Source organism: Lactuca saligna, chromosome 5, assembly GCF_052625555.1.
Source record: "Lactuca saligna cultivar CGN05327 chromosome 5, ASM5262555v1, whole genome shotgun sequence".
Taxonomy (NCBI): domain Eukaryota; kingdom Viridiplantae; phylum Streptophyta; class Magnoliopsida; order Asterales; family Asteraceae; genus Lactuca; species Lactuca saligna.
The window spans coordinates 201,515,695-201,587,783 of record NC_136421.1 but is presented as its reverse complement, the minus strand read 5'-3'; the positions used below and the strand labels follow the sequence as shown (position 1 = coordinate 201,587,783).

Sequence of the window (72,089 nt, the reverse complement as noted above, 5' to 3'; positions counted from 1 at the left end):
TACTTAATCAAGCATAAGTCAGAGACTTTCGAGAGGTTTAAGGAATTTAAACAGGAAGTCGAGAATAAATTGGGCAGGAACATTAAGATGCTTCAATCCGATCGTGGTGGTGAGTATCTTAGTTCAGAGTTCCTCGACTATCTAAGGGAATGTGGGATTGTCTCACAATTGACACCTCCCAGGACACCGCAGTTGAATGGTGTGGCTGAGAGGCGTAATCGAACCTTGTTAGACATGGTTCTTTCCATGATGAGTCGAGCTTCGCTACCAATCTCATTATGGGGGTATGCCTTAGAGACTGCCGCCCATATCCTTAATCTAGTCCCTACAAAGAAAGTTGCCAAAACTCCTCACGAGATGTGGACTGGTAAAGTACCCAAACTAGACCACATCAAGATTTGGGGTTGCAAAGCTTTTGTGAGGCGCGAGTCTCATGATAAGCTAGAACCCCGAAGTGAGAGGTGTATTTTCATCGGCTACCCACAAAGATCCTTTGGTTACCTCTTTTACAGACCTAGTGATAATGTGGTCTTTGTAGCAAGAAGAGGAGTCTTTCGAGAGAGAGAATTTATAAGCCAAGGAGACAGTGGGAGGCAAATTGACCTTGAAGAACTTCATGAGTCAAGTGGTGAAGGAACTTCAAACCCTAGCCCTCAACTTGAGGAGGAAACTCCTGTTGAGCCAATTGACGATTATGTACCTCTGAGACATTCCACGAGAGTTAGGAATGCACCTGAGCAGTATTATGGTTTTCATATTACTGCGGAAGGTGAGACACTTATTAGTGATGAGACACTAGTAGGTATGGATGAACCTAACAGTTACGTGGAAGCCATGGCAGGCCCCGAGTCTACGAAATGGAAAGAGGCTATGGATAGCGAGATACAATCCATGTATGACAATCAAGTTTGGAACTTGGTTGAGAATGTACCAGGTCGTAAGACTGTAGGGTGCAAATGGGTCTTCAAGAAGAAGACCAACATGGATGGTAAAGTACACACTTATAAGGCTAGACTAGTTGCAAAGGGCTTCCCTCAAATTCCTGGAGTGGACTATGATGAGACCTTTTCTCCAGTACCCAAGATTAAGTCTATTCGGGTTCTGTTAGCCATAGCTGCATTTCACGACTATGAAATATGGCAAATGGATGTCAAAACCGCTTTCCTTAATGGAAAGTTGGCTGAAGATGTTTACATGAGTCAACCAGAGGGTTTTTTCAGCAACAAGTACCCTAATAGAGTGTGTAAGCTTGAGAAATCCATTTATGGATTGAAGCAAGCACCTCGCAGATGGAATCTTTGCTTTGATGAAAAGGTCAGGGAATTTGGCTTTTCTAGGAGTGAAGATGAATCTTGTGTTTATGTCAAGGCTAGTGGGAGTATAGTCAGCTTCTTGGTATTGTATGTGGATGACATACTACTCATAGGAAATGACATCCCAACTTTGCAGGAAGTAAAGTCCTGGCTTGGGAAGTGTTTCGCTATGAAGGACCTTGGTGAAGCTGCCTATATCCTAGGGATAAGGATCTTGAGAGACCAGAGTAAAAGACTAATTGGACTTAGTCAAAGCACCTATGTGGGCAAAGTGTTGAAAAGATTCAACATGCATAACTCCAAGAAAGGTGAGTTACCCATTCAGAGTAATGCCAGATTGAGTAAGACACAGAGCCCTAGTACTGAGGCTGAGATAGCAGAAATGAGTCGACTACCTTATGCTTCAGCTGTAGGATCGATCATATATGCTATGACGTGTACTCGACCTGATGTAGCTTTTGCTTTGAGCATGGTTAGCAGGTATCAGGGGAACCCTGGCAAGGAACACTGGACTGCGGTAAAGAATATCCTCAAGTACCTGCAAAGGACTAAGGACTGGGTCCTTACCTTCGGTGGGAGTGATGACTTAAGAGTTGTAGGGTATAGTGATGCTAGCTTCCAGACTGATAGGGATAATTTCCGCTCTCAGTCGGGCTGGGTCATTACCTTAAACGGAGGAGCAATCACTTGGAAGAGTTCCAAGCAGGAGACAGTGGCTGATTCCACTTGTGAATCAGAGTATATAGCAGCAAGCGAGGCAACAAAGGAGGCTATATGGCTAAAGAACTTCATCGGAGACCTTGGAGTTGTACCGGCTATAAAAGAGCCGATGGAGATTTTCTGTGATAGCAATAGTGCGGTTGCCTTAGCCAAGGAACCAAGAGATCATGGGAGATCCAGACACATTGACAGAAAATATCACTTCATCAGACATCGAATAGAAGAAGGAATCCTCGTGGCATAGAGGGTATCATCGGATGAGAACCCAGCAGATCCCCTCACGAAGGGACTGAGTAGGGTTAAGCATCTCCAGCATGCTCAGAGCATAGGGCTGAAGGATGATATAAGTCTTAGTAGTTAGATAAATTATGAAATTTGTAAATTGTAATTGACATTTGATGATGAATAAAAGGTGTTTTATTTATGATTAAAGTGTTGCTATCTCTTGTCAATCGTTTACTTTATTTCTTTTTGCATGTTTTGACTTCCAGAATAATTATGTTTGGTATATCATATTATTCAAACCTCCACAGTCGGTCATATGTCGGAAGTAGGTATGAATAAGGACTATCATGATTGGTTGCAGAGGTCTAAGGTGTTGGACATAGCTACAACAATCATGAGTGCTCATAAGCTCTGAGCATTGGACTCAACCCACGCTCACTGGAATCACTTCATGGAATTCTATCTCGAGTGATCGTGAGACGGTAATATCATATAAGTCTTCAAACCTAGAGATATGATTTGTTACTTACAAGTTGATTATGCATTGATTGTACGAAAACGCATTGGTAACTCGATGTTATAAAACGTGCCTTTGTGTGTAATTCAATGAGTGGTAGAACAAACATATGAGTCGAAGTTTATCTGTTCCTTCTTGGATTAGAAGCTGATATTTGGGCCCCTCGATGATTTTGTTTAGACCTATGTACCGGGCCCGGTCAGAACTAAATTGATGTGTTCAGTTAAGTTCTATGTCAAACAAATCGGAAATCGGGAAACAAATGCTGGACAATAAGCAAGACCATGTTCCATGTATTTGTCCGGCTGATATCTAGAACAGAGGATTATATGATCACTTATCTTAAATGGCGCGTTCTAGTTCAACAGATTTTAAAGAGCTACGATTGCTGATCGGTTCCTGAAGTCATACTTGCAACTATAGTTATTAGACTTATCCAAGTGGGAGACTGTTGGATATAGTGTCTAAGTTCATAACTATATTTGGTATGTACTTGACCCGACCCGGCATGGTCCATTTGGGTTGCACTTCACCCGAACAATTTATGGATAATATTTGAGAATAGTACAAGTTATGATTTATTAATATATTATAAGTTCTAATATATTAATATTATTTAATTAGTAGTGATCTATAATTAATCTAGGATTAATTTAGAGATCAAAGATATTACTAATTAAATATGGGCTTCTATATTTATATAGTGTGGGCTAAAGCTTATTTGGAATGGGCTAGGCTTGCATGGAAAAGTTCATGGATACTCCATGGAGCTTTAACCCATGGATCTCATGGAAATGAAGAGACATGGGTTTTAGGGATGTAACCCTAATCCTCCACACTATATAAAGGAGGCTTTGGTTCTTGAAATTACACTAGTTGACACTTGTTGAGGTGAGGGCAAATTTCAAGATAGTAATGACTATTCTCTCAAAGTTCCAAGTTTGTGGTGATTTGTGATTTCCACTTGAGGCATCCACACTATTGGTGCTAGGCTCAAAAACTCCAAGCAATCAACTACAACTTCAAGGTAAGTATTTCTCCTAGCTTTATTTGATTCATGTTCCCCATGCCATGCTAGTTAGGATATAAACCTTGGAAAAATTAATTATTTGCATGTATCTTAGACAAACATAGATCCAAGGTTTATTAGGGTTGCATGTACACTTAGGAAGTGTTAGAATTCTCAAAACCCATCAAAAGGAGCCTATGGAAATTTTCTGTGATAATGAAGGAGCGGTTGCGTTGACCAAGGAACCTAGGGATCATGGTAGATCTCATCATATCGATAGAAAATATCATTTCATTAGACATTGAGTAGAAGAAGGACACCTCGTGGTGAGGAGGATATCATCAGAATATAACCCAACAGATCCGCTTATGAAGGGACTGAGTAGGGTTAAGCATTTGCAGCATGCTAGGAGTATTGGGCTGAGAGATGATATTAGATTAGATTAGATAGTTTTAGAAACTTATAATAGATAAATGTGATTTAACATTTGATGAATAAATAAAGGAGTATTATTTATAAGTAAAGTTACTGTCATATGTTAAATGTTTAACTATTGTTTCACTTTGCATGTTTTGACTTCCTGAATAATTGAGTTTATTTGGAATAATCGAATTATTCAAACAATCCACAATCGTTCATATGTTGGAAGTATGTATGAATGAAGATTGTGATGAATTGGTGTGTAGATTGTCTAAATGGTATTAGACATAGCAAAAGTTTGTTGCAACGTTTATGAGTGCTTATGAACTAGTTTTGAGCATTGGAACAAACCCGTGCTTGCTGGAATCACCTTATGGAATTTGACGAAAAAGGTTGATCACAAGACGATAATATCCTATGGTCTTAAAACCTAGATATATGGTTTGTTATTTGTTAATTGGTTGTACATTGATAATACGAAACCGCATCAGTAAATTGATGTTATAAAACGCATTGTTGTGTATAATTGATTGATGAATAAGTAAATGCATATAAGTCGAAGTTTATCTATTACTTTTATCCCAAGAGGGTAAAAGCGATATCTCGGTCGCTCGATGATTTGATTTGACTTATGTGTTGGCCCCGGTTAGAACTAAATTGATGTGTTCGATTAAGTTCTATGTTGAATAAATCTGAGATCGAGAAACCAAATGCTGGATAATTGGTTCCATAGAATTGATAGCATGATATCTAAACAGAGGATTGTACGATCCCTTATCTAAAGGACAAAATTGATAAGATCAGAGTTTGACAGCGTCTTTGAGAGCTAAGATTGCTTATCGGTATATATAGTTACTAGACTTATCCAAGTGGGAGACTGTTGGAATAGTGTCTAAGGCTGCAACTATATTTGGTAAGTACTTGACCCGATTGAGCATGGTCATTGTGGGTTGCCTTCACCATAGCAACTTGACAGGATGATTTATAATGAGAGAAGAAATATTATTAATATATTATGAGAATAATATAAGGAATAATAATATTGTTATTTGATTAGTATAAGTCAGAAATTAATTAGGAATTAATTTGGTGACTTAAAGAGATTGATTTAATAAAGGGGTATAAACTGTCAATTGTATGATAGTTGTATTTTGAGCAATAACTCCTTAGGGATAAGGGGTGGACGGATTTTAGGGTTTGGATATACCTACAAATCGTCCAAAGGCTTATCAATAAGGAGCTTGGATTGATTAGATCCTAAGTTATCCAATTAGGGTTTTAAGGGTGAAACCCTAGGAGGCTCACTAGCATAAATACACTCATAGGGGTGAGGAAATCGGCACCCTTGGTATTGGAGAAGCCCTGGACGATTTCTCACCCTCACCCATCTCTCTCAAATCATCCTCTTGCTAGTTGGTGTTTGTAATCCATTAGAGGAGTGACATTTGTGACTCTAAGCTCCAAGGACAAGAAGATTCAAGTAAGTAATTCAAGGTATTCTTTTAGATCTGATTTCTTGTGTTATTATACTAGATTTATCAATCAAATTCTTGGATACATTACATGTTCAATTAGAGAAACCTAGATCCAAGCATTAGGGTTTGTATGTGCACACAAGAATGTTCTTATGGCTAAAACCCAACACATACTACTAAGTCGAAACTTCAGAAAATCATAACTTCCTCATACGAAGTCAGATTTGGGCGTTCTTTTTATGCACGCTCTTGGTTTAAAGAACTCTTCAACTTTCGTTTAGATTACTAAGGCTAGATATCGTTCTATCTTAAATTTGTATTTTACGTCATTCGGCGTCCTGTCGGTTTTGTCGCGAAACTTCGACAAGTCATAACTTCTTCGCTGTAACTCGGATTTTGGCGTTCTTTATATGTACGGAATCCTTGTAACATATAATATAACTTAGTTAAGATTAATCATTCTAAATAATCTTTCATCAAAAAGTCATTTTTGATGCTTATCGTCTCTAAATTGACTAGCCCTGATCTACGGCCGTTAGAGAGCAACAAAAGGAAAAAGAATTGGATCATCAAGAACCAATTTTGGAGCTTGCAAAGTCGAAAAATACGCCTTTTCATCTTCTAAAGGAACCAAAATCCCTTCCTTTTCATACACATCCCTGAGGATTAAACTCCAATATATTTAACATGAAACATGATTCGATATATTGGTGTGAGTGATTGTAGTACCAAACTCTTCCCAAAGTTGAGTGACATAATCAACATTAAAGTCATAATAAAGTCCAACAATCATAGCATAAACCTCTAATTTCACCCTATCTAACCCCGAACTACGACCAGTTTAGCATCGTAGTATAGTGCCAAAGAGAAAAGTCCATACACAGGGAAGACAAGATTTGCGAAAGGTACTTAACCCAATAAGAGGATGTTGATGACCCATCTCATTAAACATAAAAATAACTTGTTCATTCATAACTTCATAAAACGGACCTGAGTATGGTAAATTCATAATTTGAGCAAATTGTTGCTTGGTAAGCTTTTGCAAATTGTTGTTCGTCAATTGAAAAGTAACGACCTTCATTGTTTTGTTGAAAACCATCGTTGAACCAGTAAGTGATAACAGGTCATCGGAATAAAGAACAAAAATGATAAAACAATTGAAATAACATAATTATTTAGAGCCAAAATTAACATCTGAAACTGCTCAGGATATTGATCAACAGTGGGTAGAAGACGAAGATTCGAACTCTGAATCTTAAGCAATGGTTGAGAGGTCTCTTTTTCATTTGTAGTAATGGAAGGATCAACATTTGCAGCAGGAGCATGCATTGTTGGGGTTTGAAAAAGTTGTTTGAAGACGATATGCTTTGGGGAATTTAGGGAGCATTTGATAAGAGAGCATAAAGTCTTCAAATATCACCACCAGATTCCTTTTATAGTCGACGGGGAATTTAAATTTGACCCGGTAACCAATCAAATTTTGCCACGTGTTGCATTGGTTATGGGGTCAGTTACCGTAAAATTCGCCACATCATAAAAAGTGATCGTCATGATTCCCTAAAATCCCGTGAAATATTGAATCGTCACATCCGTCGAACTTTTCATTGTTCCTAATAGGATAAGAATCGCCATATGTTTCACACTGTCAATCAAGTACACCATTTGGTTTCAACATCAAGAGAACACCATGCCTTCTCATTGAGGTTAGGCTCGTTCTCTTTTTGGATTGTAAAGCAAAATCATATGCCAGACTTTGCACAATATATGTTTCGAATTGGTAGTACCCAAAACCCCAAGGATTCCATTACAATTGTGTGCCAAAGAAAAAGTGGGAATCAAATTTTTAAAAATGTGCAATTAGTGATATCAAATAACATTTGATATGAAAGCAGTTGGATCCCGGGAAAATATCTCTTCATTCAAGATCAAGAGAGATGACAAACTGCTTGCGTGGTTTCCCGTGAAGTACAATCGAATACTCATAATGAGCATCGAAGGGCCTCTTTTTCCTATAGGTTTTGAAATTAGGCACTATTTTGCTCAATACCACAACTTAACATAAGTGTGAATAGATTGAACAAAATTATTTGGATGACCAATTTAGTCAAGAACAAGTAAGGTTGGATAAGTTGCAAAGTGAAAAGAATTCAAAAAGATATTCAGACGGAATTCATATTCCAAAAAAATATAAGATCTGGATCTTATTGGGCAAAAATGCCTTTGTTAAAGAGCATGTTGTCAAGATCACGCATGACGAAAGGAATATGATTTTAAATATCAAAAAATGGTACTGAAACAAATGTTTCATTATAATCTTGAAAAAGATGTTCACCGTCAATACCTTAGGTTGTGATTGTTGGGTTTCACCATCATCACAGAAAAATGAATCAGGATCATAAACACAAACTGGTGCAATATCTAAATTCTGGTTCATTTCTACCAGAGATGTCGAGGATATGCAGTGATGTGTGTGTGTTCGTGAAGAAAATTTGGGGTGAAAAAGATTGGTTAGGGAAACTCGTTGTACCTCTACGAAAGATATAGACATTGCAAAAATCTCTTTACTCAGAATTAGAAGAGAAATGTAGCTCTTTGACTAATGTGAATATAGCCTGATTGGGAAGGAACACTCGTAATGAGAGAACCATTAATGCTTCAAACAAAGTCTTTGAGGCTTGAGGTAAACATACAACAATATGCTTCTAGGGACTCCTAACTAGGACATTAGTGTGAAATCATACATGTTCCATTTTAAATGTGACCATTGAGCATTCGCCACCACAACATGTTGTTACAATGAGCCACATGTAAACATCAACAACCACAAACACCTCATCAATGATTGCCACATGTAAGATGTCGTGAGAAAATCTAAAGAAATCATTCATAAGTATTGAATGAGTACAAAAAAATGATTTGTTTTGCAATATATATATATATATATATATATATATATATATATATATATATATATATTAAGGACTAAATATGTACAAAATGAGAAATATATTACCTTATTAAGTCATTTTTACTGGTTAACCTAGAGTAGCCGGTCATAATGACTGAATGTGTACTGTTTAACAAGTTAAAGGGGTAAATATGGATGAAAAAAACTCAATGACCAAATGTGTACAAATCGAAAAATACATTACCCTTTTAAGTCATTATCTCATATATATATATATATATATATATATATATATATATATATATCCTCCTTAATAATTGAAGGTTTTTTGCCACTTGTCAATCTCTCATGCGTTTTGACACTTGTCATTTTATAGTAATTTTGAAATAAATATTATCCACTTGTCAATTTTTGGTTTGTTTTAATTTTTAACTAAAGTCATATACTTATATATATATATATATATATATATATATATATATATATATATATATAAAGTATTAAATATCATATATATGATGTTAAATTGTAATAAATATGTTTCTTTCTTTTTTATTTGAAAGTCAAGAATCAAATTGATATATATATATATATATATATATATATATATATATAAAGTATTAAATATCATATATATGATATTAAATTTGAAAGTAAGAAAGAATACAAATCTATTTGTTGACTTTGATCGAAGTTAGAGTAAAAACTAAAAACTATATGTTAACAGAATCGAATACAAGCAGCATTTTATCTTACCTTTCATAAAGAATATGAATTTGATGAAGCCATATTTGAGATGTGACCAATTTATGGGAAAGGCTAGAACATTTTCTACATATAGTATAAAACAAGAGGCATAAGCTTTTGATGGAATGTCTTTGGTTGGTATACCGATTCGCCATCAAGTAGTTTCTTGTTTCCAAGATAAATTTTCGTCCTTATTCTTCTATCAATGGTGCTAGCCCCAATTGTAAGGACCCATGGAACCTCGTTTGAAAGTGTTTCCTTAGAAGGCTCGGAATTACCTGCCAAGCAGCTCACGAATATCCCTTTCTATATGGCTTTAAAGGCGCTAATTGCAAGAGAATCTCGATAGAAGGGTACAGAAGCTCCACCAAATGAAATTGAAAGCACATCAACCCCATCTCCTATAGTTGCATCCATCCCTGCTATATTGTCGCTTTCATAACAATATTCCTTATTGCATACTTTATACATAGTCAAGTGTGCCAGTATCTTGAAATTTGATATCACAATATGCATTTCTAATTGTAGAACAGTTGAGTTCAAGAATCAAGAAGATCAAAAAGTATTCAGTTTGAGCATATAGATAAACAGTGAGTTCCAATAGAACCTCATTCTAGAAGTGGGAATTCTTTTAAAAATTATAAAAATCCTTTTTTATTGAATCAATCAAGTTCTTGACAGATTTAGTAGGAAAAAAATATCATTTATTGACTTTTCTATCTACACCAAACTCACTGAAGCTATTAATGAATTGTTGTAGTTTTTTGTTAATTTTTGTATAAAATAAATTGATGAGTGATGAGTCTTGCTTTTGTCTAATTTTTTATTTTCATTGAGTGATATGCTCCTCCATTTTGAATTTTATAGATACAATCATGGGAAAGATGAAAACCATTGATTATTTGGTGTATTTTTGGTTAATAAACTGTTGTAATATTTTGTAAGTTGTTTTTCTATGTATTTTTGGTGTTTATTTGCTAAAAAAAATTGTTTTTTTTTTGTGTAAGAACGGTAAGTTTAGTTTATAACTCGTCAATTTCCCATAACCTTTAGATATCGGGGACATTATTATTGTCGTTGATGCTGGAAAACCACACGGGAACCAAAAGTAAGAATGTTATGATTGAACTCACACATATGGATTCCCTCCCGATAAAACTATGGAAGTACGAGGGTGTTGAAATTTGGCGCCATTGCATTGAAAGTACATGGACTCCTCGAATTCTACATACCATCCAAAGTAGCAACATTCATCAGTGCGTCGATGCATTCTGCAACTAGATTCTAAAACCCTATGAGATTATATAAGGAGATAAAAGTCCAAGCCAAGACTGCTCAAAAGAGAAAGAAGTAGTTAACGACTTATATACCCAATTGGGATTAACATATTAGTCGGTGGCTAAGAATGCTCCCCAAACGATATCAACATGTCTTCATTTAAGGGCAACAATCATGGTGTAGCTCAGCACAACTTGAACATCAATGCATCGTGTAACATGATCAAATAGTAGCGAAGGCATCAGTCTTGAGATAGGAACATAATGATTAATTTATAATTAGAAAAATTGGACAAGGCATGTATACTCCATGAATAAGTTTTTCTTGTATGCATCGCAAATACACTCATAGTAAAGAAAAATGAAGGGTCTTGGAGGACATGCATCGACTACACTAATAAGAATAAAACATACCCAAAGATTGCTACTAACTCACATAAATACATCAGAAAGTCGAGTCGCTCATATTCAAGTGGAAAGTGATTTCTCTATTCAGACAAGGGATATCATCAGATATTTATGAATAAAAAAGATGAAGAGAAGACTGTATTTTACACCACATGTTATGTTACTAAAATATCTCAAGGATTATCATCAGATAGTTACAAATAAAGATGATGAAAAGAAGACTCTGACATTAAAAAACGATCATCGAAAGCATACATGGTACATTGGAATATATTAAGAAATTTAAAAAAACAATTAAACTCGAAAATGTCGCGCACTTCAATAATCTTCAAATTTTGAGACTCGCTTTTAATCTTCTAATATTATTAATATATGTGACCAAATAAATATTTATAAAATATTGTTTGTAGGCATAATAAATAAAAAGGGAAATAACTTAAATAATCATTTTTTTCACATTTAGTTATTTTTTGTACATCCTTAACCATTAAACTCTTATTTTATATTTAAATTATACTCTTACGATCAGTTTTAGTAGATTAACACCCAATATATATATATATATATATATATATATATATATATATATATATATATATATATAATCATTTTTTCACATTTAGTTATTTTTTGTACATCCTTGATCATTAAACTCTTATTTTATATTTAAATTATACTCTTAGGATCAATTTTAGTAGATTAACGCTCAATGGACACACACACACACACACACTCTCTCTCTCTCTCTCTCTCACACACACACACACACACACACACACACACATATATATATATATATATATATATATATATATATATATATATATATATATATATATATATATATATATATATATATATATATAACATCTACCTGACATATATGGTTGAGAAAATAACTTAAGAAAGTAACATTTGATCCCATTTTTATACAACATCGATCATTAAACTCTCATTTTGTTTTCAAATTATACTACATACAAATTGTTTGGATCATCACTAATACTCGTTGAAATGGACTTTAGGTCTTAAAAGTATGGGTGTTAATCAATAACATGACATGATAAAGATACACAACAAGAAACATAATTAGGACGAATTGAAATTGAAATTCATGTTTGTATCATGTTCCTGTCAAGTGTAAAAAGCATGAGGTCATGTAGTATCGTGTGCGTGCTCAAAATTCCACACAAAATTGACACGGTATTAACACGTGTTTGTCGTATTTGTTATGTTTTGCAAGATTAATTATGAATTAAATAAGTTAAATGTTTGTTTTTTTTTTTTTTTTTTTTTTGACTTATTGATTTTTTTTATTGTGTTGTAATTAGATCGTTTTCATGTTAGTAAAACAAAATACGATATCAAGAGAATTGAAGGTTGAAGCTTATAGGGAGTATAAAAGCGCTAATAAGGGAAATCATGTGTCGTGTGTTATATAAAAATTGTCGTATCGTGTCATCTAAAAACACGACATGACTCTCCAGTTATAAAAAATTTGACTGTTATCATGTTTAGGGGTTTCATCGTAACGGTTGTGTTCTACAATTTGACAATATGAAACTGACAATATGGGTTATTGTTGGTCCTAAGAGTATAATTTGGGCAAAAAATAAAAACCTAATGGTCAATGGTATACAAAAGAAAGATTAAATACCGACAAAATTGACGGTTAGTTACCCTTTAAACTCATTTTTCTTAATGTTAACCTATGCAATCGGTTGAAGAATATATCATAAAAATATAATTTAAAGATAAAATAATTGTTTAAAAGTTTAATGGTAAATAATATTTCAAAAAAATATACATAATGGTCAACAAAACTACAAAACGATAACCAAATATAACCTAAAATAACAGTTTGACAAACCCTCGTAGCCTAAACAAATTTAACTTATATATCTTGTTTCTCGATTGGTTATCGGTCATTAAAATCATAAATCAAACCCAACCAAAGAATCAAACATATTTCTAGTTCAGTTAATCAAACAGCAAATCGTAAAAGGAACAATATTTCGATTAAACTAAATAACCTTTTTCCACTATTATTATTATTATTATTATTATTATTATTATTATTTACTAGTTAGAGCTTATAAACCTTCAATCAACTAAGGTCCTGTTTGTTTTCCTCTTAATTGGAAAATTAAGAGGTAACCTCTTAAAAATTCAGATATGGCTTGTTTGGTATCCTCTTATAAAATAGCTATGAATTAGATAAATACCTCTTAAAATTTCAAACTTCAACAGGCATCTGAAAAAGAAAAAGACGCGTGCTGCCCTCCCTAGGTCTCGCTCTTTCTTTTTCTTCTCATGCCTCCAGTTTTCTTTCTCATCAACACACATAGCCACACCTCCATCGGATCTAATGAAAGCTTTATTCCCGCCCCGTCATCGTAGTCGTCGGTCTCCTCTCCACCTCTAGCTCCGTCGTCGATATCTTCTCATCCCCAGCTCCGATTGTTGCGCTACAACCACGCCGAATCCACCCCCGACGACTTATGTTGGTAATTTCTTCGGCCTCCTTCTTTCTCTTGCTATGTAATCTCTTTCTCTATGTAATCAGCTGTGCTATATCGATTAGGGATTGAAATTTCAAGTTTTTTGTTTCCCCTGAAGAGTTACAACTTTACAGAATCGTTTTTCCCCTAAAATCACAGTTGGAATCATATGTGTTGTTTCTTGCTATGTAATCTCTTTCTCTATGTAATCAGATGTGCTATATCGATTAGGGCTTGAAATTTCAAGTTTTTGTTTCCCCTGAAAGATACGACTTCACAGAATTGTTATTTTTTTCCTGAAATCACAGCTAAAATTTCGAGTTTTTGTTTACTGTATATGTTGAAATCAAATGAGTTGATTAAAGTTGTAATGAAGTCAAGGTTTTCTTCACTTTCTAATGCACTTAAGGAAAATGAAGATGATAAGGGACAAGAAGAACAAAAGGATGGGATAATTATGTTGGAAGCTATTATGTTGGTTATGCCATATTTGAGACACAAGTATTTATTCACATTGATTTTAACTTGGATTCTATGTATACAAGTAGTATTTGTATTGATCAAATAAATGAAGTTTGACCTTATTTGATTTGTATTTGTGTTTAATTTTGATTTATATTTAATTTGAATTGTGTATGGCGTTCATATTTTTCCTTATAATTATTCAAGAGGTTAATTCGATTATTTTATAAAGAGAAACGTTGAACTTAACAAAAACTTATAAAGAAGGATAAATTGATCATTTTCATAATTCAGCACAACAATTTAGAGGTTCCAACCAAACAACATATTAAAAATTCAGATCTTAAAAATTTAGATCCTTTTAGAAATTCAGACCCTGCTAAAGAGCTCATAATTCTCTTATTCTCGAAATTTCAAACAATATTTTCACATCTTAACATTAGAGTCTTCAAAAATATTCATTCAAACAAACCCGAAAAACTGATTATTATTATTCTTTCCAACACACACAAAAAAAAAACATTATTGCTTTAATAAGTTTTTGATTTTTGAAGAAAATAAAAATAAAAAATATTGTTTAACAATAATAAGTGAATAAATAGATATAACGTTTATTACATTTATATTGAAATAAAGAGAAAAAGACAATTATCCTCTTATGGAGTGTGACTGCACACAAAGTTGCATGGCATCCTGATCCTGCTACATAACTGAATAACAGATTCAAAAAAGAACCGAATCTTTTACTATTTTCATCTCTCCTTCACACACACAAACACACACACAATCTCCTCCAATTCCCTCCGATTTCCTCAAAACCCAAAAGAATCGACAAATAAATCAACAATCTATCACCGAAATCCCCCAAAGAAATGATCAGAATTCCGTTAAATCCATGCCAGTCGATCATCACAATCATGCTCTGTATCTCGACAGCATTCATGGCGATTGTCACTGGTTCTGATCCCAATTCGAATATCGGCGTGGGAATCAACTGGGGTACCATGACCAGCCACCAGTTGCCGGCGGATAAGGTGGTGGAAATGATGAGAGAGAATGGGTTCAAGAAGGTGAAGCTCTTTGAACCAGAAAAAAGGATCATGGAAGCCCTAATTGGATCAGAGATTGAGGTGATGGTAGCGATCCCTAATTTCATGCTGTTGGATATGAGTCAAGATCCAAGCTACGCTGATTATTGGGTTGATGCTAATATTACTACTTATGCTTATCCTGGTGGTGTCGATATCAAGTAAGCAACAACGATTTTGTGATTTCTCCTATTGAAATAATTCCAATTTCGTATTCAAACACCTTTGATTTCATGATTACAGTTCGTTTTTTCGCGCTCTAGTTCTCCCTGATTGTTTGCTGCTGTAAATGTTTAGTTTTTTCAAACACCGATCATATCATTAGAGGGTAAATACGTAATTTCACGTTGATTATTTCGTAAATTTCAGGTATGTTGCAGTCGGAAACGAACCATTTCTAAAAGCATACAATGCTACATATCTCCAAATCACATTACCGGCGTTAAAAAATGTCCAAAATGCCCTTACCCGGGCTGGTTTCGGTAACCAAATCAAAGCCACCGTCCCCTTGAACGCCGACATCTACGAGTCGCCGGCATCAAACCCAGTCCCGTCGGCCGGCGACTTCCGTTCAGAAATCAAAGACAAAACCATTGAAATCATCCAATTTCTTTATTCCAACGACGCCCCTTTCACAGTCAATATTTACCCATTCCTTAGTCTCTATGGCAACGCTTATTTCCCCATGGATTTTGCGTTCTTCGATGGCTCAAATAAACCCCTGAAAGACGGAAATTATCTCTACACCAATGTCTTCGACGCAAATTACGACACATTAGTCGCTTCCTTAACAAAAGCCGGATACCCGGAGATGAAAATCATCGTCGGAGAAATCGGGTGGCCCACCGACGGCGACATCAACGCAAACGCAAAAAACGCAAAAAGATTCAACCAAGGTGTGGTTAGACATGTGTTAAGCTCAAAAGGTACACCAGTCCGAAAAGGACCACTCGAAATTTATCTCTTCAGTTTGTTAGATGAAAACAAGAAAAGCATAGCTCCGGGATCATTCGAAACACATTGGGGGATTTTCGAATACGATGGAAAACCCAAATACGAACTGGATTTATCGGGATCGAAGAAGAACAAAGGGTTAGCTCCGGTTGTCGGAGTTCAATACATGAGCCGGAGGTGGTGCGTGTTGAATCCACGTGTGAAGGAACTGGATGGATTGGCCAAAGAGATCGATTATGCTTGTAGCTTATCGGATTGTACGTCTTTAGGTTATGGATCTTCGTGTAATCGGTTGAATTTAGCGGGAAATGCTTCTTATGCTTTTAATATGTACTATCAACTTCAAGGTCAGAATGATTGGGATTGTGACTTTTCTGGGTTGTCGATTGTTACCGGGGAGGATCCATCGGTGGGGGAGTGTCGGTTTCCGGTGATGATTGCTTTTGGGTCTTCGGTGGTGGTTCACCGGAAAATTTTCAAGGTTTTGTTGGGTGTTCTTGAAACTTGCATTGTGTTCTTGCTTCTTGTTTCTTAGCATTTTCATTTTTGGATCATAGATTTTTAGATTGTAATATAATTGAAACGAATACGAATGAGTAATCCATCGTTTTTATCTTCAGGCTAATACGACAGAAAAAAAAAAAAAAAAAAATACTTTATTAGATGTTATTTGATTATTTAATATAATGGTAATTTGCAATTTGTGATTGATATTTATAAAATTTTGTTAACTGGTTTTATTTCTTGTTAGAAGATGAAAATATTATTTTTGGCATTTTTTTCAGGGTATATTATACATGCGAATGGAAGACAAAAAAAAAAAAAAAAAAAAAAAAACAAATAAAGTTTCAAATAAAGTTATATAAGCAATTGTGTGCTTTTTTTAAAGTATTGTTTTCTATGTGGCTACTGCTATTTTGAAAACTTAAAAGAAATTAGAAAGAAAACAAAACCATTGATAATGGCTAATGATTAGGGTTGTAAATGAATCAAACGAACACGAACAAAGTCTTGTTCATGTTCGTTCGTTTAAGTTAGCCGAACAACAAACGAACACGAACGGATAAACGAACGAGATTTTCTTGTTCATGTTCGTTCGTTTAACAAATTACTTTGTTCATGTTCGTTCATTTATGTTCGTGAACATGCTAAACGAACAAAGATAAAAAAAACACAATTGAACATATATGAACATAAACGAACATATAATATAGCAATATAATAAAAATAATTGAATATAGATGAATATAAATAAACTTAAATGAACGAACATAAACGAACGTAAATGAACATCATAAACGAACGTTCACGAACATAAATGAACAAACGAGACCATTGTTCATGTTCGTTCATTTAACTAAACGAACGATAATTTTTGTTCATGTTCGTTCATTTATTAAATAAACGAACATAAACGAACTTCCCGCCGAACAGTTCACGAACGGTTCGCCGAACGTTCAGTTCGTTTACAGCCCTGCTAATGATCATGGAAAGTATTATCTAGATTTAGAAAATAAATTTTGACTTTTAATTTTTCTAAAAAATCAAAAAAAAAGAAAGCCAAAATATGTTTGGTTAATGGAAAAGATCTTTAAAAAATAATTTTGTTGTGTAGAACAAAAAGTAGGTTTTCAAAAGCCATAAAATTTGTAACTTTTAACCTATAATAAAAACACATTTTAAAAAATTTGTTTTGGAAAAAATTACCAGTCAAAAAGTTATTTTACAAAAATGATTTTTACCTTAAAAAGTAATCCTAAACACCCATTTAGTCAAATTATACATGTTGTAGGACATACTTTTGAGATTTTTCTTTTGAAGATTAATGCTTATATGTACTGATTTTGCGTTAAATTTTACAACTGCATAGATATGGAAACAATTATTAGTGATCGATAAATGCATTAAGACAATATTTTGCATTTTTGCTGAAGTTTTGTATCGTAAATTCATGTAAGATTTGTTAAATTCATTATGCCGGAAGATTTTAATCAAAATATGGTAACGGCTAGAAAATTACAAATAATCAAAATATAAACTAAAGTTTCTCGCTACCTGATCCGGTTGATATTTTTTTTGTATGAGATCTATTCGTGATCCAAATAAAATTGAGAAACAATACTATCAAATAAGGTGTCTTTTTTCGGCTTTGGCCTGAAAAGTATTGATATTTCGATAAGACCAAATATACTAAACACACTTGAGACGAGCCACATCCAAAAAAAAAAAAAAAAAAAAAAACTTGAAAGCCGCTTGGGCGATACAATCTTTCACGGTTTCACCATTAGGTCAGCGGGGAAGGAGCGGAACTGATCCCACACTTGTGCACACCGCACCGTGGGTGCGAGAAAGAAACCGCAGGAATGGACCGGGGGAGAAAGTCCCACTCTCTCTCTCTTCCAACTATTGGCCATGCAATTTTTTTCTTTTTTTTTTTTATACTCAAACGGCTATATAGCCGTTAATATATATATATATATATATATATATATATATATATATATATATATATATATATATATATATATATATATATATATATATATAATATGTAAAGTGAATATACCTAACAACCTTATATAAGCTTAGGTATCTAACCATATCATACTACATAATTTTGTATCATATTTGCATTGGAATCACCTAAAGTTCTTAAAATTCAACCTCATAACTTGTTTGCTTTCAAAATCTTTGGACTTTTACCATTATCTTTCTTCGAATGATATCTTTCTATCGGAGACCTCCTGGTGGGCTTCATATACTACCGTTATAAATCAAATGGTGTAGGAAGAATATAATGGTGAATATATGAAAATCTTGGATGTAAATCAAGACAATTAGAATGGAAATATAATGCAAAACAATATAGTATAATGTGGTTAGGTACCTAAGCTTATATAAGGTTGTTAGGTATATTCACTTTACCCATATATATATATATATATATATATATATATATATATATATATATATATATATATATATATATATATATATATATATATATATATATATATATATATATATATTTTCTTTGAGTAAATTACACGAATGGTCCCTATGGTTTGGGGTAATTTGCGCGCTTAGTCCTTAACTTATTTTTTTAACTCGGAAGGTCCTTACTGTTTGTTTTTGTTACGCGTTTGGTCCCTACTGTTTGTTTTTATTACACGTTTGGTCCCTATTTTACCTAAAAATACTATAATTTAAATAGGGAAAAATGGTGGAGTGGATAAGGTAAGGTGAAGGGGATGGGTTTGGGGGTGTATTTAGTTAAATAAATTAAAAAATCAAGGGTAAAATAGTCTTTTTAGGTAAGATGGGGACCAAGCGCGTAACAAAAACAAATAGTATGGACCTTCCGAGTTAGAAAAATAAGTTAGGGATCAAACGCGCAAATTACCCTAAACTATAGGGACCATTCGTGTAATTTACTCTTTTTCTTTTTTCCTTTCCTTTTCTTAATCTATAAATACTCACACATTCTATCATTTTTTAAATCATAATCTATATTTCTCTATATTTCTTTCTTAAAAATATTACTCAAAATATCATCATTTTCATCATCCGATTCGACGGTAGTAGAGGAGGCTAAATTTATCAGTTCCGTCATGGCGAAAATGGTTGCATACTATCAAAACCGACTTGGTGAAACATCACGTGCACGACATAATCTAAGAAAGCCGCCGTTATGTAGAAATCACGAAACCGGACATGATCGTCTTATAGAAGATTATTTTGCAGATGACGCCGTCTACGCTGTAAAGTTTCGACGTCGGTTCCGGATGAGGAAGAAACTATTTTTACGTATTGTTGGCGATTTGGAAGGCCGTTTTCCATATTTCCAATGGAAAATGGATGCAAGGGGGAAAAAAGGTTTCTCTCCCATTCAAAAATGCACGGCTTCAATTCGTTAGCTAGCATACGACATGGGTGCAGACAAATGGGACGAGTATTTTAGAATGTCAGAGCGTACCGTGAGGGACTCTGTGTACAAGTTCTGCAAAGCAATCTGTTTGGTTTACGGGCAACGATATTTGCGCAAACCAACTATCAACGATATCCACCAATTGTATATGGTACATGAAGGCAAACATGGATTCCCTAGAATGCTAGGTAGTATCGATTGCATGCATTGGAGTTGGTCATTATGCCCCAACGCATGGCGTGGTCAGTACATGAGAGGCGACCACAAAGAGCCGACGATTATTCTAGAGGCTATCGCATCACATGATCTTTGGATATGTCATGCATTCTTTGGTCCAGCTGGTGCAAACAATGACATTAACGTGCTAGACCAGTCGCATGTATTCAACGATATCTACCTTGGAAAGTCACACGATGTACCTTTTCAAGCAAATGGGGTAGCTTATAAGCGTGGATACTATCTTACTGACGGTATATATCCTCCTTTATCTGTTTTTGTGAAATCGTTTACATGTCCTAACGACCCGAAAAGGAAAAAGTTTAAAGAGACGCAAGAGTCAGCTAGGAAGGATGTGGAGCGAGCATTTGGTGTACTTAAGAGACGTTGGCAAGTACTAACGGTCGGGGCAAGATCATATGAGGTGAAAAGGTTACAGCACGTAATGTATGCATGTATCATATTGCATAATATGATTCTTGAAGACGAAGGAAGAGCGATATGCCGATATAATGAAAATGAAGTTTTTCCAAATGTCGAAGGAGTAGTCGTTGGTACACAAGAGTATAGGGTGAACATAAGAGAAGTACACAATCGCGACCTTCATCAGGCCCTTCGTGCTGATTTGGTGGAGCACATTTATAGGGCTCATGTTCAGCCCCCACAAGAGTTATCTTACGATGATGATTTGTTTGACGAATCAGATGAGGATTCTGATATGTTCGTCGAGAGTGAAGATTCTGACGACGAGAGTGACGCTGGGGAGAATGATGCAGATGATCTAGGCGAGGACGAAGACGATGATTCTCAGTGACGTATCTAGGTTTAAATAAAATTAGGATATTAATTAATAATTTTTACTATGTTGTAGTTTGTTTGATTTTTTTTCTACTTATTTAAATATTAGGGTTAATGTAATTTTTATTTTACTTAATGAAATGCTTTTTATTTATATCAAATTTTATGTTTGATATTAATTTAAAAATTATAAAATAAATAAATAAATAAATAAATAAGTGAGGGAAGAGCTTTCATCCCACTCCTTGGCTTTTAGGTGAGGGAAAGGAGAGTGAGGGATAGAAGAGTATGGCCCACCAAAAGTGAGGGAACCATCTCTCCCACTCCTTCCGGTCTTACAAACAAAGGGATTTCAACGCTTCATCACATCGCAACTTCGTTTCATAAGGAAATAGCAATGTTACAGCTCGCACAAATGTGATTAACAGTCTCATTACTTTTACTACACATTCGACAAGAAATCAAATCTAAGATGTGTTTGTTTTTTGTCAAAGATCTTTTTATGTTTACAGTACGAAAACAGTTAAGGAAAAAAAATGTTTCTTTTTCAAAAGACAAAAAACATAAAGAAAATCTTTTTGATATCTTTTTCTGAAAGAGAAATAAATAGCTTCCATTGTTTGGAAGAAATGTACTAAGTTCTAACCTCACCATTACCACCTCCCCTCTCCCTCGGAAGAGAAAAAATAGCTTTATGAAGATTAAAGACAAGGAAAAAAAAACTTTTTGTGCACATCTTATCCATCTTATTCCATAGATATGAAACGAAAGACAAAGATATCTTATCTCTTCCAAAACAAACACCACCTAAATCTATTGCATATTATACTTTATCTTTTAACCATTGAAATAATGTTTGTTTATTTAAGGGAAATATCCAATAAAGTCCTAAATTTTTTGTCCGGATTACGTTTTAGTCTAAACTAATTTTTGTTTACGAAAAAGTCCAAAAAACCGGCAAAAGCTTGCCTTTTGACCATTTTTGACCGGTTGGAACCGATAACAAATTAATTTGAGACTATTTCATAAACTCATCCAAAGTATTGGGATTTTTTTGCAAAAAAAAATATATTAAAACTTTTCTACAAACAAAAACTTTATTATTATTATTATTATTATTATTATTATTATTATTATTATTATTATTGTTGTTGTTGTTGTTGTTGTTGTTGTTGTTAAAAATATAAACAAATATACTAATTTTTAAATTCGTTATCATTAATATTTTTAATAATACGTATAAATACGCTTAAATAAAAAAAATATATTAAAGAAATTTGTTAAAGGTGAAGGTGGTGGTGATGATAATGCTTTAAGGATTAAAATCATGAATGTGTGCTTGTATGTTCTTACTTTGTATATGATCGAATACTATAAACATTTATATTGGTGGTCATATCAAAATTCAAAAGTGCTAATTACAATATTTTGTTTAATAAAAAATAATATGAGTTATTTTGCTTTGTCAAACTATATCTGTTATGTTTCCAAAAAAAAACCACATGAATAAAATAATGAAATAGAACAACACACATGTTGGTAATTCAAATACTTACACACAAATCATACACACATAGCACACACTCAATATTTATAAACAATTTGATAAATCAATAATTTATTTTAAATTGTTAAGTGTTAATATTTTGAATTAAAAACAACAACAACAACAACAACAACAACAATAATAATAATAATAATAATAATAATAATAATAATGTTTTTGTTTGTAGAAAAGCTTTGATATTTTTTTTTGTAGAAAAGTCTCAATATTTTGGGTCAATTTATGACATAGTCCCAAATTAATTTAATATTGGTTCCAGTCAGTCAAAAATGGTCAAAATGCAAACTTTTACCCGTTTTTAGGATTTTTTTGTAAACATAAAATAATTTAGGATTAAAATGTAAACTAGACCAAAAATTTAAGGCTTTGTTAGAGATTTCCCTTTATTTATCTACAAAAGTTTGTTTTTTCAATAAAAACACCATAAAGGTTTTCCGGCAATAATTGCAAATAACCATAAGGCTAAGGAGAGTGATAACACTCTTAACACCTTGTCATGTCAGCTTTTTGAATGTCACTTCACTTTTATCCATTTAGCACATTATCTTAACATTTGGTAAGGAGTGGTAACACTCCGAACACTCTATTTTTTTTATTTTTTTTTATTTTTTTAATGACACGATTCATATTAAATAAAAACGATTATAATAATTTAAAGCACAATTTAATCTATGTTATTGTTGATTACATAACTCAAACATATAAGCAAAATGCCAAAGAAAATATAAAACATTGCAGTTGTTAACTTGTATTAATGTTGATTGACTTCTATATTTCCAAGGTAAACATCCATTTCAATGGTATTATATTTAATGTACTTGGCCATGGACATCCAGTGCTCTTGTCACCTATGTTGATGCATACTAATATAACCTGCACCATTGTCACTGAATCAACGATCAGATCAGCTTATTGAAGAAGATCAAAAATAATTAAAACCTCTTTATATCTGTTAGATTGACTATACCCACAAATCATGGAGTTCCAAGAAACCAAGTCTTTATATATGAATCAGCGGTCAGGTTATTTTCTATCAATCCTCGGTCGGGCACTTCATCAAACAAATGGAGTGCAAAAACAGGACTGAAACGACCCAAAAATCACGACCAAAAAATTTCTTTAAAAGCATTACTAGAATCATATTTATAAAAACTGTATCATAAGTCATAACATAAATTCTTGAGTATTAATTCAAAACATAATATCATTATCAGAGTCAAACATTCCCAGGCTAACTGACTATGGTGTGTGCACTGCAATCTCCCCGAGCTCCTCTTTTGAAAACTGAGTACCTGAAACCAAAACTGAAAATCGTAAGCACGAAGCTTAGTGAGCTCCCCCAATCTAACACATACCATACAACAACATATAAAGCACATACTGGGCCTTGCCCACTGCATCGGACCAATGTCCGGACTAACTGGGGCCTTGCCCCCTACATCGGACCGAAGTCCAGAAACTGACTGGGACCTTGTCCGCTGCATCGAACCGAAGTCCGGACTAACTAGGGCCTTGCCCCCTGCATCGGACCGAAGTCCGGAAACTGACTGGGACCTTGTCCCCTGCATCGGACCGAAGTCCGGGCTAACTGGGGCCTTGCCCCCTGCATCGGACCGAAGTCCGGAAACTGACTGGGACCTTGTCCCCTGCATCGGACCGAAGTCCGAGCTAACTGACTGACATAGCATAGCATAACATATCAACTAGCATGAACACATATACTGCATACTACATCGGGCCGTAGCCCGGAACACATAACACATAACACATAAAACATAGCACATAAATCCTGTCTGAGCCACGAAGGCATCAAACATACTAACTACTGTATCGGACCGAAGTCCGAAAACTACTGCTAACTGAACGGGCCGGCATTGTGGCCTTAGACCCGTCCCTACTGGAAGGAAACTCACCTGAGACTGCTGAACTGATGCTGCTAATCCTCTTGACTGCTACTTGACCTCTGACTCCGAACTGCTGCTCCATTAACTCTTCAAGCTTCAAAAGCCAATAAAACACTTAGTCCAACTGACCTCCAAAGGTCACTAGGTCAACTCTGGTCAAGGTCAAAATCCTAGTCAATGTCAACCTTCCAGGTCAACCCTACTCGCCGAGTTTACCTACTGACTCGCCGAGTTCCTACGCTCAGGGTCTTTCTTATTCGCGACTCGACTCGCCGAGTCAGTCTATGACTCGCTGAGTCCAACTAGTTTCAAGTCCTGTCCTGTCCAACTCGCTGAGTCACCACCCGACTCACTGATTCGAGTCTCAACTCGAAGGGTTTAGGGTTTCGCGATCTGACTTGCCGAGTCCAAGAACAGACTCGCCGAGTCCTAGACAATCTTCAACCAACTCGTCGAGTTGTTCATCCAACTCGCCGAGGCCATGCCTAACTTCATCCGACTCGACGAGCTGCTCATCCTACTCGTCGAGTTCCTCCTCATCTTCAAGCTACTCGCCGAGTCCACTCGAAGGACTCATCGAGTCTATCCAGTCCTCAATCCATGCAGTGGCTTTTCGAGCCATACAGAACTTCCAACTCATAGATCCATACTTCTAGGGCCTATTCCCCACGTAAAGTGACAAACTTTACGTGTAGATTGAGAGATCTATGCTCAAAACATACTAAATTAGGGTTTATGGCAACCATGCTTCTTCAACATACCAAGGGCTGATACTTTAGGGGATTCAAGACCAAAACCAACATGGATCTGAGGTAGCAACCTCAGATCTGAACCTCCAACTCGAATTGGTTACATAACAAACCAACAATGACCAAAACTCACACATAAGAATAGATCTAGATGCAAAGGGAGTCCAAGCAACAGCTTATTACCTCCAATTGTTCTGAAATGACTCCACAATCCCAGATCTACATTCCCTTCTTGCACCTCCAAGGTCTTTCTTCCTCCTCTAAGCTTTAGTGCATTCTTCAAGGCAAGATCTAGCTCAAAAACGGATATGGCGGCTAGGGTTTGGTGTTCTGGGGTAGAGAGGCAGTAAAGGAACCCTAGGAAGGAGAATGAGACGCTTATATACGCTCCAAGTCCCGAATTTAGGGTTTTCCTCGATCAGACCCAACTCGTCGAGTCTCCTTGGCCGACTCGCCGAGTCGGTCGCTTACACCACGACCCGGATCCCGCTCGGACTCGCCGAGTCTCTCCTTAAAATTGAGGTCTTCTTTCTTTTCTTGACTTTCCAAACTTTAGGGTGTTACAAATCTCCCCCACTTAAATTAAACTTCGTCCTCGAAGTTTGCTATGATCAACTGCCTGCGAACTGCCTCCAACTCTCTATCTGGGAAATCTAACACCCTTTTGTCCAAAACTCCAGCCACTCACCATGCCGATCATTACCGTTGGTACATACTGAATCCTTCTCCTTTCCATAATTTTCCTAGCGTTACTTCCTCTGACTGGCAATTCTGTACCCCTCATCCGCCTACTGGATGCACTGAGACCACTTTGGTCCAACTAATCTACCGATATCCGAGTTACCGGACTCCCACCGGTCACTATACTCCATCGCAATCTCCTAGTCGCTTCCAGCGACTCCTGAAAATACTTCGACTATCTATAACTGTTCTATCCATTCTTCCGCTCATACTGAAACGATGTTGCTGTAAATAGCTTGCTTATATCCCATCTGATTACTCAACTCCTACTAACTCGAGCCTTCCATCCTGAAAGAAAAGCTACCTGCCTAGCTATCTTTACATATCACTATACTCGGCCGAAGGCTCAGCTGATCCTACTGAGAGAGACTTGCCATTTCCAAATCAACCAACTATACCGTCAACACTTGCATTCCAACGCAAATATAATACTGACCCAAAACCCTGAAACCTTCCAAACACTGAATTGCCTGCAATATTGAACCTGTCTGAAACACTAAACTGCCTGAAACGCTGATCTGGCTGAAACACTGAGCTGCCTGAAACACTGAACTGGCTGAAACACTGAGCTGCCTGAAACACTAAACTGGCTGAAACACTGAGCTGCCTGAAACACTAAACTCAAACCCAACTGTGGATTCAAGGGACCCGCACTTAGTCGCTTCCACGACTTCTGAATGAAATCTTCCTCTAGGACTAGTTTCCACTAGTTATCCTGTCACTGTGGCTCTAACAACCTTCCGATCCAACCGATCGGGTCCATACATCACATCCTGACATCATCCATTCCATGTCTATCAACATGATGGTTCCCAGACTGACGGTAGCCCTTAACATACCCGAACCCCAACGGTCCACTGCTACTCTGATCTCATAACTGATGTGACGATCTATAGCCCAAATTGCTGACTTAGCCATAACTGAACCATTTGGGAAATCCGAAATCTAACCCGTGGATTCCCATATCCTCACTGCTGCACTAGAACTGGTGAGTACTACTACTTTCCCGCGTCCAACACGCGCTCATGCCACCTACCAATCTGATAAGGCTGTGACTACGCTCGCGAACTTACAACTCTCTAGTATTATCTGGCTACTAGTGAATGCTACGGCTACCCCCGCAGACTTACAACACCACTTACTACTATCTGACTGCTAGTGAATGCTACGGCCACCCCCGTAGACTTACAACACCACTTACTACTATCTGACTGCTAGTGAATGCTACGGATACCCCCGTAGACTTACAACACCACTTACTACTATCTGACTGCTAGTGAATGCTACGGCTACCCCCGCAGACTTACAACACCACTTACTACTATCTGACTGCTAGTGAATGCTACGGCTACCCCCGCAGACTTACAACACTACTACTACTATCTATCCCGAGGACATCCTGACTATCCCTAGTCCCGCTAGTGATTCCTCATCCCGATTTCTCAAACCAGCCCTCAGTCTTTGAATTCTGCATCATCCCCGACATCTTATATCCTTGATATACTTAGCGCTTCGTCGAGGAATTCTCCGGCTTGGTTCCCAAACCAACCGTCTACTGATCCGGATACAAGAAGCTACTGTTGGGAAGTTTCCAACCTCCCAACTCCTGAATCCACATAATCCTGCATGCTGGCTCTGCCACTGGCTACTAATACGAAGACATCTCCTGCTAACCGTTTTCTCCGGATCCTCATTCCGACTCACTTGAGCCTTTACAGGCGGTCCTCAAATCATGGATTCCCAACCAACTTCTAACCATCTCCATTACATGAACCCACTGCTGGGAAAAGTTCTCGAACTCCCAATTATGAACTTCTCAATCCATCCATCACTGTGCTACTACCACTTCTTCTCAGAGGCCGCGCACTCATTCTGAGTGACTCTTATCCATGTATACCCGGAGGGTTCTCCCCCACTTCGATCCTTCTTACCCCTTGCTGCTTCACATTCAAAAGAGATCCCGACCTTTACTACCATTCCAAAACTTCTACTGGGGAACCCAAGCCCACCAGGTAGGAATTTGACCATTCCATCCAAACCACTATCCACTAGCGAAATGAACCAGATCTCTCCCTACCATGCTACAGTTACTGCATCCTCCGAAACTTCTCCATATGAGCACATCCCCTAACTACCAACCAATTATCCGAGGTATACAAATGGCATATGACATAATCACAAGCAAGCCACTCCATAACACAACACTTATACCACAATTGATGCAGAAACCATAACAATATAATCATAACATAAGCTGACAAAAACAAAGTTACATACCTCCATTACTCAGTGCTGCTTGAATCCCTGCTGAAATCTACCGGAGAAACTCGGCTCCGAGCCGTAGGCACCCTTGCCCGGCCTTGACAACCACTGACGGTACTTGAAGTTCCAAGGGCAGGAGCTGGCGCCTGCCCTGCTGAATATAAACTCGGACAGTGGGCCTTCTTGTGGCCCCTCTGACTGCAATGGAAACACAACGGATCAAGTCCATGGGCGATGGTAACAACACAGTCTCTGCTAAAATGACCAATCTGGCCGCACTTGAAACACCCAGCATCGCCACCACTTCTACGCCTACACACACCCATGTGCGTCCTTCCGCACTTCCCGCATCGACTGCGGCTCTGATAGTTCCTCGTCCTCAATTCTGAACTCTTGGGCCTCTTACTCGAACCTGTGGCAACCTGAGTCTCATCCATTTTCCTCTTCCGTTCTGACTCCCAGCCCGACTCTCGCTCCTGCGTTACCCCAACGGCAACGTCTGCTGACTGAACAACAGATGTCTGATCCTGAAGCCTCGCTATCAATCTATCAGTGATCCTCACGACCATGTCTGGCAGACCCTCGCGAATGGCTCGCGAAACTTCTTCAACTATGCAATCATGCAATGGTTTCTCTTGGATCCCTGCTGAAATCTACCGGAGAAACTCGGCTCCGAGCCGTAGGCACCCTTGCCCGGCCTTGACAACCACTGACGGTACTTGAAGTTCCAAGGGCAGGAGCTGGCGCCTGCCCTGCTGAATATAAACTCGGACAGTGGGCCTTCTTGTGGCCCCTCTGACTGCAATGGAAACACAACGGATCAAGTCCATGGGCGATGGTAACAACACAGTCTCTGCTAAAATGACCAATCTGGCCGCACTTGAAACACCTAGCATCGCCACCACTTCTACGCCTACACACACCCATGTGCGTCCTTCCGCACTTCCTGCATCGACTGCGGCTCTGATAGTTCCTCGTCCTCAATTCTGAACTCTTGGGCCTCTTACTTGAACCTGTGGCAACCTGAGTCTCATCCATTTTCCTCTTCCGTTCCGACTCCCAGCCCGACTCTCGCTCCTGCGTTACCCCAACGGCAACATCTGCTGACTGAACAACAGATGTCTGATCCTGAAGCCTCGCTATCAATCTATCAGTGATCCTCACGACCATGTCTGGCAGACCCTCGCGAATGGCTCGCGAAACTTCTTCAACTATCCAATCATGCAATGGTTTCTCTTGGAGACAGAATGCCCCACACACCCCTGCCCCCTGATAGCAGAAACTAGAAATGGGGTCTCCCTCCCTGATGGATCCCTGAACTCCATAAGATTCAGGACCTAGACGAGCCCCAATCTGTCCTGAAACTAACCCGGCCCTAAAGGCCTCAAGATGACTTTCCATGAGCTCCACAATAGCCTCTCTAACTGAACCGAAAATCACTGGAGTCTGATCGATGATGTTGCGCATAATCTCTGCGGAAATGAAATCCCTCATCTGATCATCAAGCTGCCCGGCTCTAAAGCCCGAGCCAGACCCCTCCCCTGCACCTGAACTGCCAACTGACATCTCGCGCAACGTCACCATGCTGAAAATATAACAATCCCTGATCAATTACATACTACTGCTGAGGGATCTCTCACATACTCTACTAGTTCCTTGGTTTCACCTCGGCCCCTCTTGAATCGAGTACGGATCCTCTGCTTTCAGTAGTATGGGCCCCTACTACCTTCCACATCTATCCGTACTTTCCTCAAGAGTTACCTCAACTCCACCAAGTCCCCTTTACTCTTCTACTGATCTCTGCTACTCTCATCCTAGGCTTGCCCTAGGGAACCTCTGACTCTACCCAAACAGTCCTCAGCTGCTGAAGGCCTCCTTGTAATGCCAATTAGCCACCACCTGAATACCATCACATGTGATGAGGCTCCGATAATCCTTCGAGTAAAAGTCTCGTCCTTACAACGGTTGGACTCAGACAAGAGTTGCGCAGTAGGGCCAAATCTAGTACTCTTAGATTATCTAACCCTAATCACATGTGATGTGACGTATTCACCTAATGGCTAACTCCCATCACTCAGAGTCCCACAAAGCACAAAGCAAGCAGCATTCGGATAAAGAAAACATACTTAGGCAAAACAATTCTCATAACAAGAAACTGCACTAGCATACAATGCTAAGCTCATGCTATAAGGCATAACCTACACAGGCTATCCTACTACTGTCTACTCAATACTAGCATGCAATTCTTATCAGCTGAAACACATAAAACAGGCACATAAGGCATCATCCTAGATCCTTAGTCTTATTCTAGCATGCTGTTCTACTGAAGCTGAAACTGAAACTGAAACTGATAATGATGATCATAACATAACTTGTATGGGTAAATTGGGAGTACTTACTTGAGCTCGGCTGATTGCATGCACCACACCCTTTTCTCGTTTTCAAAACTCTTTTCTTTCTAAGTTCTTTTTCCAAAACCCTTTTTCAAAAATGTTTTTCTTTTGAAAATCCTTTATCGTGTCCTTAGTTTGAGTTCAAATACACTCGAATGCATATCTGAATCCCTCAAACCAAGGCTCTGATACCAACTTGAAACGACCCAAAAATCACGACCAAAAAATTTCTTTAAAAGCATTACTAGAATCATATTTATAAAAATTGTATCATAAGTCATAACATAAATTCTCGAGTATTAATTCAAAACATAATATCATTATCAGAGTCAAACATTCCCAGGCTAACTGACTATGGTGTGTGCACTGCAATCTCCCCGAGCTCCTCTTTTGAAAACTGAGTACCTGAAACCAAAACTGAAAACTGTAAGCACGAAGCTTAGTGAGCTCCCCCAATCTAACACATACCATACAACAACATATAAAGCACATACTGGGCCTTGCCCACTGCATCGGACCAATGTCCGGACTAACTGGGGCCTTGCCCCCTACATCGGACCGAAGTCCGGAAACTGACTGGGACCTTGTCCCCTGCATCGGACCGAAGTCCGGACTAACTAGGGCCTTGCCCCCTACATCGGACCGAAGTCCGGAAACTGACTAGGACCTTGTCCCCTGCATCGGACCGAAGTCCGGGCTAACTGGAGCCTTGCCCCCTGCATCGGACCGAAGTCCGGAAACTGACTGGGACCTTGTCCCCTACATCGGACCGAAGTCCGGGCTAACTGACTGACATAGCATAGCATAACATATCAACTAGCATGAACACATATACCGCATACTACATCGGTCCGTAGCCCGGAACACATAACACATAACACATAAAACATAGCACATAAATCCTGTCTGAGCCACGAAGGCATCAAACATACTAACTATTGCATCGGACCGAAGTCCGGAAACTACTGCTAACTGAACGGGCCGGCATTGTGGCCTTAGACCCGTCCCTACTGGAAGGAAACTCACCTGAGACTGCTGAACTGATGCTGCTAATCCTCTTGACTGCTACTTGACCTCTGACTCCGAACTGCTGCTCCACTAACTCTTCGAGCTTCAAAAGCCAATAAAACACTTAGTCCAACTGACCTCCAAAGGTCACTAGGTCAACTCTGGTCAAGGTCAAAATCCTAGTCAATGTCAACCTTCCAGGTCAACCCTACTCGCCGAGTTTACCTACTGACTCGCCGAGTTCCTAGGCTCAGGGTCTTTCTTATTCGCGACTCGACTCGCCGAGTCAGTCTATGACTCGCCGAGTCCAACTAGTTCCAAGTCCTGTCCTGTCCAACTCGCTGAGTCACCACCTGTGACATCCCCAAAATCTCGGCCAGAAAAGACCGATTTTCATTTATGCTTTTAAATATTTTCAGAGTAAATCCTTTTGATTTGAAAGAGTTGCGGAATTTGTTCCCAAAAACAAAACATGATAAAACGATGTTTACCAAAGCATTTCATAAAAGAAATGTATTTTTCATTATATAATCAAAACTCGGGGTGTCATGTTCCGATACAGACCAATAAGCATAAACGAATACATTACAAGTCATTCAACAAATATTTACATATACAGACTTGTAAACAAAACAACTTGATGGTTCATCCATCTTACGCCCTTGCGCCACTTCCTGTAATACAAATAAAACTGAGTGGGTCAGGCTTGGGAGCCTGGTGAGCATATAGGGTTTTCAACCCACAATAAATAATTAAATTAATTATTATCAACCAACAATAACCCAGTTACCCATTCCCGTTATTCTCACTTTATGTCCCTAAAATAACTAACACAAGGGACCTAATCTAAGAATATTTTCATCGGGGTGACAACACATGCTGTGGGGTTTCCTCAGCAATATAAGTCAAATAAGGCAACCATGAGGGGGATGGAATACAACGAATGAACACCCAAGTTCATTAACACCTACATGTTATGAGCCTGATAGCGTTCCACATGACTATCTAGAAAAGTCCGTGGTCGTCATCTAAATTCCGCTAGATGACTGGATCAAACAACAACGAAGCCTCTCATCTGTTTATTACACACCAACTATCTACCCATGTTCTACCCAACATATTAGTAGATAAAAACATACATTTTATACATATTTTCAAAACCTGTATAGCATGCTTGATCAAAACATTTTCCATATAACAGATGAGGCACACGCACATAACACGTATTTCATATAGAAATAATCATATTTGTAAGATAGAAGAAAGTGAATATACATTCACACACATAACAACAAAATATACACATAACACATATCTCGTATAAAATACTTCATAGTTATACGTTATGAGAAAGTAACAACGCATTCACACGTATAAACGACAATAAACTTAATACCCTCGAACCATACTTGTATTATTATTGCGTTTATGAAAGGTAGTATACACTCACTTGATCAGAAGATGATCGGACAACACTACGGCTTGCAGAAGTCGTAATCCTCAGCAGATCTGGAAGATCTCTACGAAAATTGAACTTCTCGCGAGTAGAGCTTCGGCTCGGAAACCGCACTTCTCGGGATCTTCGGGATCTCGGGACTCGCTTCGGGACTCGGGAATATTATCGGGGCTTCGGGATGGCTTCGGGGGTAAAACCGTAGAGCTTCGGCACAAAAACGAGAGGTAATTAGCAAATTGGCCGGCTGCCCTCGCATCCTATTTATAGGAGGCTGGAACCCCCTCGTACGCGGGGCGTACAGCAGTACGCAACGCGTACTGCCTCCGAATTGCGTCACTGCATGCGTCATCCGAAGTGTCGACACTTTGGCTGTACGCGGGGCGTACTCGAGTACGCGGCGCGTACCTCGGATCAGAGCTGTGACTCGTCTTCGGATAATGCTTTCGAATTTTCAATTAAAAATAAATACAAATTAATTAATAAACTTCGGAAATTCATATATTCTTCATACGAACTCCGTTTTTGACGTTCTTTATATCCACGGAAAGGTGAGACTACGCTCTACAACTTTCGTTTAGACTCCGTCGGCTAATTTTGAATTTATTTTTATTATTTATTTTTAATAGGCTGGGACAGAAATTTTCGTTATAAATTCATAACTTCTTCGTTTGACGTCCGTTCTCGCCTAACTTTTTATCGCTTTGATACTAACAACAAGATCTCCGATTCTCGTTTAGATCACTAAGGCTAAATATCGCTCTAACGTAAATCTCACTTTTTACGTTAATCAGCGTTGCCGATTCTGTCGCGAAACTTCGACAGGTCATAACTTCCTCGTTATAACTCGGATTTCGGCATTCTTTATATCTTTGGAAACCTTGTTTCAACTACTACAACATTATCTAAAGATATCAAGTTTATTTTACACTTAAGTTTTGACGCTTATTTTAATTCTTAATTAACCAAACCACATAATTAAGCAATTAAGCACAAAACACATAATACTCAAATAATACAATCTTATTATTTCAAAACGGGTTACAAAGGTTAACCTAGACCATTACATTGCTAAAAATGGCAAGCCCAGAAACACAGGCGTTACACCACCCGACTCACTGATTCGAGTCTCAACTCGAAGGGTTTAGGGTTTCGCGATCTGACTCGCCGAGTCCTAGACAATCTTCAACCAACTCGTCGAGTTGTTCATCCAACTCGCCGAGGCCATGCCTAACTTCATCCGACTCGACGAGCTGCTCATCCTACTCGTCGAGTTCCTCCTCATCTTCAAGCTACTCGTCGAGTCCACTCGAAGGACTCGCCGAGTCTATCCAGTCCTCAATCCATGCAGTGGCTTTTCGAGCCATACAGAACTTCCAACTCATAGATCCATACTTCTAGGGCCTATTCCCCACGTAAAGTGGCAAACTTTACGTGTAGATTGAGAGATCTATGCTCAAAACATACTAAATTAGGGTTTATGGCAACCATGCTTCTTCAACATACCAAGGGCTGATACTTTAGGGGATTCAAGACCAAAACCAACATGGATCTGAGGTAGCAACCTCAGATCTGAACCTCCAACTCGAATTGGTTACATAACAAACCAATAATGACCAAAACTCACACATAAGAATAGATCTAGATGCAAAGGGAGTCCAAGAAACAGCTTATTACCTCCAATTGTTCTGAAATGACTCCACAATCCCATATCTACAGTCCCTTCTTGCACCTCCAAGGTCTTTCTTCCTCCTCCAAGCTTTAGTGCATTCTTCAAGGCAAGATCTAGCTCAAAAACGGATATGGCGGCTAGGGTTTGGTGTTCTGGGGTAGAGAGGCAGTAAAGGAACCCTAGGAAGGAGAATGAGACGCTTATATACGCTCCAAGTCCCGAATTTAGGGTTTTCCTCGATCAGACCCAACTCGTCGAGTCTCCTTGGCCGACTCGCCGAGTCGGTCGCTTACACCACGACCCAGATCCCGCTCGGACTCGCCGAGTCCCTCCATGGACTCGCCGAGTCTCTCCTTAAAATTGAGGTCTTCTTTCTTTTCTTGACTTTCCAAACTTTGGGGTGTTACAAGGACTATCGCTTTGCGCAAAGCATCAGATCACAATGTTCCAAATAGACAAAGTAGGTCTTTCAATTTGTTTAAATACGAAAAGGATTCTTTGCATCTGTAACTGGTGTAGGATGGGTACTCCCTTCATTCTGATAATATTCATCAACAGAAGTTTAACATTCCTAATATTTGATTTGATGCAACACATGCAACTGGAAACGGATCGATGGTTTTGGAGAACATCAATTTTCAATAGTTCAATAAACCTAATTATTTGAATGGTAACTAATAGGAACCTTCAAATTTCAATAGTTCAATGAAGTAGTTGATTACTTGAAGAAGCACCGAAGCAAATTGCAATGAATCGAGATGAAGCAGATAAGAGATTTTCATATGGGGATAACAACGAGACTGAGACTGTGATAAAGGAGAGCGATCGAGTTATTGGAGGTCCGAACAATTGCTTCTCACTCTCAATATTTGATTTGATGCAACACAGGCAACTGGAAACCGATCGATGGTTTTGGAGAACATCAAGCGTAAACCGAGAGCAAAACCCGATTTTCACTCTGTCTTCTTCCAACCAATCACAACGAGTTGCTATTTCTCTCTCTTCTCGCCAAAACTTCTAAGAGTGACCGGTAGCGACCCCCTTAATGAGTAGTAAGGGGGCGGTGTTTCAAGTTGGCTAACGAGCGTAGCGAGGCCGGTGGCGACCTCCACTCCGCTTAGCCTAAGAAGAATGATGTCTTTGTTAAAGTTGTTCCTTTTGAAAGAATTTAAAGTTTCGATAATTCATAGAAAAATCATATATTAAACCGAACAAAATCCAATTTTATAAGATTTTAGTCAAATTAGAATATATATATATATATATATATATATATATATATATATATATATATATATATATATATATATATATATATATATTTAGGTTCTATGGAAAACAAAAAACCCTAAAAATACATAAAAAAATATATTTAGAGATCACAAAAAAAAAATAATTTTTTTATAAAAAATTAATTTTTTTATAAAAAATTGCAGGTTTTAAATAAAATCGTCGATTTTTTTTAATTTAAAAAAAATTGATTTTTTATTTTTTTTTCAGTGAATTTATTAAAAAACCTGTGATTTTTTTATAAAATTTTTTTTGTAATCTCTAAGTATTTTTTTTATACATTTTTATAATTTTAAGTTTTTTTTGTTTTCCAAATAACCTCTCTCTCTGTCTCTCTCTCTCTCTCTCTCTCTCTCTCTCTCTCTATATATATATATATATATATATATATATATATATATATATATATATATATATATATATATATATATATATATATATATATATTAGTTTTGAGATTTAAGCATCTACGACAGTTAAACCCTTGTATGGCTTATTTATGTTGTCAAGTCATGTTTTCCAAAATATCATCATATCTTTGTAAATTCTTGTAGATTGAAAATAGATTTTTCATTAATTATCCTCATCTTTTCGGAACATTGTAACTATTTCATCTAATATGTTGTTTATAACTAAACACCATATTTGAGATTACTACTATTTTTATAAACTATATAATTATAAAAAATAAATAACTTAAAATATTTATATTAGTATTTAAAATTTTAGATTAATTATTCAAAAAATAACATAAAATAAATTATATATAGGGTAATAAAACAAAAATGTTAACAAACATTTGGAAAATACAACAATAGATAACCAAGTAGTTAAAAAATCTTAAAAGTTGATGAATAATAACAAAATAAGTTATATATTCTAATAATATTAAACAATTTTAATTGGTTGATAAAGAGTTATAACTTATAACTTTTACTGGAGTAAAGGTGCACATAGGTCAGATAATTATCTGATCCAGTTCAGATAAAATCCAAAAATAGACAACCTGGTTTTTCTCGACATGTTGATTGGATTTATCCTTATATATCTCAATCGTTGGGGGAATGACGAGTGCAACTTCTTCTTTATGGATGTATTACTCGCATGATTCTAGATGGTTGCATTCTAGCAAAACACAATGATATATCATTTCTACATCATTGAATTAATCATTCATCCTTCAAACAAACACACTTCTATTAATGTGGTGATGAGTCTTGACCTTCATTTCGATATTGACCTACCATCAAGAGAAAAAACATATTCCATAAGTACCATAAGTTTAGACAGTTACTAAATCATGGGTCGTGGTGGCTAGAATTAGAAATTGATGTTCCTTATCATTCCACCAAGTTTAAATAATAATAATAATAATAATAATAATAATAATAATAATAATAATAATAATTCAACACTCATGCAGACCAAAAGGATTGAGGTCATGTAATTCCTCAATTCGTTATTTGAGATGAAATGTGACATCCTTATTCTCACAGCCATAAAAAACCGATTTGTTTATGTTTTATTTTGAAAATCAGAATAACATTTTAAAGAAAAGTTTTGCGGAATTTGTTCCCAGAAAAAACATGATAAATACGTTATCAAGCATTTCCGAAGAAATGTATTTTATTCATTTTTAAAACATTTGGATGTCATCATCAATACAGAAACATACGCATAAACAGAACTTACATTCATTATCACTAGTGATTTACATCTCCTTAATCTCTCAATGTAATGTAACTTCATATTGACACATGTGATACGAATAAACTGTGTGGGTCAGGTTGAGAAACCTGGTAAGTACATAGGGTTTTCAACCCACAATAATATAATTATTATGTTTAATCATCAAATAATTAACTCAATTACTCATCCTCAATATATTCTTTATTCTCAAGGGTCTACCCTAAGTATTATCTATTCCTCATTATTTATTCCTAAGGATTCTCCTAAGGAATAGTCATGAAATCCATCGTTCGCCTAATGACACAACTGTCAATGTTATCAATGAAGCACAACTGCCAATATTATCATTTAGGCATAGTTGCCAGAATTATGACATTGTCTATTATCACAGCTGCCAATATTGTCCTTTAGGCACAGCTGCCAGGGTTATAACGTTCTCTATTAGCGCAACTGCCGATACTACACTTTGAGCGCAACTGCTAGGATGTTTAAAGTACATCGTAGATCAAAACATTTACAGGTTGTGGCACACCTGTTAATGCTTATCTATAGGGTACTAAATCCATTGTTGCCAATGTTCACCTATAGAACACTATGTCGATAATTGCCAATGTTCATCTATATCAGCTTTCATCCCTTATCATCTACCAATGTTTTACCCAACATATTTTGTAGATATAAAATACATATACAGTTTAAAGCATTTAAAACATGTATAAGATCGTACATCTAGCATGGATATCAAGTAAATAAATAATATGCACACATAACACGTAATTTATATAAAATACTTCATATCTATGTGTAAGATGAAAGTAACTATGCACTTACTTGTTAAAGTTATGATTCCAAACTCGGACAACGCTTCGCTTCTTAACAATATAATATCCTTCGACGAAACCTAGTATTATTACCACTAGATTTTAGTCTAATATTTATTGCGACTAGTTATTAGTCTAGATTCGTCATTAACTCAGAGTCTACTTCATGATCTATCAAGTAAGGATCAGTCAGACAAGACAGTTGGGAGGCGGGACCATTTTAGCATATAGCTTTTCTGAAATCCAACAACCAAACCCAACGTGACCATTCTAGACACCTCTCCCGTAAGTAGTTCAATCAGTATAACGGCTTTGAATCACTAATAAATTTTATTTATAGGTTCATAATAACGATATTATAAGCTATATTTAAAGTAGGGTAGCATAACTTACTTAGATAGGAGTCGGGCTCTACAGGGGCAGAACTTCGTCGCTGAATCTTTTTAAGAAAGATTATTGCAGCGCTTCAACGCTCACCTTACTATACTAAAAACTACAGAAAGAGAAGTCGAATCACGAAGGACCGAAATGCTCGGGGAATAAGAAGAGAAAGACTCTTGAATCAAGAGAATGGTGCAAGAAATATGAGAGCCTAGAGACTCTTATTTATAGTAATTGAATTTTCAAAAAACCACCATTTATATTTACTTAAATAACTAAACACTCATCCATAATACTATTTTAAATAGATTTAATGATATTTGTACTAAACTAATGTCGAAAGTACTCAACATTAGTCTTATAATGACCGCATCGTCGATACCTCTCTAATGATATATACATATGTATATATATGCAGACGCATATATAATTTACGCTTTATTTTAATACGTAAATGTGCTATTAAAAATTATAACTCGTTCATACGAACTTAATTTTTGACGTTCTTTATATCTACGCATTGGTATTTACGAGTACTACAATTTTCATTTAGACGTCGTCAGCTAATTCTCATTCTATCTCGAATTTACAGATCTGTATCGAATTTGTCGCGTTTGAAGAGTAGAGACTAAGTTTCGTCCATATCTTTCACATACGAGCTACGTTTTTTACCGTATTTTTATCCTTGAGCTCATATTAACGAGATCTTGAATTCTCGTTTAGACTGTTTTGGTTAAAAATCGACCGATCTAAAATTCGAATTTTGGGTTATGCACTGCTATGCTAAATCTTAGAAAAATCATAATTTCCTCATACGAAGTCAGATTTGGACGTTCTTTTTACGCACACTCTCGGTTTAACATATACTACGACTTTCGTTTAGATCGCTAAGGTTAGAAAGTATTTTATCGTAAATTCACTTTTTACGATTCATAGTGTCGTGTCGGTTTTGCCGTAGAACTGCGACGAGTCATAACTTCATTGTTATAACTCGGATTTCAACATTCTTAATATTTACGAAACCCTTTCTGATCAATTATTTGTTATTTTGTTAACCATATTTGATAACATATACTATAACTTGGTAAAGATTATTTATTTTAAGTGGTCGTATACGAAAAAAAAAAAAATAATAACGTTTATTGTCACTAGATCACTCCTCTGTCATCTCCATCCACGTATGATCAATTATTTGTTATTTTGTTGACCATATTTGATGGAATACATATGAAATAACTTTTGCAAAATATCATTGGAAATAACAACTTGAGTAAAATTATTTTCTTTTTCTTAAATCCAAATTGTTGGGATTTGTTTATGTGGAGTTTGTATGCCGCAAACATTTATAGTAAGGTCTAAAGTAATATCATAACTAAAATCCGAAGGTAGCTCTCGTAATAAATATTTTAGATTTGTGTTTCATTTGGTTAAGAGAAATTAAATTGTCTTCTATCTTTTATGTTTATGAATATCCCTACCCGTTAATATTATGATACGTGTTAACATTCTATATCTATTTAACTAACACTCTATATCTATTTAACTATCTCATTAAAAGTATATTATGAATATACCAAATAAAATTAAATTGAATGGTTGAATGATAACAATATCATAATATTAGGGATAAGAATATTTATAAGCATAAAAGGTATGAAACAATTTTAATTCCACTTTCGACTAATCATATCAAAAAGAACATAAATTGTTGGGATTTGTTTATTTAAGGTTTGTATGGCGCCAACATTTATAGTAAGGTTTAAAGTGATATCATAACTAAAATCAATAGGCAACTCCATAATAAATATTTTAAATTTGTGTTTCATTTGGTTAATCATATAAAAAAGGAACATGTCATTTTGCAACTCTTATTCCTTTAACTTTTTTTGTCATCGAGTAAATTTTATTGAGAACTAATGGCTTAGTGGGGTAATAGACACTCGATAAATAAGTTGTTTTTTCTAAAAAATGATTATCATATTCCATAAAATATGGAGTACACCCCATCCTAAGGAGATTGGAATCATGAAAAGTTTTTAAACACAAGTTTTGCTATACATGATTTAAACATCAAACAAGTTTGAATTTCATCGAATGATCATGTTGTAGGTGAGCTCTAACGGTATTTCACGAGCTTGGTGACAAAAATAGTAATACTTATTTTGTACAACATTCATCATACCATCATAGTTAACATACCTCTAAGTTTTAATATTATCTATTTTGTAACTTTTAGTCTGGTTGTACGATTATATTAGTAGTGTATGCATAAAAAAGACATTAATCAATGAATACACTAGTATTATATGTCATATCATACATTATCAAATAAAATTGGAAAAAAAAAAAAAAAAAAAAAAAAAAAAAAAAAAAACTTTATATTATAATTCATAAACCAGAATTATGCCATGTAAATTCCTATATAAATTCGAACCGGAATTGCATTACCGGATTATAATGCAATAGACGATAGTTGAAAGCCATGGTGACTTTTTAAATTAATATTCCAAATCTGGATTTTAATCGGATAAAAGTTCGGGAGTAAAATCCGATTTCAGTTTTCTGTGGTTGTTATCCAAACCCGACTTGATAAAATATTGCCCGATTCGGATATCTAATAAACGGATTTGAGGATATAATTTCGGATATCCACAAAACCGATCCGGTTTGTCATCCACCGGTTTTTGGTAATTATTTCGGGTCGAAAAGGAGACCGGTAATGCATGATCGCCCGATCCATCTCAACATTCAAATACACAGAATTTCTTCTCGGTTTCAATCTCGACAGATCTTCGTTCACATAAATTCATTGTTCTCTCTTGAAGATCTGATCAATTCAGATCATCTAGGGTTTTGATTCGATTCAATGCATAGTCAAACATCCAAAAGATGCATATTCTAATATTAGTTTTATTTTAACTTCGATTGGATATAGAAGTTTCGAGTTCTCTATGATTTCATCATGCCCCCTGAAATCACTCAGCTAGTTTAGGATTTTTAGGATCAAATTCCCCCTTTTCTTCGATCCAATATAAATACACATTGTTATACGATGAATGTGAAATCCTCGCAAGGTTCGTCGTATAGAGATCGGACGCAGGAGTTTTCTAGCATAGCTGAGAGGCTAAGAAAGTCGTTACCATCTCTAAATGCGTCGGCGAGTGCGAATAACGGGGGTGTTGGGGTTTCTACCAAAGCTGAGGGACCGAGATCAAAGGTTGCAATCCAGACGGAATTCAACAATAGGGCTTCTAAAATTGGATATGGAATTCATCAGACGTCGCAGAAGCTAGCGAAACTTGCAAAATGTGAGTTATTAATCAATATATTGGGAAATTTGTATGCACGTGTGCTTTAGCTTCGTATGAACATGCAGTATACGGATTAGAACTCTTAAGGAAATATTAATGTCTAAAAATATCAACACAGAAAGTTTGCATTTACTATTGGTGATTGACATGTTCATAATTAAGCTTCCCAGATGCCTTAATGTTGCTCCTTATTTGATCACAAGCTGTGATGTTGCATTTGCTTTTGAATTTGCAATGAAAAGTGATTTTGGAAACTGGAAACCCTATCTCACTCACAAATCCATACTATGTGCATTGGCATTTGTGTTATGTAAGTAGATAGAGTTTCTCCATGCATCATTGATTGTGTGAAATCAACAAATTAGATCACCCCTTATAAATATTTGCAAGTAATTAATCAGACTTGATAAAATCTAAATTAATAAAACTACATTGATATTTCTTACATGTAACCCTAAATCCTTTTTCTCTTTGCAGTGGCAAAAAGGACCTCTGTCTTCGATGATCCAACAATGGAGATTCAAGAATTAACAGGTGTGATCAAACAGGACATCACTGCACTGAATGCAGCTGTGGTGGATTTGCAATTAGTTTGCAATTCACAAAATGAAAGCCAAAGCATTTCAAGTGACACAACTACACATTCAACTACAGTTGTTGATAATCTCAAGAATCGTCTCATGGGTGCCACAAAGGAGTTCAAGGAAGTTCTTACAATGAGGACAGAGGTGTAATTTTGTTTCATTACACATCCAAGAATCTAAGGTCCCATTTGTTAATAGGACAAAAATTGCAACTTTTTTGCCCCACCCAAAAGACTTAAACGCCCTTGTCCCGTGTAACAAACTTGGCCTAACAACTCATGCTTTTTTTTTTAAGAATCTTTCTTTATGTGGCTTATATTTGTCATGTTTGTGATCTTTTTGAGTGCAGAATTTGAAGGTTCATGAAAATAGAAGACAGTTGTTTTCTGCAAGTGCTACAAAAGAGCCTGTAAATCCTTTTGCACGCCAACGTCCATTGGCTAACAAATCAACAACTAATTCCTCAAATACCCCTCCTCCTTGGGTTACCAATTCCTCAACTTCATCTCCACTATTCCCTAGGTAAATGATTTTAAATATATATATATATATATTTGAGAAAATAACTGCAGACTTGGGAAATGTAAAGAAAAAGTAAATGAAGGCGAATTTGTAGAAAGTTGAGAGACATAATGAGAAAAGCCTCATTTTCCTGACTTTTTCTATTAAGTCATTCTTTCTATATCAAGTCAAAAGTTGGATTTAATAATTTAATAAATAACATACCCTTGATTCTGTTTTAACATTCCAGGAAACAGGGAGATGGAGAATCTCAACCGTTGTTACAACAACAACAAAGTCAAAGTCAAAGTCAAAGTCAAGAAATGGTTCCATTACAGGATAATAGTTACATGCAGAGTAGAGCTGAGGCTCTTCACAATGTTGAGTCAACAATTCATGAATTGGGCAACATTTTTACACAATTGGCAACCATGGTTTCTCAACAAGGGGAGCTTGCAATTAGGTACCTTTTTTTTTTCCATTAAATAACGTCTGAATAAATTAAGGGAAATTAAAAATTGAGGGCAAATCTGTAAAAGGTTAAGAACTTAATGGGATAACTCAAAAGAAACACAGAATACATAGCTTACGTTTGAACAAATTACTCTTTCATATATTATGTGCTTCGATTTTGGTATTATTAATAAATGAAAATTGAATAATGTGATAGGATTGATGAAAACATGGAGGATACACTAGCAAATGTAGAAGGGGCACAAGGGCAATTAATGAGGTACTTGAATGGTATATCATCAAACAGGTGGCTAATGATAAAGATATTCTTCGTATTAATTGTATTTCTTATGATTTTCTTATTTTTTGTGGCCTAACAATATCAATGTTTCTCTCAGTTTGCATCTATAACAACAAATATCATTTTTTTCCAAAAATTCATGACAATGAATACAACTCTTTCCATTAAAATATAAATTATAAGATAGCCAAAGTACCTATTACATGATAGCATAATCATGTAATGAAAATAAAATTTGTGGGTGATTGTGAAAATACATAAACACAAAAAGATTTTTAGGGGAGAGTTTTCTTGAGTGTTCTTTTCAATATTATAGGATCATATATGGGTGAAGAATCAAGTGTTCTTATTTAAAAATACTTTGAAAATTTTGCTTTCTTGTTTGAAAATATTATAAAGCTTTTATTTAGTTGTGTGATCTACAATATTGTTAATGTCTCTAGGACCCAACAAGTGGTCTTTATAACATATTTGAATTCATTTAAAGAAGTCGTGATAAATCTTCTCATTTTGTGTTTAAAGTCGTAACTTTTACAAAACAACTTTTCATTTTCAGTATTTTATATTTCTATTGAAAATTCGTATGTTTCTTCTTTAAAAGGAGTTCCTTACTTTGATGTACATCACATTTCTCGTTTGAGAAACTTGTTTATGATCCGTCTTCAATCTATTAATTCTCACATTATAAAGATCATTTTTATTGGTACCCATGAACCTATGCTTCTTGTTAAAAAGGATAATGAAGATCCATCTTTATGCATGATCCAGAATCTCATAGATCAAATACAATTACGGTGATAAATACCTTGATGATCTTGTCTCAAATTATAATCATGATATGTTGGGGTGACAATTCTCGATATGACACACAAATAAATGAGTTTGAGTTGAGTTTTCTGACCCTTCAACCTGCATAACTCGATGGCTTAGTACTTGGTTTTGCAGGTTAACCAGTCAATCCGTATATTATATTATGGTTAATAAAACATTTTTTCTTATATTTCTTTTGTTCTTTTCTTAGCTTTGGCGTATTTTCAATTTGTCCTAAATCTTGAACGTAACTTTAATATGTTTCATTCTTTCTCTCTAATTAACGACGTGAGTTTGAAGCCGTAAAATACTAAATAAACGAGGCGTGTAATATGATTTCTGATTAAAAATTTGAGACTTTCAATGTGTTTTATGAAATTTTATGTGTTTATCAGTTTATTTTTTTGGAATTCGGATGTGTAAATTTGTTTATTTTATCTAGAATTTTCCCTAATTAAATGAGCATGATTCGCAAGCCTAATTATGATCAACGAACATGATTTTGACATGTGAGGCCATGATCTCGTACTTGTGAACCCGGGTTTGACTTATCTAGGTTAGGTTTGAACAATACAACATGATTATTTATATGGATCTTGTTCTGATTGAGTTTTCTAACCCACTAACTCACGACCCACCACACTGTATATGCATTTTGAGAATTAACCTGCAAACCGCACCACATAAATTTTAAATTGCGTTATGCGGTACGGATAGTACGGTTTGATTCGTTGTTCAATATTATGAATTATGATTTTTCCCACTTTATAAGTTTTATGGTGTAATTATTCATTTTTTAAACAATTACTAAAATAGTATGTTAGATAGTTTTAAATTAATTATTACTTATGTAAAAATAACTAATAAAAGTACATATAAGTTTATTTTGTAATCGTACAGAAAACGTTTTCATCACACTTTGCATATTTAATTTAAAAAGTGAATAAATTAATTTGTGAGTGTAATGCATAAGCTTAGTTGTGAAGTGTTTAGGGTGCATATAGATAGTTCAATTCATTAGTTTCGAGAGTAAGGGTAATTTTTATTTATATATTTACTTATTTGGATAAATAAAATGATGAAATTAATAATTAAAAAAATGAAATTTTGAATTTTTTAAAGTTATTTTGCATTTTAGATTTATTTGTTTTTTGATCTTCAAGATAAGTGGCTAGGATCGCATCCTATATCTTAGAAAATTAAAATGATCTCAAATGAACATATCTCTCTCTCTCTCTCTCTCTCTATATATATATATATATATATATATATATATATATATATATATATATATATATATATATATATATATGGTGCGGTGCGGTTTGAACTATGATTTTATAAATATAAACCACAAACTGCACCGCATAATGCAGTTTACAAAAATTACAAACTGCAAACCATGCCATGAACGTTCAAAACCGCATTATATGGTGTGGTACTGTGTGGACGGTTTATGTAGTTTGATGCACACCCCTACTATGATTATAAGAGAATGGATGTCAAAGAAATATCCCTTGATAATTCAGTTCCATTATAGGAAGAAACCTATCACGGTTCGAGATCGACATTGCTACTGCTTGGCTACTTCTTGAGTTCGTTCGCCAGATAACTTCGAAACCCTAGTTAATGAGAGTGAATAAGACAACCTTTAAAGATATCACATTTAATGATAGATGGAATTACTTACAAGGCCTTCAAAATATATTTTTCTAACTTATTTAAATGTCAATTCAATTAAGACATCGGCTTAGCCCGTCATATGTCTAAAAGTGTTGTAATTGACATTAATTAGTTAACATTAATGACCAATTGCTAAAAAAAAGTTCGAAGACCAAATTAAGATATACTGTAAAGTTGGTTGTGCTACATTGTTATTTTCCCAAGAATATTTCAATGTGAAGTGCAAGTGTTATTTCAATGTGAAGTGAAGTGTGGAACCAACATTAATTTAGCATTAGATAAAATATTGATAAATGTATCACTTATCAACCATTACAAAAGAAGTAGCCTATATCTAGACCCTTGAGACCTTACATATTTATCAGTCTAGCACATATTAGTGGATCTACCCTACCAGTGAAGGGGCATTTTGAATCTATTTTTAACAATATCGATTAAACCGAACCTTATTTAGTTTGATTATTAGTAATTTAAAAATTCTTATAAACGTGATTAACCGAACCAAATGAAATAAAATCCAATTAAACCAAATAAAATCCAATAAGATTATTCTTAAAAACCTCCTTAACCACACAAAATGAACAACTTGACAAAAAGAGCCATATAACGACCAAAATCATAATTTTCAATGTATATCATATAACTAGGTGTAAAACTCGTGTATAATACACGAGTTGTTTAAAAAAATAAAATATTAAAATGTAAATAATAAGTATTTTTAAAATAAATTTTAAAATAAGGAATGAAGAAACATATTAATTTCATTTTTTATAGTATGTATTACATTTGATACTTTACATATATAAGTATAAGATTATGTGGTTTTTTATTTTTAAAAATTGAAAAAAAAACATAAATTGACATGTGGATATTATTTATTTAAAAAATATCACAAATTAATAAGTGTCAAAACTAATTAAAGATTGATATGTGGCAAAAAAAAAAAAAAAAAAAAAAAAAAAAAACTCCTTCATTTACTAAGAGGATATAAACATTTTTGTAATTTACTCTAAAAGATAATTGTCTTAATTTCGATTTATTTTGCAACTAGGTGTAAGATTCATATATCATATGGGTTCATTTAAAAAAGGTAAATATGAAATTTCTAAACATTTGAAAAAGTTTGAATTTATAAGAAAAATTAAAAAAATATTGAATTATTAAAATTAACGTGTTTTTTTTCTTTTAAATTTAAACAAATAATTTAAATAAATAAATAAAAGAAACTAATGAAGTTTTAATTTAGATATATTGAAGTTAGAAGAAGTCAATAATTGAAATTAATATGTATTTATTATTATTGCAACTATTAAATTTAAATATCATGTATAATTTAATAAAAAAAACTATAGTGAAAAAAAATTAATTAAAAATAACTAGAAAAATAACATATAGAATTTTAAATATGTAAAAAGATTTTTTATGAGTAGATTTTACTATAGAGGGATTTTACTATAGAGGGATATAGACGATGTAATCCTGAACGTTCATCACTACATCTAAAGTAGACGGTCAAGATAAGCTCAAGATTTTAGAAAAAAATGAAAAAAAAATAAATAAATAACTCGCAAAGATCATACTTCATGCTTCATACAGCAAAACACCAGCTCGCTCTCGCTCTCTCTCTCTCTCTCTCACCTAAAAACTCCCAAACACAAAAATCATCAAATTTTCGTAGAACCAGCTGATCGTCGTCCGAATCCTAATTCAACAATCATTCGATATCCTTTCTTTCAATCGCCATCTTCTTCTACCTCTCGATCCGTTGCCATTGTCAAATTATCGAAAACCCTAATCATTTTCTTTATTTCGCAAAAAAAAAAAAATCAATCAATCATCGTCGATTTGGGGGAGGAGGAGAAGAGATCGTCAATCTTTATTATTCCAGACTATAATCAATTTTAATCGATTTTTGATCTGGGTTTCCGATCCTAATTTTGTGGTATCGGAGTTTTGTTATTGGTGTTCTCGTGATAAAATCTTATTTTTCCTCATATCCCCAAACGTAAAGCGCAATCATTTTCTTTTGATTTTATCCGGAACTCTAGTTTGCGGTTTAGTTTAATCGAATTAGATTTTCATTTTATTGATCCCCATTGCAAATCTTGTTTGCTTAAACTAAATAATCTTTGCCAAATTTTAGGTTTGTGCATAGGTGTATACTGCGATTTGCATATAGAAGTTTGTTTTCGTATAAAAAAAACACAAAACAAAACCCTGGGTCTTTTCGAGATCTTCGAAAACATTTGGAGTGCATTTCATATCGAGTTTCTGAAGAAAGATGGTCGGTGGTGGAAACAGAAAGGATGATCCGATAGCAATTAACAGCACGAACGTTTTTGCTGCTCTTGGAAGTCTAAAGAAGAAGAAGAAGTCTGATAAAGAGCAGGGTTCTTCGAAGAAGGGAAGTAGTTCAAAGAAGAAGCAGGATAAGGAGAGCAAAGCGGAGAAGGAGCAGGTTTTCTGGGCTCCGGCGCCGTTAACGGTGAAATCATGGGCGGATGTGGACGATGAAGACGATGATGATTACTATGCAACAACAGCTCCGCCTCCTGTTTGGGGCGCCGGTGCTGGAATGCAACAAGACAAGGTTAAAGGAAATGAGACCCCAGTTGAGGTGAGTTTTCATTCAAAAGGTTTACTTCATTTGCATCTAAATCTGTATATTGTGCTATTGCTTTGATCTTTCATGAGAAATGTGCGATGACATTAGATGCGATACTGATTCTCTTTGATTGGATGAGTTTATTGAAAGTGATTGTCTCTTATTGAATAATGAGGATAAGATAGTGTTTAGATGTACTTATTATGCCCATGAAGTTGTCATAGTTAGTTAGTTACTACCGATGGTGCTCTTTGATTACTTAAGGAAGTAATAGATAAAGTAAGAGCATTAATGTAATATTGATAATTAGTTTTTTGTTCCTAGGATTTGAGCCCTAAATATCATATGATCATAAGCATACATTGTAGGGCATGAGAGTTAACTTTGTTTCTAAGTTATTGTTACTTTTTTTTTTACTTTATTTTGTGGGGATATTTGCATGGCTTGTACTTTCATCGACCACCTTCTTCATAATAAATAATTAGGGCTTATACGCACGTGTAGAGAGAACAAATTTTTTTTATTTATTAATGTCTCCTTTCATTATTTCTTACTTATCGAACACCATCTATCCTACTTTATTTGAATAGAATTTGCCATAAATGGATAGTATACGGTTTTCAAAATACTTAACTGCTTTTAATCTTTTATATCTACCAAACAAGGCATACTGATTGCTAGTGATTAGTGAAAATGGCGATTATTAGTTATATTGTTGCTAAAACAACTTCTTGTGTATAATTTGTGTAATTTTGTTATGCAGGAAAGTGAAAGTGAAGATGAAGGTCTTGATGATGAGAATGATGAAGAAAACGATCATGAAGCAGAAAAAGAAGGTGTTGTTGAAAAGGCTGCTGAAAAAGAGGTTGTTGTGCCTAAAGACAATGACAGACAACTCTCCAAGAAGGAAATAAAGAAGAAAGAACTTGCTGAACTTGAAGCAGTTCTTGCAGAATTAGGGTTATCTGAAACCACTCCCCAAGAACATCCCCATGGTAATTAAGTAACCTATTAACAATTTATATCTTCTTTAGAAACAAAAATCTTCCAAATTCTAAAACATTTAACGTTCTTGATGCATCTGTTTTTCAGGTGGGACCCAAGAGAAGGTGGAGAAGCAAAATGGAGAAGAGGAGAAGAAAGACAAAAATGCCCCTGGTGGGGAGAGCAAAAGTTCCAAAAAGAAGAAGAAGAAAGACAAGTCTTCTAAAGAGACCAAAGAACAACAGGTCTCCAATGGGCCTGAGAATTCTGTGGCATCAGAAGAGAAGGTGGAAGGGTTATCTGGAATTGATGTGAAAGAGAAGTTGAAGAAGGTGGCTGCTGCTAAAAAGAAGAAGTCTTCTAACAAGGAAATGGATGCTGCCGCTAGAGCTGCCGCCAGTGAGGCGGCGGCAAGGACTGCCAGGCTGGCGGCTGCTAAGAAGAAGGAGAAGAACCACTATAACCAGCAGCCTGTGAGGTAAGTGTGGTGTGATATGATATGCTTTAAGTGGAGAGCATGGATCGTTAATAAACCTTTCGTTTTGAGATATGACTTTTTTACATAGCGATATTTTTGGTTTTTGGATTTGGAAATTACTAGAGATTTTAGGGATTTTATCAGACTTTATTGGTAGTTTTTATTTTTTTAAAGATTTATTCCTTGTGTAGAGAGTAGAAACACCTATGGATGTTCATGTTGCTAAATCTTGAATTTTGGTTCATGGCTTCTTTTGTTGTTTTTGTTTGTTGAATGTTTTTATGGGTGTCGAATCGGATAATTGTGTCATGTGTTTTTGGTCTGACATAACAAACTTTTGTGTAACATGAACCTATGTAGGTAATTGCATGCTATAGCGTTTAGTTAATTGCCTAAACCAAAAAAACGATTTGTTTTGACATGATCTAATTAGGAAAATATTCAATCGGTTCTTTTGTTTCCATATACCATGACACAATGTGTCCGTCTTCCCTCTCAAGTCCCAAATTCTTGATCTTTCTAAATTTATGAAGCTTCCCACTTCCACTCACTCACTCCCTTGAGTTGCAAGTTTGTGATGACTTCCACTTCCACTTAGACAATGTCTGGGTTGCATTGCCAATTGCGTTGAAGACTTAGAAGTATTGCAGTATGATTAATTGTCATATTGTTTAATCATTTTATTTGCTAACTTTGAATGTGTTGAAGTATCATCAATTGTGTGACATTGGTAACATGTATATGCTTATGATCTATGAAGTATGATTAACTAATTATGTTGTTATGTTGTGGTGCGAAGTATAACATGTATATGCTTATGATCTATGAAGTATGATTAACTAATTATGTTGTTATGTTGTGGTGCAAAGTATGATTAACTATAAGTATGGAAGTATGAAGTATGATTACCTTATTAACTAGATTGGATTGAACTTTGAAGTATGATTAACTTAGTGTCTTTTGTATTATGTTTTTTAAGTTTGCCATATTATCATATGTCTTCTCAGCGCTACATAACCTATTTTATCATTTCAATATGTCATATCAGCGTTCTATGCAACGTTAGTAGTGGCAACCGGGTAAAGCCACAGGGTAAACAAGCAATATTGCAAAGATTATAAAACATAGTTTTTAAATTCTGACAAAAAAACGAACTTTCAAAAAAAAGTTAAAAACATAGTAAGTTTTGTGTAATTTAGCCTAAAACAAATAAGAACATCACGATATAAGATCTCATTTTTCGTAAAACATAAATAACACATTTTTTGAATTTTTTGATTTTTATTTATTTATTTATTTATTTGTTTTTGTAAAACATAGAAGAACCCTTTTCTATTTTATTTTTGTAAATGTTGCAAAAAACCAACTTTTAGAAAACATAAAAGAAACATGATAATATATTAATCAACAAAATTGAACAATTTATTTGGATTGTCTTACATTTATCAGTGTAATCCTATTTATATGAGGTTTAACCTCACTATTTATCAATGAATCAATCTATTATCTTACATGGTATCAAAGATCTAGATTAAAACCTTACTTCTGACAACAACCCGTAGATGCCACCCTCCACCTCCGACGACCTTCTCTAATACTCGTCGGAGGTGTCGTCATTATGTTACTTATTTTTCCGTTTCTTTTCTTCTCCGTCTAGATAATAAAAAAGTCGGGTGGCACCAAACCAAAGCCCTTTCATCGGCTTCTTCTACTGCATCATCTCCTTCCGCCTACTGCTTGGCTGGCCACTTCTTCGGATCTCTTTTCTGATTCATCCCCCTTTTTGATGTTGTGGTTGCCTTTCTCCAATGACACCTTCTCTGCCAGGTAGGGATGGCAAAAGAAACCGAACCCGATCATGAAAATCGAAAACCGACATATTAGAGTCGGGTTTGGGATCGGTTAATCGGGGTCGTTATTGGGTTTGATATGCTTTTAGAAAATTTTTGCGGGTTTTGTTACGGGGATGGTAAACAAACTACCCGTCCCGATTACCCAAAACCAAAACCGAAACCCGTTACCTGAAACCGTTCATATGATTATATATATATATATATATATATATATATATATATATATATATATATATATATATATATATATATATATATATATATATACTAGGTTATAACCCGTGTGCTATACGGTTGATATTTTTTATTTATAAATATAATATATGGAAGTTTATTTATTTATTTTCCAATGGGTGTTCCAAATCTTAAAAAACAAAGATCATTTTACAATGTAATATGCTATAAATGATAGTTTTTAGAAAGTATAATGTTATAAAAAAATATTCCTTTTTTAATTTTCCACTTCATGTTTGAAATCCTCTAAAAATGTAATTTTACAAAGTAGGGTACTATAAATAATAATTTCCATAAAATCGAATGTTATAAAAGAAAATTTGTTTTTTTTCCACTTCATGATGTTCAAAATCCTCATAAAAAACCATTTTAAGAAGTATAATAAAAGCATAATATTTTTAAAAAATGGCCCATATTTATTTATATATACTAATGGATGTTATTTTGTAAATAATATAGTGGTTACAAATATAATTAATATATTATAAGATAATTAGGAAATACAAGTTAGTCACGATGAAAAAATAAAATTTGTTAGACTAAATATAAGCAGCACAAGAGGAAATGATAGTATGATCGCAATGTAAAAAGTTGCAAATAAACAAAATAATATTAAGCTTTTTTGGTTAAAAATCTATTCTAAATTAATATTGAATTTACACTACTCGTAATCTTTTAAACAAATTATCAAATATCCTAAGCAAAAATTAATATGTACGTTATACTTTTTTTACAAAAATACATCATATAATATACGACCATTTAAAACAACTATTATTACAATTTGTTTCACTATCATAATTGATGAAATTAGCACCGGTTCTTTATTTCATTCACGAATCAAAAACTATTTGGCTACTTTCAAATTTGAAAGAACGAATATAAATGTGCCATTACTTGTATGATATAGGAACTTAGATACAGATCAACACGACTTACCAATTCAACAATTTAATATATTAATGTTTCAAAATGTATACATTTGAAGCACGTTGAATGCATTGTTTCATTTTCACGAATAGTGTCATTTCGACTAAAAGTTTTAATTTTGTAGATTATAAGTTGTTTTAAGTTAAAAATGAAAAAACATAATTTTTTCTTTCAAAACATAAGTATATTATTGTTTTGGTTTAGAGTAAAAGTATGTTTTTGTTTTGGGTTTAAAAAAATGTTCACATTCACAAACTTATATTAATTTGGCTTTGATTTTCAAAGAGTGCTTTTATAATACGCAAGATTTTTATTTTTATTATTTGAAAAAACTTGATCCGCCACACTGGTAGCTATACGTTTTCATAGAGGACGGTTAATTTCTTTCAATAATTTGTTAACTTTAGAAACATGTAATAATCCAAAAGAACAAAAAATGCATCAACAAATATCATCACGGTTAAAATGAAAGTGTGATATAATAATATACAAAACATAAAAAATAGAGAAAATGACAAAAATAGTTATTTACACTAATTACGTTACAAAAATAACCAACAAAATCGGAATTACAAAAATAGCCTACAATTTCCCAGATGGAAATGTTCCATCTGCGAAATCACCATGCCATCTGCGAATGTACAAGCAGCTAAAGCACAGTTGTGCTTTAGCTGCTTGTACATTCGCATATGGTTTTTTTTTTTTAATTTTTTTTCTCTATATATATTGAAAATGTAGGGGTGAAATCGCAGATGGAAATGCCCCATCTGCGATTTACTCTTATCCCATCTACGAAATTGTGGCTTTTTTTTATAATTTTTTTTCTCTACATATATGAAAGTATATGAGTATTTTATATTTGAAAATATAGGTTGTACAATCAAAATGATAATTTTTTACAAAACTTTTTATATAGGAACATGATTTCGTAGTCAAACCATTTGATTTCATAATCAATCCTAAAAAAAAAGTTACAATTTCGCAGATGGGATGAGAGTAAATCGCAGATGGGGCATTTCCATCTGCGATTTCACCCCTACATTTTCAATATATAGAGAGAAAAAAAATTTAAAAAATTTAAAAAAAAAAAACATATACGAATGTACAAGCAGCTGAAGCATAGCTGTGCTTCAGCTGCTTGTACATTCGCAGATGGAATGGTGATTTCGCAGATAGGACATTTTCATCTGCGAAATTGTTGGCTATTTTTGTAATTTCGATTTTTTTTTGACTATTTTTGTAATGTAATTAGTGTAAATGACTATTTTTGTCATTTTCTCTAAAAAATAACATAAAGTATAATGTCTTAATGAAAAAAAAAATTAATTGCCTTGATAAGAAAAAAAAATGAAAGTACAATGTTATAATTGAGAAATTTTTTAAAGTACAATGCCATAAGAGAAAAAAAATGGAAGTACTCTAACCATCGTAATTAAGTACTTCTTTTAAGATAGTAATTTGGTGAAATGGATAAAACTATAAGTTACTATACCATTCTTAATAATTGAATACCCAATTTCAAAAGCATGAAACATGTATTTTGAGAAGATTTGATACATACAGAAACGTTAATATAAGGAAACATGTTTCTTTGCCTTTCTTTTTTCTAGGTACCTGCTTCATTTTCTTCTCATTATCACCTTCTTGTTGTAAAAAGATAAAAAAATCATCTTCTAAAAAACAATAAACAATTGGAATAATAATATATAAAACAAAATAGTGATGCTTCAAGAATTTATGACACCGATAGTAAAGCAACAATGAGTTCTTGAAAGGCACCATGTGGGGGTGAAATTGTTAGAACTACAGATCAAGGGGATTTTACCCTTATGCCACATCTAAGGTAGAAAGACCAATGATAATCAAAATTAAAGAGATTTTCAAAAGACCTTGTTACATAACGGTGTAAAAGAAGAATTGATAGGCCACATGCATTCCAACAAAAAACAAAGTCAGTATCGGTTGTTGTACCTTTGACCATGTCTCTACAAAACCAAATCAAATAAATTGACTAAAATCCGTATATATAAAAGAGGATGGCAACCATTTAATCACTTAGTGAGCCATACCCATAATGGAGGAACTATGGAGATAGCAATCAACAGACAACTTAGAATTAAAACTTTCAAACCTTCTATAGTTTCTTCCACGTGGATAGAGGAGAAGAAATCCGACAATATAGGCTAAGTTAGGGAGAAGAGTGGAAAATTTGGGTTATCCAAAACTGAATCCCATAACTCTATCACCTCTCCCTCCATTCATGATACCCATTGATTTCCAGATAAAGATCCATATAAACAATACAATTTAATTAATCAAAGCAACTTTAGAGGCAAAAAATAATAATTCAGAACAAAATATTCCAGAAGACATAAAAAATGAAGATGGTGAAAGATGATTTACAAGAGGAGCAAGTGCTTCCCGAGAAACTCTTCTAGTCGACTCTTGAATGAATCTTTTTCACATTACTCAATGTAAAGACATCCCATTTACATTTCTATAGAAGTCAACAAAATAAGGTATAATCCATCATCTATAGTAATCCAGTAACATTATCATGCTCAATTACGATGAAAAACTAAGAAAAAGCAAAATTATCGATTCAATTTTTTCTTTGGCTGACTGGAAAAAGAAAAAGTAAAGAACATTACTAAACATTAGAACTTACTTTACTTGTTTGGCTATGTTGGAGGTTGACGGATGAGAAATCTATATAAAAAAATCCTTAGATAAAACCAATAAATCTTTGTATATACGCACACAAAATAGGCACATAAGAATGTAAGATATATGAAATTTAGGGGAGGTATAATCGATAATCAATGACATTAAATTGAAGCAGCAAAATTGAAACATACATTACTATAAGAAAAACCATAAGCAAAAACCAACCAGAATTAGAGAAACCTAATCCAGACCAAACATTTGTGGCCTTCATCCAAACATGCATTGTCTTCATCCTCATTAAAAACTCAATTCATGGCCTTGATTTAGGGTTTTGAGTTGTGGACGTGAGTATAACGATTGAGAGAGAAAGTGTTCTACGGTGTGATTTCAAAAGAGGTGAAGGGAAATTCGAAATTCAAAAGGTTGAATCCCACTATTTAGGAGATGAGTAGCATGGAACGCACAAATCAAATGACAAAGGATATTTGTTGGTTATTTATTGTTGATTTATCATTGATTTTATGGGATTGATGTCACACCCCCAAACCAAAACGGCGGAAACGTTCGGGGGCGGAGGACTTCATATTCAGTATCATAACAGTTCGTAGAAAGGAAAGTTCACACCACCATATATTTTAAAGTTTCCAAGATGTTTACATAATTGTATTCATTACATGTTCAAAAAATAAATACATAAACATCATTCAAAAGAAGTAATTAACGCCAGCGCGTTAATCCCAAAAGTTGATTCCCAAACCTGCTTAGCGGTTTCCTGAGAATACAAGTTAATTCAAAGAAAAAGTGTCAACAATTAAGTTGGTGAGTTCGTAAGTAGTTTAGAAAAATTGGATGCCATTCCAAAATGGGTGTATGTTTTCCAGAAAACTCAGTATTTTAAGTGTGAAGAGTTATGACTTGTTGTGTTGAAAATGAATGTATTAGATCCAGAAAATCTCATATTTTCCCTAATGGTTGAGATAAGATTTGTTGTGTCCTCTAATAAAAACCCTTATTTTCTTATTAAAAGTATGAAATGCATATGAATGTTCGTGTCATAAGTTGTAAATAACTGCACCAGGAAAATCCCTTATCTTCCTATTAGTTGTTTGGTTTGTATACAGGAAAAACCCTTATTTTCCTAACATGATTGGCAGTCTCTAAGACCGAAAATCGCAAGAAAACGACGTTCTTAAAAGTTGTGTCATAGTTTTATATAATAAAGCTATACGAAGATCGCGTTTGTTAGATGAAGAACAGTTTTAATAGCCACTCGTTCATAAAAGCATAATACCATAATAATTGTATATCCGATGAGTTTTATAACCATACTAAACATAATATGCCTGTAGCGACATTCTTCAGGCGTCGTAGCGTTATGACAAACTGTCACCCCAAAAGACGGACTGTAGCTAACAGTCAGGGCGCTGGATCATGACTTCTCGTATAGATCTATACACATTTGACACGTTCTCCGAACGGGAGACTCTGGTTATAGACAGGACTTGCAGCATTACTTTCTAATAAAGAAAAGTAACGTTTGAAGATATACACGTCTCATGGATTCTCAACTAAGCCTGTATTAAAGTGATAGTTTTTGTATGCAAAGTTTATCCTTTTTTTCACAATGTTTAACAAAGCATAAATCATAAGTTTTTAGAATGTATAAAACGACTTAACAATGAAAGGTACTTTGAAATCATTATATACTTTGCAAGTCTAATGCACACAAAGTATGATAAGAGTTTTCCATAGTAGTAATGAGTTCCAAGTGATTTATTCGATAAAACAAGTGAAGTGAAACTTTATAAAATACACGATAATAACCGTATGTTTACTTGTATTCCCCCTAAAAGAGTATAAAAGCATTTAAAATGTATTTAAAGTGTGTTTGAAAGGGGTATGAACTCACTTGAAAGTTTGAAGATAGCAAGATGGAAAATCGGGCAGAGTTTCGTCTCGGGAAATGGATGTTCCTCAGGATTCTCGGGATTTCTCGGGGGTAAAATCGACCTTCGGGACTTGCACAAAATGACCAGGGCTTCGGGGTAGTGCGAGCACGGAAAACGAGGCAAACGCAAGAAAAAGGAGAGTGAATGAGCAATTTTTCCGGAATCCCTCGCATCCCTTTTATAGGGGGCTGGAAGGCCCACATACGCGGGGCGTACTCCCGTACGCGGCGCGTACGGGACGTCACTGCTGACCGCATCCTCGGCTGCATCGCTTCGGACGGGACGGGTGGGTGTAGGCTCGCATAGGGCGACGTGGACGATCTGAGGCCGTGGCCTCGAGTACACGGGGCGTACGAGGGTACGCGGCGCGTACTTCGGCCCTAGGTGCTGACTCCTTCGGATAATACAAAGTTTTTAATAAAATATATATAAAAAATATTTATCAAACTTCAAACATTCATATCTCCTTCATACGAACTCCGTTTTCGACGTTCTTTATATCTCCGCGAAGGTGAGACTACGATCTACAACTTTCATTTAGATTCTGTTGGCAAATTACGAAATTATTTTTATTATTTATTTATTAAAATGACGTGATTAAGGAATTTCTTTAAAAATTCATAACTTTTTCATACGATGTCCGATTTGAGCGTTCTTTTTATGCATGTTTGTAGTTTAACGATATCTATGACTTTCATTTAGACACCTAAGGTCAGAAAGTGTTTTATTGAAACTTTGCGTTTTTACGTAACTTCGTATTGCCGGTTTTTGTCGGAAAACTTAGAATGGTCATAACTTCTTCGTTATAACTCGGATTTTTGTGTTATTTATATGTTTGTAAACCTTAAGACGATACCTACCACATAGCGTACTCCGAATAGAGTTTTTGAATACTTCATTTTTCGATGATATTCTAATTCCTTTCTCAAAGAGGTTACAGGACTCGATTTTTACTGACTTGAAATGACGGGCTGTTACAATTGATGCGATGATCGAGGACGTGATATGGTGGATTTGAAAGGGATTGTCGAGATTTTTGGGGAGCATATTCAACTTCGATTCGAATTTTGAAATGGGATTAGGCTTTTGGTAAATTGGGGAGATATTAAGGAACCATTTTAGAGAGTTGAGAAATCGGAAGAGAGAGATATATGGGTTGAGCAGGAAAAGAATATAATTGTTTCACAAAAAACATGACATGTGGCAAAAAAGGCTATTTAGAATAAAGACATATGGCATGTATAGGAGTCATTTATTAAGTGGGTGTGTATATATATATATATATATATATATATATATATATTAATTTCATTGAATTATCTTCTTTGTTGTGAACGATTTAAAGATAATTTCTTGAGATAACTTCCTATTTATTTGTAGTGCTAGTGTTTTGATATTTTTTATTCATATTACTTAGAGTAATAGTGATATTATGTCTTTATTGTTTTTGTTGCCACTAGTAACCACTTATGCATCAGAAAAAGTATGCCTACTCTTAATGGTTTTGTAAATTATCAAAATTATTTTGGATATGAATTTATGCTTGCATCACTAAGTCTAATGGTTTGTATTCTCATTGTATCAAAATTATTCTTAATTTGAATGTTGAACGGGGATCCCCGTTACCCTATTGGGATACCCGCAGACCCGATAATGTTTGGGAAACGGGTACCCGTTGGGAATCGGGTCGGTGATGGGATCGATTTTCATATTCGTGGACGGGGGCGGGATTACCAAAACCCGTCTCAAACCTGCCCCATTGCCATCCCTACTACCAAGCAGCCTCTGATATGTAGTTGTTTCTTTCTCTATCAACATTGCAGTCGTCAGTCTCGTCGGAATTGGCTCCGTTCGCCGCAGCTTGAACCATCTTTCTTTCTCGTTGCCTATCTCCGGATCCCTCTGTCACCGGTTGCATGATCGATATCGTCGTCGCCGCTCCTCTCTTATGCAAAGGAACTATTGCTGGTCATCGCTTCTTTTCTCTGCTTCTCCGACAAGCAGTTGTTAGCCGTCATCATTAGAGCTCTGTCACCGATGTTGCCGCTGTCTTCATTTATGTTATGTTTTATTTATTTTTGTTTTTACAGATTAATTGTCCCCTCCCGATCAAACTGCGGGGGAAATTTTGTGATTAGGATTTAGGCTCACGCCCTTTAGGGTTTAGATTAGGTCTCTTATGGAACCCTATTTATATGAGGTTTAACCTCATTATTTATCAATGAAACAATCTATTATCTTTCATGGTATCAAATATCTGGGTTAAAACCTTACTTCTGACCACAAACCATAGTCGTCGCCCTCCACCTCCGACGACATTCTCTAATAGTCGTCGGAGGTGCCGTCATTATGTTCCTTATTTTTCTGTTTCTTCTCTTCTCCACCAAAATATTAAAATAGTTGGATGACACCAAACCATAGCCCTTTCATCGGCTTCTTCTACTGCCTCGTCTCCTTCCGCCTCCTCCTCGGTTGGCCACTTCTTTAGATCTCTTTTCCCATTCATCCCTTTCTGATGTTGCGGCGGCCTCTCTCTGATGGCACCTTCTCTGTTAGGCAGCCTCTGATCTGTACTCGTTTCTTTCTCTATCAACATTGCAGTCGCCGATCTCGTTGGAATTGGCTCCGTCCGCCACAGCTCGAGCCTTCTTTCTTTCTCACCACCTTTCTCCGGATCCCTCTGCCACCAGTTGCATGATCGTTATCATCGTCATCACTCCCCTCTTCTTATATAAAGGAACTGCTGATGGTCGTTGCTTCTTTTGTAACGCCCGTGTTTCTAGGCTTGCCATTTTTAGCAATGTAATAGTCTAGGTTAACCTTGTAACTCAACTTGAAATAATAAGAATATATTATTTGTGAATTATTTGAATTATGTGATTTATGTGTGTATTTTCTTAATTTTATAATTTAATGAATTAAGAATAAAATAAGCGTCAAAATTTAAGTGTGAGATAAGCCCGACATCTTTACATAAAGTTGTAGTGGTCGAAACAAGGATTCCGGGGATATAAGGAATGCCAAAATCCGAGTTATAACGAAGAAGTTATGACCTGTCGAAGTTTCGCGACAGAACCGACACGACGCCGAGTGACGTAAAATATGAATTTAAGATAGAGCGATATTTAGCCTTAGCAATCTAAACGAAAGTCGTAGATTTCGTTAAACTGAGAGCGTGCATAAAAGGAACGCCCAAATCTGACTTCGTATGAGGAAGTTATGATTTTATGAAGTTTCGACTTAGCAGTATACAGCCCGAATACTCGATTTGAGATCGAGCGGTTTTTAGCCAAAACAATCTAAATGAGAATCGAAGATCTTGTTGTTAGTAGCGAAACGATGAAAAGTTAGGCGAGAACGGACGTCAGACAAAGAAGTTATGAATTTATAACGAAGTTTTTCTGTCCCGGCCTTCTAAAAATAAATAATAAAAATAAAAGTCAAAATTTGCCAACGTAGTCTAAATGAAAGTTGTAGAGTATGGTCTGACCTTCGCGTGGATATAAAGAACGTCGAAAACGGAGCTCGTATGCGAAAGTTACGCAATTTAGAAGTTTGACAAGTCAATTACGCCCCGCGTAATTTGTGTACGCCCCGCGTACTCAGTCGGATGCAACTTGTCTGACCAATACTCGAGTGCCACCAGTCGACGCACGCAGTGACATCAAAGTACGCCCCGCGTAACCCGAGTACGCCCCGCGTAACCCGAGTACGCCCCGCGTAATTTGAGTACGCCCCGCGTAATCCCAGACCCAGCAGCCTATAAATAGAACTCGAATTCAGCCATTTTCTCTTGTTCAAACTCTTCCCTCTCTCTAAGTTTTGCCTCTATTTGCGTGTCGTTTATACCCCAAAGCCCCGGTAATATTCCCGAGCCCCGAAGCAAGATCCGAAGCCCCGAGGATCCCGAAGAGCGTTGTTCTCGAGCCGAAACGCTACCCGCGAGGAGCCCGGTTTTGTGAAGATCTTCCAGATCTACGGAGAAACACCTCTTCTGCAAGCCGTAGTGCTGCCCGATCATCTTTTGATCAGGTGAGTGTGTAGTTATTTTCATTCCAACACAATATTATGAAGTATTTCATATAAAATACGTGTTAGGTGTATATATTTGGTTGTTATACGTGTGAGTGTATATTCACTCTCTTCTATCTTACAGATCTGATGTATTCTCTATGAAATACGTGTTATGTGTGTATGCCTCATCTGTTATGTGGAATATGTATTGCTTAAAGCATGTTATACAGGTTTTTAACTATGTATAAAAATGTATATTTTTATCTACTAATATGTTGGGTAGAACATGGGTAGATAATTGGTGTGTAATAAACAGATGAGAGGCCTCGGTGTTATTGGTGTTATTCTAGTCATTCAGCAGAGTATGGATGACGACCACGGACTATTCTAGACTGTCCTGTGGAACACTAGCAGGCTCATTACCTGTAGGTGTTGTGAACGACGTGTTCACCGGTGTACTCTATCCCCCACATGGTTGCCTTTAGGACACTTATTGTTGAGGAAGCCCCTCTGCAGTGATGTCCGTCCCGATGAAAAATCCTGAAATAGGTTCCTTATAATAGACGTTATTTTTAGGAACGTAAGGTGAGGATAACGGGAATGGGTAATCGGGTTTATTGTTGATTGTTGAAATTAAATATAATTATTGTGGGTTGAAAACCCTATATGCTCACCAGGCTCCCAAGCCTGACCCACTCAGTTGATTTATTTTACAGGAAGTGGCGCAAGAGCTTAAGATGGGCGAACATCAAGTTGTTTTTGTTTACAAGTCTGTATATGTATATATTTGTTGAACGACTTGTAATGTTATCGTTTATGCTTTATGACCTGTATCGGAACATGACATCCCGACTTTTGATTATGAAATGAAATCATATTTCTTTATGAAATGTTTTGATAAATATCTATTTTATCATGTTTTGTTTTTGAGAACAAATTCCGCATCTCTTTTAAAATTAAAAGGATTTACTCTGAAAATTATTTTAAAAAGCATAAATGAAATCGGTCTTTTCTGGCCGAGATTTTGGGGATGTCACAGTTGGTATCAGAGCATTAGTTTAAGCGAATTAGGAATTTGTAGGATTTCTAAACTTAAACTTAGGAGGCTAAGTGGAGATTGCGAGGTGTGTGTCTGTTGGATCTTAGACACAAGCACTAGTTTATTTTAGGAAAGTTGCCTAAAATGCTTTTATGTGCTAAATGTTATATGTTGCCATATATGATATTATTTGTTCGGATCTATGGTTTGTTGCCAACCGGATCTGAAGGTTTATGTGTTTAGGATTCTAAGCGTATGTATACGATATTAGAACTAGCATGTAATCGTTTGGAGTAATAAGGTGAAATTATTCGGTGTATAGATCAAAATGGTGAGAACAAGAAGTGGAGTTGGAAATGCTAATGAAAACAGGAATCAACCGCCTATAATCGAACAAGTACCTGTCGTAGCTGCTGCACCTGAGCCGATAACAATGGCTGGTGTATAAATGATGATTCAAATGATGTTGGATCGTCAGATGGAAGAAACAAGACGCCTGCTTAGGCAGAATCGTGAAGAACCGTCAATTCAAGCGGAAGAGCCCGAGGAGAATGGAGGGCAGTCTGTAGGAGAAAACTTTAGTGGGATCATTGGTCAAGACGAACAACCAGTGGTTAGACGCAATAACCAGTATGGAGGAAATGATGGTCGTGGGTGCAAGTATAAGGATTTCATGGCATCCAAACCACCATGCCTATCCGGAAGCCCGACGCTGGTGCAAGTTATGGACTGGGTCTCCGAAATGGAGACTATGTTTGAAAGTTGCGAATGCAGCAACAGGCAGAAGACCGCTCTTGCAATCCCTCTACTAAAATCTGGCGTGTTGAGTTGGTGGAAGCTGTTAGCTGACTCTATGCCCAAGGGAGAAGCAAGCAAAATGTCTTGGGAAGACTTTCTGGAACAACTAAAACTGCAATACTGCTCCGAGCAGGACCTTCTGGAAATCAGTAATGAGTTTCAGAATTTGAAGAAGGGGAAATTGAGCGTTACTGAATACGCTACAAGTTTCACGGAAAAGATGAAGTTTATCCCATATTTGGTGCCTACAGAACTCTCTAAGGTCAACAAGTTTGCCCTTGGACTACCAGCGGACTATGGTCCAATGGTTAAGCAAGCAACCACATTGAAAGCCGCCATCTGGGCTGCTAGAAATGTTGAGACCCAGATCAAGGAAAAAGGTCTAGAAAGGTCAGAGGTTGGTGAGAAAAGGAAAATCGATGGATTTTCAGGGTCCAGCAAGAAAAGTAAATTCTCGAAGTCTAGTTTGAGAGGAAGTGGAGGAAAGGTAGAGGCGAAATGGTGCGACAAGTGCAAGAAGAAGCATCATGGGAAGTGCGGCGGGGAAACCACATGCTACAAATGTGGAAAGCCAGGGCATTATGCCAACGAATGCACCTTCACCAAGAATGTTTGTTATGGTTGCGGTGAGGAGGGGCACATCTCAAGGGATTGTCCGAAGAAGAAGGAGGCAGCAAGACCCAACATTCCGCCAAAGCCAAAGGCGAGAGCATTCCAGATGACACTGGAAGCTGCTAAAGATGAAGCTGATGTCGCTTCAGGTACCTTTCTCGTTAACAAATTGCCTGCCCAAATTTTATTTGATTCTGGAGCCAACTACTCCTTTATATCGCATGAATTTGGTAGAAAACTAGCTTTGCCTATTGTGAGACTAGATAATGCTTTATTAGTCGAAGTTGCTAGTGGCAAGATTGTACCTGTTAGCCATCGTATGAAAAACATTTTAATTGATTTGAATGGGAATAAGTTCCACGAGGAATTATTACCTATAGAACTTAATGGTTTCGACATCGTTTTGGGAATGGATTGGCTTAGTGCCAATGATGCCAAAATTTTATGCAAGAAGAAAATAGTGAAAGTGAATTCGCCTGGAAAGGAATCATTTATGGTGTATGGAGATAAACGCAGAGTAAATTCTGGAATCATTTCCCTAATGAAAGCCAGAAAGTGTTTGACCAAGGGATGTACATCATATTTAGCATTCGTGATCGATGCTAAGAAGGAAAAGAAGGTGATGCAAAATATTCCTGTTGTGTGTGATTATCCGGAAGTATTTCCCGAAGATCTTCCTGGATTACCGCCCGATCGACAAGTAGAATTTCGTATTGACTTGTTGCCCGGAACAACGCCAATTGCAAAAACACCTTATCGATTAGCACCGACGGAGATGAAGGAGCTAATGATGCAACTTCAGGAGTTATTGGACAAAGGTTTCATTAGACCTAGTTCATCACCCTGGGGAGCTTCGGTGTTATTCGTAAAGAAGAAAGATGGAAGCATGAGGATGTGCATTGATTATCGAGAGCTGAATAAGGCAACAATAAAGAATAGATATCCGTTGCCGAGGATTGATGACCTATTCGATCAGCTACAAGGTTCAAGTTATTTTTCAAAGATCGACTTGAGGTCAGGATATCATCAGCTAAAAGTAAGAGAGCAGGATATAGAGAAGACTGCATTCAAAACCCGATATGGACACTATGAGTTTTTGGTTATGTCGTTTGGACTAACCAATGCTCCCGCAGCATTCATGGATTTAATGAACAGAGTTTGTAACCCGTTCCTTGATAAATCTGTGATAGTGTTCATAGATGACATTCTGATTTATTCAAAAAGCCAAGAGGAGCATGGCAGACACTTACGAGAAGTTTTGGAAGTCTTGAAGAAGGAGAAGTTGTATGCGAAGTTCTCCAAATGTGATTTTTGGATTCGAGAAGTCCAATTCTTGGGTCACGTGGTCAACCAAGAAGGTATAATGGTTGATCCTGCAAAGATTGAAGCTGTGATGAAGTGGGAACAACCGAAAAGTCCCACGGAGATTCGAAGCTTTTTAGGATTAGCCGGATATTACCGAAGGTTTATCCAAGGCTTTTCTTCGATTGCTAGTCCATTAACAGCTTTGACCCACAAAGGAGCTACTTATGCTTGGAGTGATAAGCATAAAGAAGCATTCGAGAAGCTAAAGAAGAAACTATGCGAGGCACCGATACTTTCTCTACCCGATGGAGTTGAAGACTTCGCTGTTTATAGCGATGCATCTGGTGTTGGATTGGGTTGTGTTTTGACCCAAAGAGATAAGGTGATCACGTATGCATCTCGACAGCTGAAAGAGCATGAAAAGAACTGCCCGACTCATGATTTGGAGTTGGCAGCGGTAGTTTTCGCTTTGAAAATATGGAGGCATTACCTCTATGGCACGAAGTGCAGACTTTTCACTGATCATAAGAGTCTCCAATATCTCTTTAGTCAGAAAGAATTGAATATGAGGCAACGACGCTGGCTGGAACTACTTAAAGACTACGACTGTGAGATACTTTACCACCCCGGTAAAGCCAATGTTGTCGCTGATGCTCTCAGTCGGAAAGTCAATCTTGAAAAGAGAAGGCCAAGAGCGTTGAGAATTGAAGTTGTCTCAACCATTTTAGAAAGTATAAAGAAAGCTCAAGAGGAAGCTTCGGAGAAGAATGACCGGAAGGAAGAACGTTTGGGCAAAACGTTGGTGTTCGGTGTAAACAGTCACGGACTGAAGGTGTTCCAAGATCGGATTTGGATACCTAAGACAGGAGGAGTTAGAGATCTTTTGATGGAAGAAGCTCACAAGACCATGTACTCAATTCATCCCGGTAGCACTAAAATGTATAGGGACCTGAAACCCTATTATTGGTGGCCGACGATGAAGCTCGACATTGTGAAGTATGTGGCCGAGTGTGTGACTTGTGCAAGAGTCAAGGCACAACATCAGAAACCGTACGGGAGTTTAGAACCATTGCATGTGCCTATGGATAAGTGGGAAGACATTACTATGGATTTTGTCACTAAACTGCCCAGAACAAAGAATGGTCACGACATGATTTGGGTGGTCATCGATCGATTCACTAAGAGTGCGCATTTCATAGCAGCCAATGAGAAATGGTCTATGGAAAAGCTTGCGAATTCTTACGTGAAGGAAATTGTGAGGCTTCATGGAGTTCCGATAACGATTGTGTCGGATCGTGATAGCCGTTTCACCTCACGATTTTGGAAAAGTCTACAAGAGGAATTGGGTACCAAGTTGTGTTTAAGTACAGCTTACCATCCGCACACTGATGGTCAGAGCGAACGGACGATACAAACACTTGAAGATATGTTGAGAGCGTGTACCTTGGAATTCCTAGGTAATTGGGATGAACATTTACCTTTGGTAGAATTTTCCTATAATAATAGTTTTCACTCGAGCATAAAGATGGCACCTTATCAAGCTTTGTATGGACAGAAGTGTCGTACGCCGTCTTGTTGGCTTGAGGCTGGGGAAAAGCAGTTTATGGGGCCGGAGATAGTCCATCAAACTGCTGAAAAGTTGAAAATAATTAGGGAGAGAATGTTAGCAGCTCAGGATCGTCAAAAGAGTTATGCTGACAAAAAGCGAAGACCGATGACTTTTGAAGTTGGAGATTCGGTTTTGCTTAAAGTCTCGCCGTGGAAGGGACTTATAAGATTTGGAAAAAGGGGAAAGTTAAGTCCAAGGTTTATTGGACCGTTTAAAGTTCTTCAGAGGATTGGGAACCAAGCTTACAAGCTCGAACTACCAGAAGAACTGAATGGAATTCATAACACTTTCCATGTGTGTTATTTGAGGAAGTTCACGGGAGAAGTTCTCGACATAATTCCACTTTCAGAGTTGAGGATCGATGAGAACAAAAGGTTGATTGAGGAACCGGAGGCAATTGTTGACCGAAAGACTAAGAAATTGCGACGTAAGATGGTGGAGTTAGTGCTTGTCCGATGGAAACACACGAATGGGTCAAATCTCACCTGGGAGACGGAGAGTGACATGATGAGTCGCTATCCGCATTTGTTTGCTGGTGTGTGATTCCGGGGATGGAATCATTCTAAGGTGGAGAGAATTGTAACGCCCGTGTTTCTAGGCTTGCCATTTTTAGCAATGTAATAGTCTAGGTTAACCTTTTAACTCAACTTGAAATAATAAGAATGTATTATTTGTGAATTATTTGAATTATGTGATTTATGTGTGTATTTTCTTAATTTTATAATTTAATGAATTAAGAATAAAATAAGCGTCAAAATTTAAGTGTGATATAAGCCCGACATCTTTGCATAAAGTTGTAGTGGTCGAAACAAGGATTCCGGGGATATAAGGAATGCCAAAATCCGAGTTATAACGAAGAAGTTATGACCTGTCGAAGTTTCGCGACAGAACCGACACGACGCCGAGTGACGTAAAATATGAATTTAAGATAGAGCGATATTTAGCCTTAGCAATCTAAACGAAAGTCGTAGATTTCGTTAAACTGAGAGCGTGCATAAAAGGAACGCCCAAATCTGACTTCGTATGAGGAAGTTATGATTTTATGAAGTTTCGACTTAGCAGTATACAGCCCGAATACTCGATTTGAGATCGAGCGGTTTTTAGCCAAAACAATCTAAATGAGAATCGAAGATCTTGTTGTTAGTAGCGAAACGATGAAAAGTTAGGCGAGAACGGACGTCAGACAAAGAAGTTATGAATTTATAACGAAGTTTTTCTGTCCCGGCCTTCTAAAAATAAATAATAAAAATAAAAGTCAAAATTTGCCAACGTAGTCTAAATGAAAGTTGTAGAGTATGGTCTGACCTTCGCGTGGATATAAAGAACGTCGAAAACGGAGCTCGTATGCGAAAGTTACGCAATTTAGAAGTTTGACAAGTCAATTACGCCCCGCGTAATTTGTGTACGCCCCGCGTACTCAGTCGGATGCAACTTGTCTGACCAATACTCGAGTGCCACCAGTCGACGCACGCAGTGACATCAAAGTACGCCCCGCGTAACCCGAGTACGCCCCGCGTAACCCGAGTACGCCCCGCGTAATTTGAGTACGCCCCGCGTAATCCCAGACCCAGCAGCCTATAAATAGAACTCGAATTCAGCCATTTTCTCTTGTTCAAACTCTTCCCTCTCTCTAAGTTTTGCCTCTATTTGCGTGCCGTTTATACCCCAAAGCCCCGGTAATATTCCCGAGCCCCGAAGCAAGATCCGAAGCCCCGAGGATCCCGAAGAGCGTTATTCTCGAGCCGAAACGCTACCCGCGAGGAGCCCGGTTTTGTGAAGATCTTCCAGATCTACGGAGAAACACCTCTTCTGCAAGCCGTAGTGCTGCCCGATCATCTTTTGATCAGGTGAGTGTGTAGTTATTTTCATTCCAACACAATATTATGAAGTATTTCATATAAAATACGTGTTAGGTGTATATATTTGGTTGTTATACGTGTGAGTGTATATTCACTCTCTTCTATCTTACAGATCTGATGTATTCTCTATGAAATACGTGTTATGTGTGTATGCCTCATCTGTTATGTGGAATATGTATTGCTTAAAGCATGTTATACAGGTTTTTAACTATGTATAAAAATGTATATTTTTATCTACTAATATGTTGGGTAGAACATGGGTAGATAATTGGTGTGTAATAAACAGATGAGAGGCCTCGGTGTTATTGGTGTTATTCTAGTCATTCAGCAGAGTATGGATGACGACCACGGACTATTCTAGACTGTCCTGTGGAACACTAGCAGGCTCATTACCTGTAGGTGTTGTGAACGACGTGTTCACCGGTGTACTCTATCCCCCACATGGTTGCCTTTAGGACACTTATTGTTGAGGAAGCCCCTCTGCAGTGATGTCCGTCCCGATGAAAAATCCTGAAATAGGTTCCTTATAATAGACGTTATTTTTAGGAACGTAAGGTGAGGATAACGGGAATGGGTAATCGGGTTTATTGTTGATTGTTGAAATTAAATATAATTATTGTGGGTTGAAAACCCTATATGCTCACCAGGCTCCCAAGCCTGACCCACTCAGTTGATTTATTTTACAGGAAGTGGCGCAAGAGCTTAAGATGGGCGAACATCAAGTTGTTTTTGTTTACAAGTCTGTATATGTATATATTTGTTGAACGACTTGTAATGTTATCGTTTATGCTTTATGACCTGTATCGGAACATGACATCCCGACTTTTGATTATGAAATGAAATCATATTTCTTTATGAAATGTTTTGATAAATATCTATTTTATCATGTTTTGTTTTTGGGAACAAATTCCGCATCTCTTTTAAAATTAAAAGGATTTACTCTGAAAATTATTTTAAAAAGCATAAATGAAATCGGTCTTTTCTGGCCGAGATTTTGGGGATGTCACATCTTTCTCCGACAAGCAGTTGTTAGCCGTCATCGTTAGAGCTCTGTCACTGTCGTTGATGTTGTCTTTATTTATGTTATGTTTTATGTTTTTGTTTTTCCAGTTTATGTTAGAAATATTGGGTGTAGAAAGGCTTGGAAATTCTCATAATCGTGTTAACACTTTCAGATTAAAGTATTTTGGTGGTACTCCCAATCTTTAATCGGATAAGACTCAAAAAATTGAGAAAAAGAAGAAAGAGTGTTATAGATGTTATGAAGAAGAAGTGTACCAACCACAGATTTCGAATATGAGTATATAACCAGAAAAACTTCTTGTCTTAAAACTGCCACATGACAGTTTTATGTCCTAAAACTGTCAAAACATTATAAACCAACTTAAATCTGGGTCTAGGATATGGATCACAAAACCAGGTACATTTACCAAAAATCTGGATTTTTGATGCAATTTTAATATAGTAACATAACATATATAAAAATTTTCGCACTGAACCCAGCCAGGGGCTCAGCCCCTTGGACCCCGCTCCTAGGGGAGCTGCCCCCGGACCCCCATCGGTACAGGAGCTTCACCCCTAAATACCAGTATACTTTTAACAAAGACAATATTAAACAAATGTGCACTCTGCACCATACCGATTTGTTCAATAATTGTCAAAGTGACATTGATCAACAAATTAACCCCATTATACTTAAATAACATTAGTGATATCAAATCACCAACAATTTAATCATCCCCTCCCAATCAAATTGTGTGTGTGGGGGGGGGGGGGGGGGGGATGTTAGTCATTAGGGTTTAGGCCCAAGCCCTTTAGAGTTTAAATTAAGTCTCTTATGTAACCATATTTATATGAGGTTTCACCTCACTATTTATGAATGAATCAATCCATTATCTTACATGGATATTATAGATTTTCTTTTTTGTTTTTTTTACATGTAACTTTTAGAATTCGTCTAAAATTCAAAAATCTTGTAAATGGTGATTTTTAAGGTCTGACTATCATAAATAAGAGAAATAAGATAACTTATAACTTATAAGCAAACTTATTGTAATTAGCGTTTGGTAAAACCACTAAAATAACTTTTAAACTTACTTTTGGATAAACTATATTGAGATAACTTATTGCTAAGCAAGTTCATAAGTTAACGTACAGTTTTTTAGCAAGCCATGTTTAGGCCTCCAACCCACTTATTTGCTCCTGACAACTAACCTAATCGGAATGTAGCACTGGTATATTTATCTAACAAATTTGGGCTCCAACACTCAATATAAAGCAAAAACCTTCCTCAAATGTTTAATATGATGTCAATGAATGATCCGGTCAATGTTGGGTGGTATATAGACTCAACATCCACCTTTCATTTTCGTACAGATACATGTACACTAGCTTTAATTTATTTCTTCTTATGTATTGGTTAGGGATGGCTTAAATATCCATGTAAGTAATTCGGGTGACTCTACTCTATCTAGCTCCAAGCCAATCATACGTCACATCTTAAAAATGTCCTCGTAACTCGTTAAATTATCAAAAATATTATATTTATTGGGCATTTTACTCGAGATAACAAAAGTTCTATTGAATTTGATGAATTTGGTTTCTTTATGAAATATTA

The 72,089-nt window shown here is 35.9% G+C and overlaps 3 protein-coding genes across 3 annotated transcripts; all 3 read left to right on the top strand.

Moving 5' to 3' along the window:
* Window positions 1–14,652: 14,652 nt before the first annotated feature.
* LOC144998698 (O-Glycosyl hydrolases family 17 protein) lies at window positions 14,653–16,639 on the top strand. Its single transcript, XM_078958431.1, has 2 exons — window positions 14,653–15,231; window positions 15,440–16,639. The coding sequence occupies exons 1-2, from the start codon at window positions 14,855–14,857 to the stop codon at window positions 16,557–16,559; spliced, it is 1,497 nt and encodes a 498-aa protein (XP_078814557.1). The 5' UTR covers window positions 14,653–14,854; the 3' UTR covers window positions 16,560–16,639.
* A 25,025-nt stretch (window positions 16,640–41,664) lies between these two features.
* LOC144998587 (syntaxin-32-like) lies at window positions 41,665–44,179 on the top strand. Its single transcript, XM_078958330.1, has 5 exons — window positions 41,665–42,201; window positions 42,682–42,932; window positions 43,138–43,310; window positions 43,540–43,752; window positions 43,960–44,179. Exons 1-5 carry the CDS (start codon window positions 41,946–41,948, stop codon window positions 44,117–44,119), a joined length of 1,053 nt encoding a protein of 350 aa, XP_078814456.1. The 5' UTR covers window positions 41,665–41,945; the 3' UTR covers window positions 44,120–44,179.
* Window positions 44,180–48,114: 3,935 nt separating this feature from the next.
* Window positions 48,115–50,852, top strand: LOC144998536 (uncharacterized). The gene is made up of 3 exons (XM_078958280.1): window positions 48,115–49,153; window positions 49,905–50,136; window positions 50,234–50,852. Exons 1-3 carry the CDS (start codon window positions 48,818–48,820, stop codon window positions 50,605–50,607), a joined length of 942 nt encoding a protein of 313 aa, XP_078814406.1. The 5' UTR covers window positions 48,115–48,817; the 3' UTR covers window positions 50,608–50,852.
* The last annotated feature ends 21,237 nt before the right edge of the window (window positions 50,853–72,089 follow it).

Bases quoted from the DNA above. Each gene is read 5' to 3' on its own strand.
- LOC144998587 (XM_078958330.1), top strand. From the start codon at position 41,946: ATGAATGTGAAATCCTCGCAAGGTTCGTCGTATAGAGATCGGACGCAG. The intron at 42,933-43,137 runs GTGTAATTTTGT...TTTTGAGTGCAG, and splicing joins TTCTTACAATGAGGACAGAG to AATTTGAAGGTTCATGAAAA. The intron at 43,311-43,539 runs GTAAATGATTTT...TTAACATTCCAG, and splicing joins TCATCTCCACTATTCCCTAG to GAAACAGGGAGATGGAGAAT.
- LOC144998536 (XM_078958280.1), top strand. From the start codon at position 48,818: ATGGTCGGTGGTGGAAACAGAAAGGATGATCCGATAGCAATTAACAGC. The intron at 49,154-49,904 runs GTGAGTTTTCAT...TTTGTTATGCAG, and splicing joins GAAATGAGACCCCAGTTGAG to GAAAGTGAAAGTGAAGATGA. The intron at 50,137-50,233 runs GTAATTAAGTAA...TCTGTTTTTCAG, and splicing joins TCCCCAAGAACATCCCCATG to GTGGGACCCAAGAGAAGGTG.
- LOC144998698 (XM_078958431.1), top strand. From the start codon at position 14,855: ATGATCAGAATTCCGTTAAATCCATGCCAGTCGATCATCACAATCATG. The intron at 15,232-15,439 runs GTAAGCAACAAC...CGTAAATTTCAG, and splicing joins CCTGGTGGTGTCGATATCAA to GTATGTTGCAGTCGGAAACG.